The 52117-nt window shown below is 33.7% G+C and overlaps 2 protein-coding genes and 1 non-coding gene across 27 annotated transcripts; 2 read left to right on the forward strand and 1 right to left on the reverse strand.

The window, feature by feature from the left end:
• Positions 1–8140: 8140 nt before the first annotated feature.
• On the reverse strand, positions 8141–24215 carry SRD2 (snRNA activating complex family protein). 25 transcript variants are annotated; one of them, XM_090316261.1, is made up of 15 exons: positions 24062–24210; positions 23890–23990; positions 23725–23776; positions 21491–21556; positions 21042–21221; positions 20910–20965; positions 20763–20829; positions 20610–20674; positions 19737–19857; positions 19043–19131; positions 18861–18942; positions 10632–10727; positions 9445–9570; positions 9114–9371; positions 8141–8812 (listed from the first exon to the last, which is right to left on the reverse strand). In XM_090316261.1, exons 5-15 carry the CDS (start codon positions 21195–21197, stop codon positions 8528–8530), a joined length of 1401 nt encoding a protein of 466 aa, XP_090172387.1. In that variant the 5' UTR covers positions 21198–21221; positions 21491–21556; positions 23725–23776; positions 23890–23990; positions 24062–24210; the 3' UTR covers positions 8141–8527. The 25 variants fall into 25 exon arrangements, with proteins under 25 accessions (XP_090172387.1, XP_090172386.1, XP_038894478.1 ...); XM_090316260.1 differs by having other exon boundaries at positions 18852–18942; XM_039038550.2 differs by having other exon boundaries at positions 9114–9386; positions 18852–18942.
• An 11999-nt stretch (positions 24216–36214) lies between these two features.
• On the forward strand, positions 36215–40248 carry ARA7 (Ras-related small GTP-binding family protein). The gene is made up of 7 exons (XM_039039428.2): positions 36215–36553; positions 37398–37475; positions 37573–37740; positions 38476–38524; positions 38634–38707; positions 38899–38992; positions 39786–40248. Exons 1-7 carry the CDS (start codon positions 36515–36517, stop codon positions 39881–39883), a joined length of 600 nt encoding a protein of 199 aa, XP_038895356.1. The 5' UTR covers positions 36215–36514; the 3' UTR covers positions 39884–40248.
• A 3284-nt stretch (positions 40249–43532) lies between these two features.
• On the forward strand, positions 43533–43604 carry TRNAW-CCA (transfer RNA tryptophan (anticodon CCA)). The gene has a single exon. It is a non-coding gene; the product is annotated as a tRNA-Trp (tRNA).
• Positions 43605–52117: the final 8513 nt, after the last annotated feature.

Below are 52117 nucleotides of genomic sequence, written 5' to 3' on the forward strand. Positions count from 1 at the left end.
ATCTCAACTGACATTTGTTTTAGTATCACAATTCCAAAAAAATAGGTAACGGATATACGAAATGAAAACAATTTATATATTACTTACATCGCACTCGACCCACTCATTATCTGTGATTAGTTCATGAAACACTTGTCAAGTAGTGCAACTCGTCTGGAATAGGGCCTATCTTTTCAGTACATGCGGCTCAACAGTCAGCAACCAGCCAATCTATAAACGACTTGAACACATCCTTTGTACTAGATGTGCAGATCGTACAATACTCTATCTACTTGTGTAGGTGGAAGGAAACTTAGAGTCATCATGTTCCTCAGCACTTTAGGCTTCTTGACAGTCGTGGAAGGGGTATATGTTTGGCTTTTTTTTCTCATTCTCTCTGTGCGCTTGTGTCCTTCATTGTCAGCTCAATTTATTATCAACTTTGTCTTTGAAAGAGCATCGGGCGCTTCACCATCTCTCTCGGGGTCTATGATGGCGATAGAAGTTGGCTCTATGAAACTGCGGTGGTCTCTGATATGATAGTGTCCAGGTTGATAGTAGTGGTAGTGGTGATGGCAACGTCCGGGTCGATTGTGATGGTGGTAGTATCGGGGTTGATGGCGGTGGTAGTGGTATTGGGACCATTAGTGGTGGTGGTGGCGTCTGGTCAACAATGGCAGTAGTGGTAGTGGTGATGGTGGTGGTGTCCAGGTCGATGGTAATAGTGGTGTCGAGGTCGATGGTGGTAGTGGCAATGGTGATGGTGGTGTTCAGGTCAAAGATGATGGTGGTGTCTAGATCGATGACGGTGGTGGTAGTTCTGGTGGTAATAGTGAAGGATCAATCTTGCACAAAAGTTAGGTTAATAGATTGATGAAATAATTGAATAACAAAACCCACCATTTTATACATACCTGGTAGAATGATTGTAGAATATCAACAAGGGTTTGCAACTGCGATTTCACATCACGTATGTTGGGCTTCATTGTTGGGTTTTATGCCCTAAAACTTATAGATAGTAAATGTTATTAATTGACCGTCATTAATAAAGAGTTAGTGATGTTAATTTAATAAATGTTATTGATTGTGTTGTATTCTATTTTATCTTAATAACCCTAAATCCAATAAACTAATATCTAAGACTGTCTTATGAGTCTTGAACTGTATGTGGAGACATATAGGAATCAATGTTCAAGATACAACCTAAAGGTTTATAGTACAGGGATAAGGCTAGGTACATTATCCTGGTGACAATATGGATATGGCTCACTTTGTATTTCATACAAACACAATAATCCAACACATTCCTGTAGGTGACATGCGAGTGGGGGTATCCTATGCAATGAGTTTTCATAAGACCGGACCCCGAAATAGTAACCACTAGATATAATGTTGTTAACTAGTTAGGTTCCTGTTTCAATTGAATGACCTAGGAAACTTAGTCTTAATCCTGAGTGTATTATGAACTCCTGTTCATAAAAGATTGCCTTTTGATTTGTATAGGTGAGAGTGACCAGTTTTTTGACTCAATAAGCCTACCATTTTGGGGACAAGATCAAGCAGGGAGTTGGGAACATAATAATACAAGACGGAATTCACTCCTTCCCGACTTCAAGGTAAATAAATGAGTGTTCCCTTAAGTGGTGCCTCCGGGACTTGAACAAAGAGCCCTACTCTTTCATTGGCCTAAGAGAGGTTTCTATTTATTGGTTGGATCATGAAAGATTGTCATTAAAGGAGCACTAGTACTTAAGGATACAAAAGTAACTCAAGGGTAAAATGGTAATTTGGCCCAGTTGGTGTTATGGGCACTCATGAATGACTAACTTATTGTTATTGGTCTATATCCGTGGACATAGAAATATATATTCAATGAAAAGAGTATAGCTGTGGGTTTTTGTGGAGTGTATTCACAGTTAATAAATATTGATTAATTTAGTTTAATGAGTTTAGCCAATTAATCTCATATCGTTGAAGCTTCTGATCTGTAGGTCCATTAGGTCCTCTTGTTAGCTCAGTAAAGGATATTAAAGAGGAATGATTTGAATTGTTCAAATCAAATTGAGGAAATTGTATATTGATGTGATTAATATGTAATTGATTGTGGATGCGATCTATAATTTAAATTAAGTTGGAGAGAAATATTCGAATGAGATTCAAATATTTAATTCAAGCGAATTAGATTCTAAAGAAATTATCAATTCAATTAATAGAGAGGTGGTGCATATAAACATACGATGTTTATTTATGTTAATTAAATATATACGTTAAATTGGATTTAATGTATAGATGGTTATTTAATTAATGTGCTAATTAATTGAATAAACGCTATTTAATTAATTAAGCACAAGGGTAAATAAGAAAGATTTGGAGAAGGGGTTAACTCTTCTCCATATAAATTCTACCTTATGGCCCTTTTTAGGGCAAGAATTCATTTGGTGTATTTTAACCTAGCCACCAAAAGAAAATCCTCTTTACTCTCTCCAAAGAAATCTCTCTACCTCTTCTTCTTCTAATAGTTAGATAGCATCTATCCTTCTATTGGAATCCTATAAAATAACAAGGTTATTCTCATGGTAGTGTTCAAGATTAATTGAGGAGACGTTCATGTTTAAGATTGATTGAGGAGATGTTTGTTGGAAAATCGAGAGGATATTTCTAGAAGCTTGGAGATCTTCAAAGGTAAGAAATGGCTCTCTCTTAGTTTCCTTTCTCCATCTCATGCTATTTCATATGTTTATCCTTCATATGTTCTATTTTAAAACACTGTTTTTATTTCTTCAAAAATCGATTTTCGAGATGCAAGGCATTCACACGCTTCTGCTCGAGATCCAATCCTTACATTCATCTCCTTCAAGGTATTCTTAACTCTTGCAACTCGCTCATCTAGTGATAGATTAATGTCGCCACATTGTACCCTTCTTCTTCTCGCGGGGTCTAAGTCACAATGCTTGGCATCGATCAAATGGGGTTCTTATCTTCAACACATCCAGACTATGTGTATATTCCTCATCGTCCATATGATGGGGATTAGGGCGACTTAAATCTAACTAAGATGTCATTTTTTCCTCTTTTAATAGCTCGACATACACAACCCCGTCCTCCATCCGGGTATCTATATATTGTATATCATCATCAAACAACTCAAGGACTGTGGTGATAATCATCTACATTATGCACGACATATTGACTTATTGAGCAAAGACATACAATATAATAATAAGATAAAAAGTTATTAGAAGAGTTGTTGATTACTTACAGTAGAAGAGTTGAATATATCTCTCTGTAATATTCTGTTGGGTAGCGAGTATGAACACGCCCAATGCAAGAATCGAGGCACTACACTCTCGTTAAGCCGAATTAGAGTTGTCCTGGCTATTGTGAATATTGTCTCATATGCCCACAAGGAACTGGCAGGGTACTGCGCACATATCATAAGAAAGGGCATCGGGGCTCCTTTCATGATAATATGACATAGAGTTTTAGTTAGTTATCACTATAAGCCAACACAATGTATAGGACGTGAATGTTACATAAGCTTTTTAGTTACTTGGAACGTGTGAGAAAAGCCAGGTAGATTATACATAAAAATATAATTCTTATTCAACTGTGCCTTATACTTGTATGCACTGGCCTTGTCCCTCGAGGCTCTTTAGAGGCCACCAATGGTCCTCTTCCATAAAATCGTCCCCCAATCTAGTCTGTTGAAGTATTCCAAGTGTTGCACCCTATTGAGCAAGGACTTGCCAATGCTACTCTTCGTCTTTTCCTTGCCTGACAAACCCATTTCAAACATATATACCAAACTGACCTTCACTGCATCTTGGTCATATACAAGTTGTAACTCCTTATAAAGCTTTTCGAAGGTGGTCAGATGGATCTCTGTCACTTCTACATTGCAGAAGTACTTCATCCACAATGACTCCTTCACTTCAACATTCGTCTCAACTTGCACAAGTGATCATCATAGTCCTGTCACCAATATGAATTCATCCTTCAAAAAATTCACAATGTGTCCATTCAATCTAAAACTCATGGACTCATCACCACTATTCTCGTCCACCTCCCTCAATAGAATATGGTGGACTAGCGGGTTGTTGAAGACTATATTCATATCCACAAACCTTGCAAATACAATCCCCCTAAATAAGTGAAGTTGTGTATCAGTAAGCTTCTTCTTGATTTCCGATTGACAACCCCAATATGAGATGATAAGCTCGTACCTTGACCGCGAAAATAGGCTTCTGTTGGGGTTGATACCCTAAATCTCGTAGGGTCTTGTAGTTTGTAAACACTTGTATGAACAAATATTCTGTGATTTATAATATATGATATTTTTTTCACTTCTGTCTATGAAATATTTGATATTTACGATAATCATGGATCTTAGTTTATTTGTTTGTGGTTAATGCAACTAAAATATCAAATATTTCATAGACAGAAGTGAAAAAAAATATCATATATTATAATCACAGACTATTTGTTCATACAAGTGTTTACAAACTACAGGACCCTACGAGACATACAAGTGGATCGTGTTTTAAGTGATAACCTAAATGGTTTGTAGTATATGGATAAGGCTGGATACCTTATCCTGGTGACACTACGAGTATGGCCCGCTTTGTAGGTGTTACAAATCTTGTAAAGTGCTACAAATGGTCAGATCCTGATCATTCATGTATTAGACATGCGAGCAGGGATATTTTATACAAAGAAGTTTGTATAAGACCGGACCACGAAATGCTTATTCTCATTATATAACAACGTTCATAATTAAGACTTTCATTTCACTAGGATGACCATAGGTAACATGACCTTAATCCTGAGTGAGTTATGAACTCCTGCCTATAAGGGCGGTCCTTTGATTTGCATGGGTGAGAGTGGCCAGATCGCCGACTCAACAAGCCTACCATTTTGGGGATTCGTCTGATTGGGAAGCTGGAAAAACTCAGCTACACAAGACAAAATTCACTCCTTCCCCGAAGTAGGGGTAAGTAGATAAATTGCTCCCTTAAGGGCTGATTTTGGGTCTTGAACAATGTGACGCCACACATTCTCTTGGCCTGAAAAGGGTTTAATCATAGTGGGAATGTGATCTATTGTTCATTAAAGAGATCAATGGTACTTAAGAAGTTAGATGTAACTACGGGGGCAAAACGGTAATTTGGTCCAGCTGTACTTACGAGCGATTTATGAAGGGTCATCGTACTGTTGATTGGTTATATCCAATGGACACATAAATATATCTATAGTGCGAAGAGTGCAGTTGTCGGTCTTTAGTGGAGTGTCCGACAGTTAACGAATGGTGGATAATGTGATTAAAGAGTTTAGTCAGTTATTCACGTATCGTTGGAGCTTCAAGCTACAGGTCCATAAGGTCCCCTTGTTAGCTCAAAAGAATTTAGTTGAGAATAAGTTTTTTGGTTAATTTGAATTGTTCAAATTAATAAGAGGGAATTTGATTATATATGATATAATTAAATTAATTCAATTATATATGATATAATTGATATAATATACTTGATACATTATTGTTTGATTGGAGGAACTGATATTTGAATATGATTCAAATATAATTTCTGTGAATATGATTCATAATTATTAAGTTTAATATAAATATGATTTATATTAAATGTCATAAATAAAGAAAAAGAACTATGGTTTATATATTGTATATGATGCAATATTTAAACTATAGGTTATAAATATAATATGATAAGTTAGTTATCATATTTATTTATATTTATTAATTATTTGATAATTAAATTTCTTTTTCTCCATACCCACTGTGGGTAGTTATACGATTTTATGGCAAATTTGGGATAAAATGAAATTGGATTTCAAAATCTCACACGACTGATATTATTTAGTAATCGAGTAAGAGAGTCTTACTACACGATCACTTGAGAGCCTAAACGATCGAGTAGCTGGTCTATGTGATCGACTTTCTCATCTACACGATAGTCCTGTCGTTACTCGATCGTCTTTCTCCTCTACTCTAAATCTTCCCTCTAACCAAAATAAGTCAAAGCCCACCACTCCTGGATTCTCACACCGAGAACACCAAGGTAATATAGTAGTAGTGTCCGGTTAGTTCGAGGATCGAGTTGCTGCCCGTTGCTCTTCGAGGGAGATCGTGTTGTTCGACGCATTGGTGAACGATTGAAGGATTATACTTGAAGAAGAGTTCTTCAAAGGTACAGTCTCTTAACCTTTGTTTTTATATTCAAAGCATGTTGTAATTTAGTTTATAATGTATAATCTGTTCTATTTAACTATAAATGTATGAGTTCATTCACAATGGAGTTTGGACGATCCGCTTTCGATCAAAGGTCCTCTGTAGTTAGAGTTCCTTCAATTGGTATTAGAGCCAGGTTGGTTCTGATTTCCAAATTCCTTTACTGTATTGAATTTCGTTTACAGTTTTGGTGGCTTTTAACATTCTGTAATGCGTTTAAATGTTAAGTGTTTTGTGGATATTGTTGATGGATGTTTCAGGATAATTGTCTCTGTTTAATACTTTCCTTTACTTTTACAAAAGTTAATTTATAAGGACCCTTGCATTTTTTGGCATAATAACTTGCAATCAAGTCTGTATTCATTTAAATTTTTGAGTCGTTCGTGAAGAAGCTTCAGACGCAAAGAGTTGTTGTTCACTTTGATGGAGAAGACGAAACGATGGTCACATCGTGTAGCTCAAGCTAGACAATTGTTTAGATTTGGCTATGCGATGTGTAGAAATGTTCTACTCGACCGTGTAGTATTTGCTAAACAATCACATAGCTAATGCTACACGATCGTGTAAAGAGTTTACTTGATTGTGTTGCGTTGGCTACATGATTACATAGACGCTCAGGGGTAAACAATCGCATAGTATTTGATACTCGATGCAAAGCATGCAGGTTAAACGATTGTGTAGGCTATCATGCTCATGCATAGTCATTAGTTGCATGATCACAAGGTATACGATACTCGACGCTTGCTACTCGATCGTGTAGACTATCATGCTCATCGCATAGTCGTAAGCTGCATGATTGCATGGCATGCATTACTCGAAGCGTGTTGCACGATCGTGTGGACTTTCATGCTTATCACATAGTCCTTAGCCACGCGATCATCGTTGCACGATCGTTTATACTCGACGTGCGTTACTCGTCGATCAAAGAATTTGCTACACGATCAAGTGATGAGGCTGCAGGCGGTTCAAGACTCGATTCACCTGTTCAAAGCGGTTGACTCGAATCTTTTGTAATAGTTTGGCATTTATTTCCAATTTTGAGTCAAATTATCCTAGTCCATCAACTTTTATTAAATGTGCATGTGATGTATATTTATTTTATATGCCATAATGTATGTCATAGTTTTAAAACCCACCATAGGTTATACATTTTTTTCATGCATCATCTTTATATTATAAGTGTTATAATATAGTAGTTTGCATGATTAAATTACTTAAAGCATGCTCATGCATCATATAATTAAGAGTTATAATATATGCATACATTAAAACATATTCAAGCATCATTTATATTATAAAAGTTATAATTACTTAAAGCATGTTCATTATTTATTATATAAAAATTATATATTAGTAATGAATGAACATTGCATAAAGTATGATACTTACGTTTATTTATAAAAGTCATAAATATTTCTATAAAATCAATATTTCCATAAAATCAAGATCTCAAGATTTCCATTAGCATTGAATGTCACTGTTTTCTGTATTTTTAAAAACAGACCATTTTGATATTGCAAAATTCTAACCAAAAAAAATCTTTTAATTTGAAGTTAGGACCACAATTCAAAATATTACTAACAAGTTATATTAAAAAAAAGAAAAAATTACTTCTTTAGTCCTTAAAATCCAAATATGATAATTATTTGGTCTTTGAATCTTCAACCTCAACATTTTAACGAAATTTGAATATAGTAACATTAAAGTCCCTATTGTAAATTTCTCATTAGTCTTTCTAACGTAAGTTGACGTGGCACTTCACTTCAATTTTTTTTCTCTCATCTATAAACTTGGGGTGTAATTTGATTAAATTGAAAGCTTTGAGTAAAAATTAACTAACAAAATTGACAACCGTTGTCATTTTTTTGTTTTAGGTAATTTTCAATTCATTTTTAAAAACTTCAACATCCAACTTCTGTGCAATTATCTAAACTCCAAATATTTATGATTTTCTAAGAATAATAAAGTCATATTTACATCCAAACTGGAAAAGGTAAGCAACAACAATTTTGTATTCTACCCTAGGAAAATAGTTTACCTTTCCTTTCATAAAAACACAATAGAACAGTTCCCCAAGACAACCAACCCAAAAAAATAATAATAAATAAAATAAAATTGTAACCATTATTTACCTTTGGCCTCTAATTCTGAAGCCGTGGCACCAGCCAAGATGATTGGACTGTGGCTACTTACAGGACCAACTCAACATCATCAAAACTGCTGAATGAATCTCAATGACCAAAGGCATTTCATCTGTGAATTGAGCATCAGTGAGAAGCATTCTTAAATAACCTAGCTATAGCTAGCCACCTAATCTTGCAAGTAATCGTGCACAACGAAATCGTTGTAAAGGAGGTTCCCTTCTTTCGAGTAGTGAAGAAGAAAATAGCAGTCTTCACAAAAGTAGCAAGGGTTTTCCTGTGCCCACTTGTCGTCAAGAGTAACCTTTTTAGCCCTGTAAATGTTACAGACATCGCATTTCCGAGCTCGGGTCCTAAGCTGAAATGTAACGATTGGATAAGCAACACGATCATGTACGTCCTCAGGATGGATCAACCTCATATCTCTAATCACTATGGTATGCTTGCAATCTCCCTGTGTTACAAGGATTCCTCCAAAGTCAATGCAGTTTTTTGTTTTGGACAGAAACAAATGTGATTCATTGATAGTAATGAAATATATAAAGCTCACTAGAGAAAATAAAAAAGGGAATCCTACTAGAAAGAAATCAACTAAGGGCGGTAATTAAAGTGCTCTCACAAGGAGAACCAACACCACCGAACGATTGCTTCAATAACAATAGACCATGGCTTCCACTTTGAAATGAAAGCCACACTCTATGCAAAACGAACATGAAAAACAAAAACCATATGGAAGAGCCAAATAAGCAATATACCTGATGACAGTACAGATACCCAGCCCCAAGCCTAAATTTCAGGTCACAAAATCGAACCTTGTTCATGTTGACTGATCTGAAATGAGGTACATGTGAAACCGATACTTCGTCAACAACTGAACTTTTCTGTTGCGATTCACCAGTTATGATGCATCCCCATTTCTTACGAGCTTCATCCTCTGAATTTTTAAGCCAATCAAATATAGGTTTGCTATAATCTATTGCGGAAGGATTCCTCAAATCATTGCAGAATACATCCTGGATATAAACAAACTGCATTGGCTTATTTAAAATCAAATTTAAGAAATACAGGGCTCATCGAATTTCTTACTTCTATGAGGAAATATCCAGATGAATCCTGCTGCCCAGCCTTTTCCATTAATGTGTCCGTTGAGCAATAAATCTTGTCCTTCAGTTCTGCTAACTTTTGTTGTCCAAGGACCAAAAGCTCTTGAGTCTGTAAAGAAGAATATCACATTAAGGTCATACATATGATGACCTAAATAACCAGAAAAAAAGTTTCGTTTTTTTTTTTCCCATAGTCGAAGGTATATGTCTTAACCAATTGAATTATGTTCTGATTGACATAAAAATATAAAAGAAAAAATTGCAGCAAATGTACTACAAGAAAGTATCCCAACTAGAGTTAATTGATTTAGAAGAATAACTATCAAAATCTTTGAACACACCAAGCGGCATAATATCTGTCATCTGATAAGTTTCAATCTTTCCTCCCCATTAACTTGTTCAAATCTATAGCTACTCCTATTTTTTAGTACAACAATGTGCCCGTTAAGTTACAACAATTTGTAAGTTTCAATCTCAAGAAAATGAGTATATGTTTACAACTGCTAAGTTATGCTCATGTTGGCTCTTTAGCTCTCCTTTTAAAAGCCATATATCTACAAGTATCAGATATTATATTTATTGGAAAACTCAAATGCTGAAAAGCATCCAAGGTAGAACACCATATTCTCTTCAATAGGAGAAAAAATACAGAGGGTCAGGGCGTTTTCATTGAATTCTACCAGCAGCGTTAACATCCTCCATGAAAGGTATCCAAGTTAAATATTTAAAATATTTAACTTTTGGGATCCTAGCGTTCCACAGTGCAAATACAGGATCCTTAGGCAAACAAAGAGCATAAAAAATAATAGTTTTTTTTTTTCTTTTCCGAGAGATCACCTAGAAACCAGAAATAAATTATAACCTTGCTCCTTCTATAGCATGGTACTCGTCTATATCCTGTCAATACCTCTTCAATATGTATAGTCATCAGGAGAAATAGATATTGGTAGTGAGCTTTGATACATAAATACAAGAATATTACTGTAATGAAGTTTGTTTGACCAACAATAATGGGAATGGAAGAAATGACACATAACATTTACTACTTAATATCTAAGAAATAATAAAGATGTTATCATTGTTTCTCAACCGTGATTTGACTAAGTCTTCATCAAGAGTTATTTATTTCAAACGAACCCCTTTAAACTGTTAAGAAAAAGAGAAGCATACCTTCACCATCTTGCGAGATTTATGGTAAACCTCTACAAAAAGTACAGTCGTTGGATGCCGCAGAGTTCCGTGTTCTCCACTGCTCAGTGATTTCACCTAACATGTTATCAATTCCTATCAGCAGGGCTATACATGAAAAGAAATGCATGGTCAAACAAGAATCACCAAATTATAAGGACCAATTTTGAAATAGCTTGTGTATTTTATGTTAGGACTCCAAATTTAAGATTATGCATTTAGTTTTAAGGAGGATCTAGCTGTGGCCAATTTAATATTCAGCAGTTACAAAGGCAATTCATTAAAGAGAAAATGTAAGATGAGGTAGAATGAGGTACTCAGTCGTAAAATTGTTAATATCAGTATGATAGAGAAGAATCTATAAAATGCACTGCTGTAGCAATTTAGTTTCAAGGAAGAAGTCAAACAAATCACAGCATCTTTTACCCCCTTATTGCTGGCCAAGGCTGCTAGTCACTGTGTTGGGAAACGCAACCTCTACACCATTTTCAAGGCCATACAAATTGCCCACCAAATCAGGTGAGTTCAGGGTCTCTTACTTTGCTCGTCACTCATCCTTTCCTAACTACTCATAAAGCCATTAAGCTCTATACTCAAATGAATGACAAGAGGCCCTCTCGTCCTTTCAAGAAAAGAAAACCTAGCAAATAATGACCAAAAGGGATTCGTCACCAACATCCAAAGAGACATCAAATAACACAGGACCAAACATCTCATGAATCCCTCTCCATTCCTCTAAACACTGTATTATTTCTCTCCCCCATAAACCCCACAACAAAGCACACACTCCGGTTCTTCCCTTCCTAGTTACCCATCAACACCTTTTTCATGCACTGAGAATGAGAATAAAGTTTGCAAACATTGTCACATTGCTAGAGCCAGGCCTATGTCCCATACCAACATACTTACATCAGCAGATACATATAAACATCAGCAAAATAACGTAAATGCACCTATTATGATTACATAATATCCAGTTCAGAACCATTCTGAAAGACGCAATATTTTAGCGAATAAAAAGGATGATACTAAATCCTCCCAGTGAAAATCTACTAGCATGTTTGAATATTAAAAAACAATATAGAATGAACAAGGGTCACAGTCCAGCTGACTCCTAACAGGGACCCTATTTGTTGGGGCCTTAATGGTTCTGGTTATTTTTCTTTCTAAACATTTGTTCAACCTAAGACTATAGATCGCTGCCAAATTTGGCTCACACTTGACCATGAACAATTCGAGCCTGAAAATCGCAGAGGAAATTAGTTGTCGTTTTTAATGGAGATAAAATTAGTAAAAAAATTACACATACATATTGATATCATATTCACAAGTTCGTTATTTTAGAAGAATAACTCCATTTTTTCCTACACCAATAAGACAGGAGAAACAACTTTTAAAAGAGCAAATATTAGAGAATTTATTTCACAAAATATTGTTTTATAAGAACATAAAACGATTCTTGAATCAGTTTCCAATTATCCCCTCAATTGTTTTCAGTTCTGGATAACCTCTAAAAAAAAAAATTTATAGTTCCGGACCCATGTCATGGAGTAGACAGAGGTGATATAATCCAAAAGAGGCACCCTGCCAACTATCCCCCACCCTTCCAGTGCCTTTTTTGCAAGAACAGCCTCAAAGACAACATCCACCTCTTTTCACATTGCCCACAGAGCAATGAGGTACGAAATCAAGCACTTTGGAATTTTCCTCTTTTTTTTTTTTTCCTTTTATATCCATTGAGTTTCTAGACAAGCTTGCATGCATCTTTACTTATCGCACAAGACAATCGTTTGACCTCACTAAAATTTCTTGGAAGCTACTGGAGCAATATGTATGTTAGCATTGCATCACATTTTAAAGAAGTCTAAAATTCTGTAGCCTCACAAAAGTGATGGCTGGTCACCATTCTTTGCAACCCTTGGTTGGAGAGAAACCAGATATTTGAAGATTCTTTTTCAGAGTCACTAAACCTTGAAATTTATAAAATTGTTTAGCTCTCCTAAGTATATTCTTTCACAATACTCTTTCAATGATGATTCTATGACAGTCGGATATTTCTCTGTACCCTTTGCTCATGGGAGAGTGTCCTGCCCCTTCAGTTCTCACATATCTAAGATTCTCATAAATGCTCCAAATTGATCTCTCATTATTTTCTCGCAAGATAATTCTCACAATCACACTTTCAAAGTTCTTTCTAGATACCACACAAGAGTCACTATCTGAACTCTCGGTCATATATCTTTCATGCCCTCAATATTGTTGAGGCGACCCCGGGTGCGCGCCTTAGGCGAGAGGCGAGGCACCCAGGGGCCTGTGCGCCTCATATGTGGCTAGGGCGAGCGAGTTGAATGAGGTGCTTGCCCCGTGGCACCTTGCAGCACCTTGCACCTTGGCCAAGGCATGCACCTAGGTTATATTTGGATTTTTTTTTACTTTAAACTAATACGATGTTATAACCTAAAGCCCACGTAAAAAAGCCCACCATAGCCATGCAACCTAATATTATATAGCCATTTGTGATCATGCAAAAATAAAAAAGGAAAACGTGTTTGTGACTCTTCCAATTCTCCTCATTTACGTTTGTTGTTTTCTGCAAAGTTTGAAATACTTCTTCTCATCGTAAGTTTCTGATGGACTTCCAAAAAAAAAAGGAAAAGCTTTTCTTCAGTTCTTCAACTTCTTAATCTTGGCTACACTTCTAAGGGTTAAATATCACAGAAAAGGGTTAGTGTATCCAATTCCAACAAAGGTCATTGATGGAGATAGAGAATGAGATGGAAGTTGATGAATCAAGTACCAGAACATCTGGAAAATGAGCAATTAAATCGCAATCGCAACCAAAACCCCCCATGAACAAAGGGAGCAATGGATAAATTTGTGTATCCAAATCCAACAAAGGTCGTTGATGATCAGAATAGATTAAAGAAACTGAAGCAATCAATCATCATCGAAAAATACAACAAAGAAAGGAAAGATGCAACAGTTCAGTTTATCATGCGTTGGATTTATCAAGCAGGTATTCCTTTAAATACAATTTGATTGAAAAGTTTTCAAGTAATGATTGAAGCCATAGGACAATTTGGGCTAGGGTTGATACCTCCTTATCACGAGGCAAAAATAACATGTTTGAGAAAGGAAGTAGAACACACGAAAAAATTAATGAGCAACCATGAGGTTAATGGAAAACAAATGGTTGTTCTTTGATGTCTGATGGATGGACTGATAGAAGATATAGGCCTGATAAACTTTTTAGTACATTCTGCTACTAGGACATTGTTTTTGGAATCAATTGATGCATCTTCCAACATCAAAACTGGAGAAAAAGTATTTGAACCATTGGATGGCATGGTGGAAAAGATAAGAGAAGAGAATATTATCCAAGTTGTGACTGATAATGCATCAAACTATGTCCTAGCTAGCAAATATTTGGAAGCAAAGCGACCACATTTATATTGGACACCATGTGCTGCCCACCATTTAGATTTGATATTAGAGGATATTGGGAAGACTGATCAGATCCAAAGATGTCTTGAAAGGGTTGTCATACTTAGTGGTTTTATTTATAATCACTTGTACGTACTGAACACGATGAGGGAGTTCACACATCGACATGAATTGGTAAGACCGGCGGCTACACATTTTGCAACATCATCTCTTACCCTGGCAAGTATCCACAGGAATAAAGCTAATTTGAGAAAGATGTTTATTTCTATGGATTACTTCCAAAGGGCAAAAGATCCAAAGGGAAAGAGAGCAGCCGTGATGCCATCCTTTTGGAACTCGGTGGTCTATACTTTAAAGGCATTTGGGCCCTTAGTTCGAGTACTTAGACTTGTCGATGATGATAAACCTGCAATGGGATATATTTATGAGGTTATGCATAGGGAAAAAGAGGTCATTAAGAGTTGGTTTAATGATAATGAGATGAAGTACAAGCCAATCTGAGAGATCATTGATAGAAGACGAGATTGTCAACTTCACCGACCTTTACATGTTGCTGGATATTATTTGAATCCATCACTTTTCTATGACCACAAGGATAGAATTACTCAAGAGGTTGAAGTCATGAATGGTCTTCTTAAAGTTGTGCAAAGATTGATACTATCTACTGGTAATCAAAATCTATGCCTAGTGGAGTTAGAATAATATTCTGAAGTTAAAGGCATATTCACCATTGATTTAGCAATCAACACGAGGAAAGTAAAGACGCCAAGTAAGGACATTCCCTACTACATTAATAGTATACAAGTTTATTTAGTATTAAAGTTCTAAATCATGTCAAAATGTGTGAACAACATCATGGTGGGTCGTTTAGGGTGGTAGTACTCCAATTTTGCAAAAGTTGGCACGAGAGCCCTTGATCTAACATGTAGTGCTTCTGGGTGTGAGCACAATTGGATTGTTTTTTAACACGTAAGTGATTATTTTGTTTTCTACATTATTAATTTAAGATTTAAAATATATTTAAAACTCTATATTGGTTAATAATTTGTAGATTCATACGAAAAAGAGAAACAGATTGGAGCAGAAGCGCTTAAATGATTTGGTTTACATAAAGTATAATCAAGCACTTAAAGATCATTTTGATCTAAAGGATCAACTTGATCCAATCTCCTTAGATCATATCGACAAGAGTAATGAATGGTTGGTCGGAACATTAGATGAAGAAAATAATGAAGCTGAAGTTGACAATGAGCTAGTTTTTTATGACGAGGACACCTCACATGGAAGATGTGGCTCGTGCTAGTAGCATTAGAAAACCCATCACGTATACTAGATCAAAAGGAAGGTCAACTGCCTCTACCACCACTTCTAGAGTTCAAAAGCAAAGACCAATTATAAGAGTGGTTAGTGATGAAGATGACGACGACGATGGGAGGAATAAGACATTGAGGAGGACAATGGCCAAGGAGGGGCAATGGACCAAACCTTAGATTTAGATGGGGAGGATGATGATGAATTTGACATTTGATCATGTTTTAAACGGTTACTTTTAGAGTTTTCATTTATATTGATTAGATTACTATTATTAATCTTTGAGGCTTTGACATTTGCATATAAATTTATGTTCTTCTACATATATTATTTATTTATTTATTCATTGCGCCTCGCTTTGCTCGGGCGTCGCCTCTCGCCTTGAGGCGATCAAGGGACTTGTTGCCTTGAGATGCGCCTTGCGCTTTGAAAACACTGCATGCTCTAGAGAAAAATCGTCGTCATTCTTCCTTCTGTCACTTCCTAGTTTCATGTAAAATGGAAAAGCATCATATAAAGAATGAGAACTAGCACTAGGGCACTCCAAGAAGTTTTTTCTGCATTGCTCTAGCGCCTTGGTGCTTCCTTCCCAAATTACTTGCCTCTGATACCCTTTGTAGCACTCATCTGTTCCTTTTCTCCATTTGCTTCAGTCCAGACATCGAAAAAGGCCCTTCCAACGAGTTTCAAACTACGTCTTCTAGATCATTTGGAATCCAAAAAACCCAACAGATCAACTATAAAGTTATTTTTTTTTACTCTTTGTTTGAGTTGCTAGCCCAAAAGAGGCTTCCTACCTGACTATTTCTGAAAAATACTATAAAAACTAATAGAATAAAGTAAGGTTAATAACTGCAACTCCATCTTCACTATTGTTTCAGAGTGCAATGATATCAAACAACCTCCCCTAGTGGAAGTGTAGCATCCCAAATTTTCTAGTAAATTCTATTTAATGTTCTTGTACTATTTGAGTTATATTGTGAAGATTGAGACAAAAATTGAATTATTGTGTTTAAATAATTCAATTTTAAATTAGTTATGACAAAGGACTTAGGTTTTTGTTTTCAAATTAATTGAAGGACTAGGAAAGTTGGATAAATTAATTTGGGGATTTGGGATTTTTTCAGGAATTAAATTTTGATTTGGAATTTAAAAAAGAAAAGGGAGATATGTATATCTATTTATGGAAGACTAGGGTTTTAAGAAGAAATATATAAATATATGTATATGGACTCCTCGTGAAGCATGAAGAAAAGGAAAAGAATTAAACCCACACTGTCATCTCCCTCTCTCTCCCTTCAGTCCTCATTCGAGTGAAGAAAGAAGCAGCCAGCATTCTCACCCCTCTCAAACCCGACTGTCACTGGTGTCGTGCCTCGCCATCAACTTGGAGGTTTCCTGCGCGTTCAGTCCTCGTCAGCGCCGTCAGACGCATTCGTCACTGTCTATAGGAGTGTTTAAATGACCCGACAACCCGAACAACCCAGACTACCCAACCCAAATAGAAGGGTTGGGCTGGGTTAGTTTTAATTGGGTTAGGTTGGGTTGGATTTCTTATGTTTTTTTGGGTTGGGTTGGGTTCGGGTTATGCTTTTAAAAATTTGGGTTGATCCAACCTAACCCGAATTTCTAATATTATTAAAATATATATATATCATAGCTTATAAATATTATAGGTCATATATATTTTTGTGATGTTTTCTTGAAGTTTGTAATAGATATCTTAGATTTTGATATTTAAGATTTGAGTTTTATGAAATTTTAGTTATTAGTATATGTTGTAGACAAATTTAAGTATTTTAAGTTAATAAAAAAAGTTACTAAAAAAAGAAATAAATAAATAAATCACCCGGCAACCCAACCCAACCCGAATTTCAAGTTGGTCCAAAAAATCTCCTCAATCCAACCCATGTATGCCCTTAGCTGTCAGGAGCTCGCGCGGCCTCTCTCTGCCGTGGGTTCGCCGCAAACGCTGTTCTGACCGACGCCACCGCTGGTTGTGGTTGTCCATTTGAGTCGCTGTCACCACCCAGTCTGTTGTTTGGAGTACTTCTTGACCATTTTAGGTTGTTCCTGGTTGGTTCTTGAATACCCATCTAGTGTTTTACCTAAAATCCTTTGATCTTGATGATTGGAGGTTAGGTTGGAGTTTTTGGAAGGAAGTAGATGCTGTACTTGGTTCAAGTCCGTTTCCGGCAAGAATTTTGGTGAGTTTTGGGTTTTTTTTTACTGCTAATTGTTGGATACCCATTGATTATTGGTCTAATTATTGATTTAATTGTGGTTTGGAGGCCAGATTTGGAAGTCCCTTTCCGCTGTCCAGCAAAGTCAAAAGTTGATTTTGGCAGTTTGTCAGTGGGGTTGGATTGATTTTGAAGCTTTGAGGTGGTTTCGGATCAAACCACTTGTCGGATGAGAGTTTGGAGTTGTTTGGGTTTAATTTTGGTTATTTTTGGTGAATGGTTTCAACCTGATGGTTTGAGTTTAAACCTTGACTTACGTGTAGGTCCTAATTGAGGTTTTTGCTAGAAATTCCTTTGCTTGGTTATACCGTCAAATTGAGATAAGCGTCTTATTTTCCCTCAAGCCAAACACCCTAAGTTGTTGATAAGATTGAGCATATACCGTGAAAACATGCTATTAGATGTTATAGAATGATTTGCTATGCTTTGTTGATGTAAGGACTAAGTGGGTGTTCTAGTGATCTGTGAGTTTTGTTGTTATGAACATGACATGAGGCCTTGTGATCGTTTTTGGCATGCTAGTTGTGACGGCTATGTTAATATGACTGTGATTTTAGAATGAGGTCTATTGGTTGACTGATGCATGCTAGATTAGATGGTGACTGTTAGTTTCCCTATGGAGTTGTGTACATCTTATGCTTGTGAACCTTCGAGTCACCATTTATGACTGATTTTTATTCTTTCGGGTTCACCATTTGTGACTGATTTGTGTTCCTCCAGGATCACCACAACTGTCATGTTATAAAATGTACACCGGTGCTAGATAGGAAGGTTAACATGTTCACCTAGTGGGCCTAGTAGTAGGTCACTTAAAAATATTCATCCTTTCATCTTATATGTTTTTCAGGTAAAGATAAGGATAGATTGGCGAATGATAAGACCCCGTGCCCGTGCTTATGGGACAACTGACGCTTCAGCATTTGATTTTCCATGTTTTCATGTTCCAGTTTAGCAATCAATGTTTTGAATTCTTTATTTGTTTTACTTTATTGTGTGTTGAAATTTATGATTAGGGGTATCCCAAACCAAGGTTTTATGCTTTTTTTACTTTTAACCTGTTGGAATTCTTTACTTTAATAAAAAGGTTTGATTCTTTTCAGTAAAGTTGCAAGGGGATGATTTTCAAGCTTATACATGCATGTAGTAATGTCCTAATATTATAAGTTAGAAAGTCGGGTCGTTAAGAACACAGAAGAAACCCTACATGGGGAACCTTTGTAGAAAAATTCGTAGACCTCAAGGACTTCAACCTCTCTTTGCTCTCTGACGATGAACTGGCAATTTCCTTCTTCCACCTGGAGAAAAAAAAAGAATATCTAAATTTATTGATCATAAGCCCCTAATATATTATGCATATCATGAACGGGATTTTTTAAAAAAAATCATTGTACAAACTTGAAAGCATGTAATTTGACTACAGCTCTGTCTGCATCTTGCTTTTGTTTAAGTTTTGCAATTTCAGCCACCTTTGCCATAGATTTTTCCTGAAATAATATGTTACATATTAAAATTCAGTTAAAAAACAAAAGGGAAAAGATAGAGAGAAAATGTATTAAAAATAATTATTAAGCACAAGATTACAACGATTTTGCATAACTGCCATACTTTACATATGAACAAGGGAACAGATGGATCAAAAATTCCAAAGGGTAGAAAAGACACCGTAATGGAAAAAAGAAAAACAGAAAAAAGAAAAAAAGAACGAGGGAGAGAGAGAGACGGAGAGAGTGAAAACAACTAATTTTTCTCAAAATATCCCTCAACATCAAATATGTTATCAATATTTCCATCGATATTCGCATTCCTCGTATCCAGAAATAAAAATAGGAAAAAGAACCACCCAAATTAATAGAGAACAAATCATACTGAAGTACCATTGAACGTAATGAGAAGATGACATAATTCAATAGCACCGCATAACAAACTTATCAAAAATTAAGAGTCAGATGACGAAGCTTGTACACAGAAGCTGATACTCGTTTACTTATTCCCAAAAAAAAAAAAAAAAAGTCTTATGAAAAATCATTAAAATTAACCAAGTTTCATACAAATAGTTGTAAAAGACATAATGAAAAGATGAGCAGCATGCCTCAATATTAGAATGTTCCTCCTGTTTTCGCTTCCTTCTTGTCATTTTATTCATGCTTCTACTTGCATTTGATGCAGGAGCAGCCTCCAAATTGTGCCCGTTAACTTCCTCTTCATTTTCTCTAAGAATACCATTTTTCCTCAAGAGAATTAATGAACTTTTAACCAAAAATAGTATAAAGTAAAATGGACAATTTTGAAAAATAGAACATTCAAATTAGTAAACAATGAATCTAACTCAAGTTTATTGTATAAAAAAGAGTTTAGCTAAAAAAGAGCTATAAAAAGAGACGATTGTATAAAAAAAAACTTCTCTAATTGTATAGAAAAGAGTTTAGCTAAAAAGGAAGAACAGTAGTACACCAATAAAGAGCCATAAAAAGAGACGATTCAATCATTTCATCCAAGGATCTTTCTTTATTCTAAAAGATTCCTGAGTTCTTGTATCCAGACAGACCAAATTGTAGTCCAAACAAAATGCTGCCAAAATATCTCTGTGTGTTGTTTAAAGGGGTGTTCTGTGAGCAAGAACCCTATCATTGGGAGACCATAAAAAGAAAATTTGCTTCTTTGGTCCCCTTTTACTCATTTACAAGGATTACCATCTCCAAAATCTATTTTACACTTCTATGGTTTCTCCTCTTCCAAAAAATTAGACAATCAAATTTTAGGGGAAGGGTACCATACAACGTAAAATTGTATTTTCGCTAAAATAGTTGCCAATGGGGTGAATGTGCAGAAATGCTGTTTTTGTTAGTCTAATAAGTTTGCCTATGTCAAAAAACAACAGGGCAGAAATCCAAGTCGGTCCAAGTTCCAAGTTCAAACAAACACTATAAAAGTTTGATTTAAAATAACAATCACAATCAAATACCTGATCACCCCAGCATTCAAGTTTTCTTCTGGAAGCTCCAGCTGGTTATTAGCATTCTCATCACTCTGCATTAGTACAGCAGATGAAAAGTTTACTGAGTGTTTTGTTTTAACAAGAATGCACTAGATGATATGAGACACTCAGTTTGCGGACCTGCAATGATTCCTCCAAAGCCATATTCAATAACTGTTCTTCAGTAAACACCTTAAGCCCATCAATCCTGCAGAATGTTAGTTGCAAATTAACAAATTCAACCATGACCACACCAGAGCACATTCAGGGAAGAGAAAATATACTTACGATATATCATCATCACATAGTTGAGATGAATCCAAGTGCAACGCTGCCTCCAGACTCTGCTCAAGAATAAGGATTAGATTTAGAATAGAAACAAAGGTGTAAAGACATGTGTCTAAGAAAATATATGAGAACCTGAAGTTCTTGAATAAGAGAAGACTCAAAGTGAGAGACCCTGGTAAGAGGACCAACCAAGTTGGGTGCATATATAGGCCCACCCAAAGGAATTGAAAGGCCATCTCCATTAAGGGCCATCTCCTCTGAAGCTCTAGCCCCGTCTCTCGCCTCCATGACTCTTGTAACAACCCGACTTTCCTAGAACAGACATTGGGCGTTACTATCCAGGCAAGGTTTGGAAAACATAAAATTTAGTTGGGATTAATAATAACAAGAAGAAAATCCGTACAAGCTTTATAATATGAAATAACAATAAATTTGCTCAATATCTCTTAAACAATAATTTTAAATCAAAATCGAAATTTTATAATGGAACATTTGGCCCATTCCAAAGCTAGCCCTCATACTCTTAAATAAGTTATTAAAAAAAAAAAACAAAAAAGCAAATTCATGATGTGGAAGCTTACAACTAATCCATTCTCATGGCAGCGTTGCAACCTCCCGTTAGCCACCTCAGATGCCCTTGCCCTTACCTGAAAGAAAAAAAATTGGAAGGAATGAGTATTAGAAAAATACTTAATACGTCAGCGGTCCACCATGCACATTTGAGTCACACAAATGTTCAAATGCATATAGGGCGCATACAAGAAAATAGAACATAAGCTTATACGTTATGACACTCGCATCACACAGATATGGTGTACATAACTCTTAGTAGTTAATATTTCAGGAGATATGACACTCGCATCACAAAGATATGGTGTATTTTTTTAAAAAAAGGAAACAACTCTCTATATTAATTGAATAGTGAGACAAAAGCTCAAGGTACAAGAGTATTATACAATGAGCAATAGGCCTAAGGATCAGCAAGTGCACCCGGATATCTTAACTAGGTTGACACTCCCATAGCGCCCTCATCATATCCAAAATACATACATACATACACAAGAAGGATAAGAGAAACGGCTGAAACACAGCCAAAACAACGCAAACTGCTTAGCTAGACCAAAACAAATGGTCAGTACAAGAGAGAACAACATAGTGAGAAGAACCAAGGAAGAATGAAAACAGATAACAGGAAGAAAACAGCAGCTGTTGGAGCAAAAAGACCGCAATTAGGAAGGGAGTATAAATGCTCTCCAGTTGAGGTTGAACTCCAGGATGTTATAGCTATTAAAATGGTTGGAGGGGATGCACCAAGATGAAGCAATATGACGGGCAGATTCAAAACAATTCAGGCAACCAAGTTGAACACCCTCTGATTTCTCTCAAACCATAATTCTGCCAATAATGGGTTCAACTTGGTAAACGAATGGGTTCATTAAAGCTCGTTCCAACCAGAAGTTGTTGTACAATCCCCCGGAAGTCTTTGCTCAACACTCATGATAAGTTGAAGATAGAAAATAAGTTCTCCCAGCACCAAGCTGAATAAGAGCACGAAAAGAAAAGGTGGAGGGGATCTTCGCCAAACCGAAGACACAACAGACAAATGGATGGGGAAAGGCATTGTGCTGCAAAACAGAGGCAACATTCAGCTGACCGACTAACATAATCCAAATAAGATGTTTACCCTTCGTGGGCTATTCGTCTTCCAAAGGGAAGTACTTTGTCCATTGGGTAGGAAGGGGAAAGGTGAGTTCTAAGGGAATTAACCGAGAAACAGGCATTGGCTGCTACAAACCACACCCTTTTATCAAAATCATCTGAAACTCTCCTTGCTGCAATTTTGCCAAGCACCTCTTCTTCTTTTAATAAACGGTGAAAAATAATTAACCAAAAGGCCAAGAGGCCGTCCCAATGATCGGCTACGGACCCTTTTGGAAAAATGGTAATTCTAAAAAGTCTTGGAAACAAGATATTGAAAGGAACCTCTCCTTCTCACGGTTCTAGCCAAAACGCAATCCGACTGCCATTTCCTAGCTTGAATTTTGCCAAAGCCTCAACTTTCAGCCAAGATCTTGAAATGCTTACCCAAAGGCTTCTCAAGCTCTTACCACCTTTGCCCGCCGTGTGCCAAATGAAAGAGTCTTTACCATGAATGCTTCTGACTACTTTGCACCAAAAGGAATCCTCCTCATCGATGTATCTCCAACCCCATTTAGCTAGAAGGGCTAAGTTTTTTGCCTTGAAGCCACCCAAACTGAGACCTCCAACTGCCAAAGACCTTTGCACTGAAGCCCAATTCGTCCACAAAGAGCTCATGTCATGCACATTCACGTCACACAGACCATCAACGTGTCAAAATGACACGCTTACAAAAAATTATCAAACATACATTACAATATGCAAGAAGATATCATATTGACACTAAGTCGACAGGCGGTGCTATTCCATGCATAATTGCTAGTCCTAAATCCATCGTTTGAGAACTACTTACCACAAATTGAACCCAAAAACTACCGAGGTAAAATTCTCTTTAGCTTGCAAAAACCACATTTCAAACCCTAATAAAATGTGAAGATTAATACCAATCTCCAATATCCATAAACAACTTAATACCATGATTAAAAACTCAATTTGAAACAGTAAATTCACTTGAAAGTCGTTAAATACTCAGCCAAAAGTCCCTTTATCAAAACCACCTTAATTCCACCGCCAACATCTGAATCTAAGCAAAATACAAGGATTAAGGATCAAAAACCTCAACTTAACTCCAACCAAAAATATGTTTTTAAGGGGCTGTTAAGTCCTAAACACTTACCAAACGTCACCCAAACGTATTCAGCAGCCAAAATCACCTCTAAACTCCAAAACTAACCTCGAAACAACGAGAGTAAATTGTTTTAGGCCGAAACATAAGGTGGGCAACCAAGATCGAAAAAAAAAAAAAAGGAAACAAAACCATACTTTCTCACTGCATACTCACCGTAACCCACGGAATCTGCGACCGGCGACGAGCAGGGGCAGCGTTGGATAGCGGCGCGGACGACAGAGAACAATCGGCAAGATGAACTATGCTGGGGGAGACTGATCGAAAAGAGAGAGAACGATGAGAAAGAGAAAACGAGAGGGAGAAAAGGATTCGGCAGGGGTCTCACAGGCGACTGGCTGCGACGGACGGCGGGCGGTCGACTACCGGCGACGACGGATGGCACTGAGCAACCGGCGGCGGTCTGTACAAAGTCGGCAGTGGCGTGGGTCGGACGTGTGTTTCGACGTCTTTGCAACAGAGAGGGAGAGAGAGAATAAAAAGGATTTGATTTTTCCTTTTCTTTTTTAAATTTTAAATTTGTTGGTCAACTCTAACTATGACCAGTCAAAGCCACACTTTCCAAGTTTTCTTAGCACAAACTCTCCCAAATTTAATTAAAATTACAAATTAGCTACAAATGATTTTTAAAAAAAATTAAAAAAAAAGTAGCCTAAGGAAAAAGAATCTAGTACTAGCAACCTCTTCCATTCATTATTTGACGTCATTAAATTATTTATTTATTTGTGAACTCTATATAATTCTTAAATGTTATTATCGTGACAAACAATGAATAGGGAATTTTTCATACTATCATATTACTAGAAATTTTCCCATACTCATGTTACACAAATGTCATAAATTTAATAATATTTCATTGGGATATTGTCAACCTTTTGATATTATTTTCCATGTTTTAATCTTAAAATATTTTAAAATAAAAAATATGTATCATTTTCTAATTTATTATTAATTATATAAAGATTTTTTAAAAAAATATTAAATTCTTTTCTTATTAACATCATTTTTTAATATATGGGTAATATGTTGGAAAATGTAAATGTATATCGCATATCTCATGGTTTATTCTTTTACATGTTCACAAGTACACTAAAAAATGTTAATATAGATTGCATTTATTGTTCGATATATAAGATAGTATAGTGTACAAATTATCTTGTTCATGCAATTATCAAATATCTTGGTTTAATTCTTTAAAAATTTAAAGATATAGTGCTAGATATATTAAATATATCTTGTTTTCTCCTTCTGAACTTCTCGTTGATGCTTGCTTTCATTTATGAATACAATAATTTTTTGGAGAAACTTTCCTTGCTTGTGTAGGTTTTGAAAAGAAAATTGTTTTGAGACATTCATTACACCAAGAAACTTTCTCTAATATGCTTCTTTTGGTACTAATAGTATTACATTTTTTTTAGAAAAAAAAAATAAATAGTAAAGAGGGCTAAAGAGTAAATTATGATAGACTTTTATGTAAAATAATAACTCATTGAGTTATTCAGCTAAATAGAAAAGTTTAGACAATTGTGTAATTAGACCTATTTATGTAGGGTATATATGTAGAAAACTCTTATAAAACTTCAATCTAATCCAATTAGGGACTTACCGTTGGATTTTTCTACATCTTTTGTAATATTTATTATGTGTACAAATTTATTATTTAAGTTTGTAATATTTCTTTCTAGTAGTTTTTCTCCTATACAAGAAGACCTCGTAGTTGTTTTAGACTAGTAAAAAAATACAATAATATTATTCTTCTTTCTTAAATTTAGATTGGTATCAGAGTGAGTTAGCTTTCTTAAGGAGAAAAAAAAAACTTTTAGCCCCCACTGCAAAGCCCTAGCCACTGTCAGAACATAGACATCGAAATCAATGACGCACTTTACCTACAGACGAGTTCTTCGTATTTCCAGGGTAGGTATTTGAGTTTACAACTGTCTAAAATCATCATAAGTTTTTGTCTTAACAATTGAGTGGGATCTTCAACCAAAATCTAGCTATATAAGGTAGAGTTCGCAGCCCCACCGACAACTCACTAAAATTACGCATGTTTCTATTCTTCATAGCCATTGTCCTTCAAATTTGCACTTTAGCCATATGTTAAAGTTCGTGTTAGCCATTTGCGAGCTCACGTTTCTGTAAAAATTCACAATCGAAGTTTGTACTCTACTGTCCTTCAATCATCTCTTGTTTTTGTCTAACCTCTTGCTGGAATTGTCACTGTCATTATTGTCGTGAAATACCGATTATAACCACAACTATCTTATTCATTTAGATCCCTGATTCACACATCCATTTGACATTTTCACTTCCTTAGTTTGGTTCACATAAATCAGCCTTGTATCAACTCAGGTTTTGTTCAATTTTACTTTTGGTTTGATTTCTTCAATGTGATTTTTTTTTCTAGTTCGGTTTTTAACTTGGTTCGGTTTTATTTGGTTTTAAGCTTGCTATGTTATTTTTGTTATTAAGGACACAAGTTATTTCTTATGTTAACCAAGTGATCATCTTTTGTAGTTGTCGTGACTTAAGTTTACTTTATTATATGGAGTAAATTCATCAAGTCCCACAAACTACTACAAAACCAATTTTTTATCTGATAATTTTTGTGTTTCCTTGGCGCAAATAGGTAACTATCCACACGTTTTTTCTTGTAATATTTCATCTCCACGGGTTATCAATTTTGAGTCTTTGATCACATGACTAGTTCATTTCATCTATTCTGACTCATATGTTATTTCTTATGAAAATAAAAAAAATTAGAATTGTCGATGATAGCTTATCCTCTATTGTAGGCAAGGGAACTATTAAATTTACTGATACAATTTCTCTACAGTCTCTTCTTCTGTTCCTAAATTAGCTTGTAATATATAATCTATCAATAAACTTTGTAAAGATTCTAATTGTTGTATCACTTTCTTTGAATCTTATTGTCTTTTTCAACATCAAAACCTGGGAAGGAAAATTGGAAGTGCTAGAATGCTTGATAGCCTTCATAACTTCGATTTAGGTTTCTCTAGTAATAAAATAATTCAGGATCTTAGTAATATTAATTCTCTAATTATTCAAGAACAAATCTTACTTTGGCAGGTTAGGACATCCCAATTTTCTCTACCTTGACTTTTATTTTCAAATTTATTTTAGAATTTTGATTTATCTTCTCTTCATTGCGAAAGTTTTGTTTTCCCAATATATATATATATATGCATCTTACTACAGGTTGTACGTGTCATAATGTTGCCGATGCATGTTTCCAAGTATTTTACGTGGAAAAGTTGTATTCACAATAAATAGAATGTTTTATGAAGTCTTGAGTTTTAGAACACTTCTTGAATGTCTTAAAATTGTGTTTCTACCTAGTCGCACACATCCTGATTTACCCATAAATGTTTTGATCCCCTACATTTTTTTTGGCCAATACATGTATTTTTTTGGGTTAATAATTCGAGTTAGGTTGGATCAACCCGAATTTTTCAAAATTGCAATCCGAGACCCAATCCAACCTAAAAATAATAATTAAAAAAAAAAAAAGTTAACTCAATCCAACCCAAATGTTAAATTAACCCACCCAATCCTTATAATTTGGGTTGGACAGTCTGAATTGTTTAAGTTGTTGGGTCATTTAAACATCCCTAGCTCCGTTGAAAAATTAACTCCATCATAATTCTTTTGTCCTCCGTGACTAATTTGGATTGGTCACTTCATCGACTAGATGTTAAAAATATCTTCATCGATGGTGATTTAGTAGAAGAGGTATTTAGCACACCACAAGAATTTGAAAGGGATCTTGGAAATAATAAAGTTTACAAATTAAATAAATAATTATACGGTCTCAAGCAATCTCTAAGATCTTGATTTGAACTCTTCATAAAAGTAATCACTACCTATGAGATACTTTCAAATTCAAGCATGACATACTATTTTCTTTAAACACTCAAAGAATAACAAAATTACTATTTGAATTGTATATGTTGATGATATGATCCCGTTGATGATGATGATGATGATGAATTAGTTTATCTTAAGAATAATTTTGCAAGTGAATTTTAGATCAAAGGCTTGGGAGCCTTGAAATATTTTTTAGGGATGGAATTTACAAGATCTAAGAAAGATGTTTTCGTTAATAAAAAAATATGTTATTGACTTACTTCAAGAGACATGTTTACTTGGTTGTCCAACAACAAAAAGTCCTATTCAACTGAATCTAAAATACAAGTTAAAAAGGTCGATGAAGTCGAGGACAAAGATATATACCAAAGAGTTGTGGGTAGACTGATTTGTTTATATCACTCATGTCCGGATATTGCATTTGCAGTAAGTATGTCAATTCATGCATTCACCCGGACCTATTCATTTCGAAGAAATGTATACTTAAAGTGTTGGGTTTTATGTCCTAAAACTTGTGGTATGTAAACAATGGAACTTATTCTGACAATTCAATAAAGGTATTATTAAATAGATCTATTGCTTAAATAGAAATCCAATAAACCTAAAAGTCCCTTGACTATTGGATGAGTATTTGAACTTTATGTGGAGACATAAAGATGGATCAGGTTTGAGTAAATAGTCAAAATGATCTACAGTACATAGATAAGGTTGGATACCTTATTCTGGTAACACTATTGAATACGACTTGCTCTGTAGTTGTTACAAGGAGTTGTAAAGTGCTACAAAAGAAGTGATCCTAATTCGTTCATGTTGGACATGAGGAGTGGGGGTGTCCTTGTGCAAAAGAGTTTGTACAAGATCGGACCATGAAATGAGTCATTCTTACTTTATAACGTTGTTTGCTGTTTAAGACTGACTATTTCAAAGCGATGACCTAGGTAATTTGACCTGAATCCTGAGCTAACTATGAACTCCTGTTTATCTGGGATTGCCCTTAGATTTGCATAGGTGAGGGTTGGCTCAACAATGCCGACTCAATATAACTGCTATTTCAGGGGCGAGACTGGATAGATAGCTGGGGACATAAGGTGCAAAAGGGAATTCATTCCTACCCGCTTTAGGGATAGTAGAGAGGTTGTTCCCTTAAGTGTTGATTATGGGGCTTGAACAAGGGATCCTGCCCTCTCATTTGATATGAGAGGGACTCGGTTTTGTGATTGGATCACAAAACAATTGTTCATTAGGGGATCAGTGGGAGTTAAGGAACAAGAGGTAATTTCGGGGGTAAAACAGAGATTTGACCCAACCATTATTACGAACAACCTGTGAAGGGTTAACTTACTAATCATGGTTATATCGAGTGGACATAATATATCTACAGTGAGGGGAGTTCAACTATGAACTTTAGTGGAGTGACCCATTAGTTAACGAACTGGGGGTTAGATCGGTCTAATGAGTTTAGCCGATTAATCTAGGATCGTTGGAGCCATGATCTGTAGGTCCATAAGGTCTCCCTACTAGCTCGAAAATAGATTAGCTTGTGTTAAGTTAATTTGAAACGTTCAAATTAGAATCAAATGGAATTGAAGAAAATATATTTAAATATAATTTAAATATATGAAGATGAATTTGTGTACAAATTAATTTATATTAGATATTAAATTAATTAGAATTATTTAAATTGTTTAAATAATTATTTATTGATTTTATTAGAAAATTAATTTATGAAATTAATAAATTTTAATTTTAGAAATAAAATATGATTTTAAAATCAATTTTGGATTTTTGGAAATTAAAAAATCACACAAATTTGAAAAAATGGGTTTTTTCAAGTCATCTTCAAAGTAGCTTACAAGAAACTCATCTCCTTTGGTTTACTCCAAGTATGAGTTGTATCCCATGCAACACATCTTTTGAATGATAGTCTGCAATATATTGAAGAGATTGGAGTGGAGAAAGAAAGGATGAACCGACTGAATTTTTGTTGAAAAATTCGAATGAAGAAGGTGTTCTTCAAATGGGTTGGTTCAGTGAGCTTTCTCCATATTCCCTTTGATTCCAGCTTATTTTGAGTCCCACAACTCAATCTAGAGCACCAAAAGGATAGTATGGAAGATCTTGTGGTGATATACACAAGGATTTGGAGGATTTTGCAGCTGGAAATGGAGATTTCAATGATTCGGCCAAGATATGTTCTTGAAACCCATTATAGTTTGTTTTTAGCATATTTCTTTTCAACCAAAATTAATGAATTAGATTGCTTATGGATCTTGTTCTCTTCCGCTACGTGCGGGTATAGATCCAATACGAAAGGACTCTAGGTAAAGGTATATTATTTCAAAAACATAATAATCTTCAACTTGAAGTGTATACTAATGTAGATAAGGCTGGAAGTATTGTTGATAAAAAAAAAATATACTTTTGATTATTGTTTGTTTGTCAGAGAGAATTTAGTTACATGGCATAGTAAAATACAAAATATAGAAGTGCTGAAGCAGAATTTAGAGTCTTACCATATAGAATTTGTGAAAGTATATAGATTAATAGGATACTCGAATAATTGAAATTGTCTAAAAAGATTCATATACATATTTATTGCAATAATAAAGTCATCATCGCTATAACTCATAAGACAGTCTTACGTGGTAGAACAAAACATAGTCATGTTCGATCTGCATAAATTACAGTTTTATTCTCCTAAATCTCTCGACAGACATTTAAACTTGAAGATTCGTGTCCCAAAAACTGAAGAGGTATCAATGGACATCTAAACTTGAAAAGCTGCTTTTTATACAATAATCACATCCATACATAAATAGAATTACCGATTCAATGTGTAACTAGTCTAACCCAAAAATTGTGTGTTACACATAAATTAAGTCCTCATTTGATTCGTGATTCATTTTCGTTTTTATGTTTTCAAAAACAAAAAATACAAGGAAAACATGGTCTACTTATTTTCACAAAAGTTTTTGAACAACACTTAAAATAGCCCATTTTAAAAAACAATAAATTGTCATTTTCTTTCTTTTCAAAATTTATTGTAAAAAATTATGAACACAAAATACACCTAACAAATTTATGTCACATTACACAAACTCCAAATTGAATATTATAAATTTTTTCTTTAGAGTTGAGAAGCCTGCTTCTATCTACGAATTGTATCTCTCATCAATTCTTAGTGAAGAGTTTTTTTTTGTCGTTAAATATATGATGAAATATGAATATATCACTAATTTAAAAGGTGCAACATCTTATCAACATTAATCCTACAAATTTGTATGATCTTTCTTTTAGATAAAAACTTTTTTTTTTAACTTTATTTGGATGAAAATTATTTATATTATTTTATCATAAATAATTTTTTATTCTCTTACACATTTTATCACTTGCATTTTCACAAATCATAATTTTTTTTTCCATCATGTAATCTCTCTTCCCCATTTTTCTTTCCCTTATTAACAGTAAAAATTTATTATAATAATAAAATAATAAAATAATTATTTTAATTATTTAGAATAATAAATTTTATCAAATAGAAATTTTGAATTTTGAATTCAAATTTCAAAATTTTAAGTTGGAACCAAATATATTTTTTGATAATGTAAAAACGCAGAATTCGTTTTTATTTTCCACTAATTCTTTATTTTCAAAAATAAATTTTCAGATCATGAACCAAATGAGACCTAAATCTTGTTAATAATTTTTTATATTTGCCTGAGTTATTATGTTTGTCGTTTGCTAAAAAGGTCTACCATTAGAAAAGAAAAGAGTCAACAAAATAAAATAAGAATAAAGGATGCAACAACTTAGGCGTCCCGCCAATTATTTTTAACGAAATATGTGTACCATTGTAAAAAAAAAAAAAAAAGAAAAAAAAGGAAAAGGCACCAACTATTATAGCTAACAATATTAAGGATATATACACATTTATGTTAAAATGAATTTTCTATTTATAACCCCTTTTATATATATATATAGTAACAAAAAAGAAAAATTAATATAGTATAGATAGTATGGAATTCTGTTGTTGATTTTATGATACATCTCGTTAATTTAAACTGATCACTTAAATTAGCATGCTAGTTAAGTCTTACTATTGAGACTATTATAATCTAAAGATTTTTTTTCTTTCTAAAATCATGTTTTTTGGGGGAAGTATTTTAAAAAATAGGTATTTTGGGAAAGTATTGACAGATTTAGGGTAGTGAAATCTTGTACCCGGTACACGGTTTTCATGTGTCATACTCGTGTACCGGGTACACGAGTCCATTTAATCCAGTCAGCTGACGTGTTGACTAGTTGACCGGTCAAGCGAACTCGTGTATCTGGTACACGAGTTCGTTATAATTTTTTTTTGTTTAAAGTCTAAAAATCACTTTGGAATTGGGAAACCCTTAGATTCTTATGATTTATGTTTGTATTATTTAGAAGAATGAGTTTTAGAAGGTTTACATAATTTACAAGCTTGAAATTTGTAAATATTTGAATGTACAAATCTTTGAGATGAGTTTTGAATACTTTTATATTTCTATTATTTCAAATTACTAGTTTAAGTAAAACACAAAATTATATTTGGCTTACAAAACTAAAATTCATGAATGAAAAATTTGTAATTCAAATGTTCTAATTTATGTGTTGGACAAACAATGCTAAAATTAGTATAACTCAACGGACATAAAATTTGTACTTTTGACTCTGTTGATGCCAAATTTGTATAATTTTTTTTTAATGGTTAAACTTAATTATATATTTAATCTACAATGAAAACATCTTGCACTCATATTAAAAAAAAAAATACCATGATATTAAATAATGTTTACAATTAGTTCTTTTGATATTTGCAATTTGAAAATGATACAATGTGGGATTTAAAAACGACCCCCTGGCCCTTACTCCTCATGGAGGTTGTCTTCATGTCCCTCTAAATTAGGTTCACCCCATTGTCACTGTCGTCTACGACGAATACATTTTCGATCGGTGTCAGCAACATTGAGTCGTCTTGTTTGTTGAATAATACTTTCTACGTTCATCAACCCCAATCTGTGCAACCCCAAGAAAACCCGCCTCCTGAACGTATGGAATGATGCGATGATCAAATGAGATAGTACTTTGTGCAGTCGTCTCCCTCCTTCGACAATTCAACACTATAGTGGACGAACTATCCCATACTGTCTGTGAACGATGCGTGTTTTGTTGGTACAATTGGACAGGATTAGAAGGACCAGACTCCATTACCTAAAAAGTTCAAATTATATTACATAATAGAATCGATAACATAAAAGATACATAAAAAGTACATAAGAAAATACAATTACATAAAATAAGTTTATTAAATAAATTCATTACATAAATTCATTATAAATATATAAAGAATACAAATACATGAAATATACAATTACATGAAAAATTATTATTTACACAAAGAATACAAATACATGAAATATACAATTACATGAAAATCCGACGGTACCAACTTAAGATCTTGTTCACCACTACCGTCGTTTCCAAATAATTCATCCACTTCAACGTCGATGTCACTATCTCTATCATTTCCAGGTTCAAGAATTACTAAATCTTCAGGACGCATCGACATATTTATTATGTTTTTTTTAACTGTTATAGTTGACAAAAAAATATGTTAATGTGTTAACCCAACAAACTCTAATTTCTAAGTTTTCTAAATTTAAATCAATCATATATAAACTATATAATATACTATACATAAACTATACATAAATTATACATATATAAACTATACATAAACTATAGTTTATACATACATAAATAAATTATACATACATACATATATAAACTATAACTATATATACATAAATACATACATACATAAACTATACATACATAACTATACATAAACTATAAATACATACATACATACATAAATAAACTATACATACATAAACTATAACTATACATAAACTATAACTATTTATACATACATAAACTATAACTATTTATACATACTTAAACTATAACTATTTATACATACATAAACTATAACTATTTATACATACATAAACTATAACTATACATAAACTAACTATACATAAACTATACAAAAATGTAGGAATATACCAAGCAAAATTCAGCCCAAAACATGCAAAAACATACATATAAATACAGATCAGCCCAACTAGAGAAAGAAATATACCAAGCAAAATTCGGCAGCAAAAAATATAGGAAAATCGAGCAACACGACCGCTAGATTCGGTGAAGATCAAATGGAGGACTGAAAGTCGAGTAAAATCAAAGTTTTGAAAGATTTCGGTGAAATAGAGGCTTCGGTGAGAAAAATCAACGATGGTTTTGGTAAGGGATCGATGGTTTCAATGAGGGAAAGCGACGGTAGAGAATTAGAAGCGTCATTTCGGTGAGGAAGAAGAAGGGTTCGACAGAGTTTTTAATGCAAGGGAATCGTGTACCCAGTACACGACTTAGGGTAATCGTGTACCCGTACACGACTTAGGGTAATCATGTACCTGTACACGATTTCCTCAGTCAAACTTGCATGACTGCCATGCCAGACTGGGCATGCCAGGTGGCCAGGAAATCGTGTACCCGGTACACGATTTAGGTGTAATCGTGTACCTGGTACACGATTTAAACACCTATTTTTGGGAATACTTTCCCCCAACCCTATTTTTGTCTTTATTTATTAAAAAAACATTATTTAAAAAAAAATCTAATCTAAACTAAAATAATCTACACTCCAAATACAAACTATTATAACCTATGACTATAGTAACCAGCTCATTACTCTAGATGCCTTCTAAGAGAAAAAAAATTCAATATGAAAATTCCCAAAAAAAAAAGGTTTTTAAAAGATAGACTAATTCAAATTTGTTTTAAGTAATATGAATTTTTTTAAAAGAAATATATAAAGAAAAAAAATGATTTTCAAGTATAAAGATCTTATTTAAACTTATAGATATATATTTCAATTTCCACGTTAGGAAACACATACGTGCAACACACGCAATTCTAACTAGTAATATAAAAGGTAATATGGTTGCAATGTGGTCTATGAATTACCTAACCTAAGGGTTGAAACTTAAACTGAATCCCATGTTTTCTTATCATTATTTATTTTCAATTTCATCAACCAACCTTCAATTACTTTTCATTGGTTATCACTTAGTCTCCAAACTTTTTTCTTTTAAAAAAGAAATAGCATAAACACCCATCCAAACCAGCAGCTATACCACCTCTTCTCCTAACACTGAGGAGAACCAAAAAGGAATGTCATAGTTTGCAAACAAAGAGCCCTCTTCAGAGGAAGACAAGGGGCTTTAAACAGGGGAAAAAAAACAAAAGAAAAAGAAAATGATCTTTATTGACCACCTTGAGTGAGTAACTTTAACGATCAGCTCCAGACTTTGACAACTACCTTCGACGATAAAACTTTGACAACTAATTTCAGTATCACCTTCATGCGACTAACTTTGAGCTCCGACAACCACATTCGACTACAAACTCCGACAAAAATCATCATCCATGATCAACTTCAACGACCACCTTCGCGCAACCAACTCCGATGACCAACTTAGGGCTCCGAAAACCATCTCTGGCGACAAACTCCAACTACCAACTATAATACTACCTTCATGCAGCCAACTTCAAGCTCCGACAACAACCTCCAACTACAAACTCTAGCGAAAATAATATTTGATAATCAACTTTGACCACCATTTTCGACTATTATAAGACCAATGACTGTTAAAGTATGTTGTAAGATTGTTGATTATATAAATAATAGTATTTTCTCTACATTAAGTGCAATATTTATACTTAGAAAATTGTAAAATGCATTTTTATTTAATTGAATTCACATATCAGATGAGCGTGTTAATAATATTTGGAAAAACATGTATGTAACACATAACAAAAAAAAAAAAAAAAAAACCATGAAATGAAGTTTTTTTTTCTTGGAACATTTTCTTGCAAGAATATAGTGGAAAATAAAGATTTGTTTTGTGATAGTGAAGTTGTTGAAAAAACGTGATGACATTTCATTGGCTACTAAGATGATGAAGAAGATTCAATTAAAAAGAATTCATGATAGAGTAAACATACAAAGTAACAATATGAAGGAGAAGAAAAACCAGAAGAAGAAGATGAATTCATCGAAAAATATTAGGAATAAAACATTTTGATTTCTCTTTAGTCTTCCATTTTGTTTAACTATATTCCCGCAAGAAATATAGTAAGTTAATTGTTGTTCTTGACCTAAAAAAGAAAGAAAAAAAAAAGAAAAAAAACTTTAAAAATTGGAAGAACAAAATTTGCCATCCATATTTTATTCAACACAAAGATGAGTAGAATTATTGAACATAAAAGTTTCAAAACAAAAATAGATATTATAAAAACAGATTATTTAGAGTTTGAAAAATTGTCTCAAATACCCAAATAGATGACCTCAACTCTACATCACAAAATGCATACATATAATTTAGATCAAATAACAGACGTATGAACTTCAGACATTCTATCTCAATTCAGCGTCTTAAACAACGTTGATATATTTTTTTTTCTATTTCACTATCTAACCCCAAACTAAAATGATATTTTAATCATAAAACAACTTTATTGTAATGGAAGAAGAAAAACGTGACAAGAAAGAGAGAGGAAAGAGGAAATGCAAGGAAGGGAAAAAAAATACATTTAAAAGTAAATTTCCAATCGCTGTCGTGTGTATTCGAGTTGTTCTTGTTCACCTTGAGGAGAGAAATAAAGAGGGGTGTTTTGCTTCCAAGAGAGGCATCTGTCCTTATTGTTTTTGCTTTGCTTTCGTCTTTCTTAACCCTTTTTCTCCCGTCAACGCCTGTTCTTCCACAATTCTCTTCGATCTTTGTCTTGATTGCGGGTTACGGCCATGGCCACCAGCGGAAACAAGAACATTAATGCCAAATTAGTGAGACTTTTCTTCCCTTTTTCGTTCTTAAAGTTTGATTTCCTTTTTCTCTCCAGATTTTGTTGTCAAATCGCGATGTGGGTATATTCGATTTTCTTTTTCCATAATTGGGTTTTGATTATCGTTCTACTTTTCATCGTCAATTCGATTTGGGTCTTGCTTGGCTTAATCATTGCTAGTTTCGATTTGTGGGTGAATTCTGATCTGGGGTTTAATTTTTTTCGCGAAGAACTGAAACTCTCGCGGGTTTGATTCTATCAAAATTCTGTTGCGTGCGAGCCCGTTTTTCTATCTGCAGTATTTCTTGTTGGTTGTATTTGAGAAATCCCTGTTTGCATTCTCTATATGATGATTGTTGGGATTATTCCCAATTTATAATTCGGTTGTGATCTCAGCTAATTCTCTGCATTTTATATTGCAGAAAGTTTTGTAGTATCCCTTTTTGATTTTCGAGGTTTTGTTTTTACGTTTTCTTCCCTTCCTTGTGCAAGTAATTCATAAAATTTTTTATACTAAAACTAGCAAGCTTATGGTAACTTGATTATGTTAGTCATCTTATATGAGTTTTATTGCTGTTCCTGCATATTTATGGTGCTATGGAGCCATTGTACTCTGCTGACTAGTAGCCTTTTCTTTTTCCTGAACAACTTGGTCGTAGTTTATTAACTTCATATTATGCTTGGCATTATTTTTATCATCCAGTTGTCCCATTTCACTGGCAATCATAATCGGAATTTTATAGTTGAAAAAGGAAATGGCTGGATGGACTATGTTAAGCTACAACTACTTTGCAATAACACATATTAAATCCAGTTTATTTATTGTACCTTTGTTTTGTGCTCAGGTGCTTCTTGGTGATGTTGGTGCTGGGAAGTCGAGTCTAGTGTTGCGTTTTGTTAAAGGGCAATTTGTAGAGTTTCAGGTTTGTTATATGTCATTTGGTTTTGGCTATTGAAGTTTCTGAAAGGGCTTTCCATCTTGACCATATGTATTTTTTTTTTAATTTTTCAATTATGCAGGAATCAACTATTGGTGCTGCGTTTTTCTCTCAAACATTGGCTGTAAATGATGCCACTGTGAAATTTGAAATCTGGGATACAGCTGGGCAGGAGAGATACCACAGCTTGGCTCCAATGTATTACAGGGGTGCAGCTGCAGCTATTATTGTCTATGATATTACTAACCAAGTAAGTGGCGTTTGAAAACTCTTATTGGGTTACATATAGTCTAGGAACAAATGAATTGTTATTGTGCTTGGGCGTTACATCTTCAAAATTCAAGGCACGTGCAATCAGCCATTTTAATGAAATATGTCTGGGGATAAAAGAAGTATTATATGTCTATGAATTAAGTCCCAGCCATTTCTTTAAAAAAGTTATTGCTAAAAAACTTAGGATTTCTTTTTTCTTTTTTCTTTCTTTTTTTTTTGAAAGAACTTTTTATGGGAGCTAAAAGAACCTAAAAATTGGCCAACGAATTAAGTCCCAACCTTCTCTTAAAAAAAAAATTATCGCTAAAAGAACTTAGAATTTCTTTTTTTCTTTTTTTTTTAAGAATTTTTTATGGGAGCTAAAAGAACCTAAAAATTTGCCAACGGGTATTCGACTTTAGATAAGGAAACTCAAACTGCAACAGAATTGATGTTTGGAACTTTTAAGCAAGTGCCGATTTGTAAAGTTATTAAGAGGTTTAGGGTTTAATAAATAATCTCATAGTGGTGCATACACCCGTCTTTGTATTAGGGTGGAGAGCTATGAGTAATGACTTCTATGAGTACCCTTCTGAAAAATGACATGCTCTAAAGTGTAAACATATCAGTCTTCACTGGGGATTGACTATTCTTTTATATACTACTGTAATTGAATTGGAACGTTATTCCTTTTCATACTCAACTTTTTTGGGTATCCTCTATTTGATTGCAGGCTTCATTTGATCGGGCAAAAAAATGGGTTCAAGAACTTCAGGCACAAGGTAGTCTTACTGTTGGATTCAACATTATGTGAACTTTTAATAAGTGAAATTTGTGTGGCACTTGCCTATCTGAATTTGTTTTACCAATTGGATCATCTCCTTGCATCAGGCAATCCGAATATGGTCATGGCTTTAGCTGGGAATAAATCAGATTTGTTGGATTCTAGGAAGGTTGCTGCAGAGGCAAGTACCCCAACCCCGGTCTTCTTCCTTTTCTGTTACTTTGTTGAACTGGGATGCATTTCATACAAATAAAAAACATATTTCTGCTAGTGAAGATCTTTTCCTGTTGGAATTTTGTGATTTTCAGTTGAAATATCTATCACGTATTTTGTGCTAAGCCATGACTACTGGTTCAACTGTTGCTCCTACAGGACGCCCAAACATATGCGCAGGAGAATGGGCTTTTCTTCATGGAAACCTCTGCAAAAAGTGCTGCTAATGTCAATGATATCTTCTATGAAATAGGTAAGTAACTAGGACTTATGAGTTTTATTTTACTTATTTATTTTTAAAGAAACAATTTCATCGATGTTTGAAATATATCCAATGGGGTACAAAAGGGCCCTATTCAAAGGGTGTACAATTTAGAATTATGGGGTACAAAAGGGCCCTATTCAAAGGAAATTAAATTGTAATCTTTCAGCGGCTGTAAATTTTTACATCGAAAGATATCATTGTAAATAGCTAACTAAAACTTCTTTGGGGGATCTTTCACAATTCTTGAAGATTCTGACATTCCTTTCATCCCAAAGCTTGGACAAAACCCCACAAACGATGCAGGACCATATAATCACCATATAATATTGGTCATTCTAAGCCAGCCAGTGGAATCCCCTGGGGAACTCGTTGTCAAATTCCTCTTTTATGCTTAGGATATCACTGGACTGTAGTTTTAAGAAATTGGAGTATAAGGTGCTAGAAAAGGAGAACGGAGTTTACTGAGTGTTTTAAATTTGTTTTTGAGCGGACAGTGCAAAAGATGAGTTATAAAACCCTTGGTTCTGTGTCATTCATATTTGTTTGGTCAACGGGATTATGATTTGAAATGCAATATAAGATGTGAGTTTCATGAGTATGGGTACATTAAGTCGTGATAGCAAACCTACAGTTTGGGACAAGTAAATTTGTATGCAAGTCTTAATCTTGAGGTTTACAGAAAGTTATCGAAGTTCCCACTTCCAACCACACGCCCACCACACAAAAAGGGTAAAAAAATGATGAAATCTAGTTGATTTTGAATCCTTGTTTTTCTATGCAGCAAAGAGATTACCACGAGTGCAACCAGTACAGAATGCACCAGGAATGGTTCTCGACAGACCTGCTGAAAGGGTTGCGAGCACGTCGTGTTGCTCGTAGAACTTCATCCTTGTTCTGTTCTAAGGTGTCAGCAGCATGTCCTTCATCTGTATGCAGAATTATAAAGAAAGAAAGAAAAAGGGAAAAAAAGAAAAAAGAAAATGGAAGAAAGATTGTTGATGTTGGATGGATTTATTATGATGTGTAAATTGACTGTTGTTTTTTAGATATGCTCTTATTTTGCAGCCACCAGAAAAGTGGCAGACTACATTTGTGTTTATATATGACCTTGGGCTTGCTTCACATCCACAGTTATGCACACTCAAAAACTCCCAACACTCCCACACTAGAAGCAGAACCTGTGTGAATGTGATTAGTTGTTTAACTTCTTTTGTTAGTGAAGTATTCAATATTTGATGCGACTATGATAGTATCCTTTTCTTGATTTCTTTTTTCTTAGTGGCTAAGGTTGATTTAAAATGTAAAGTAACAATACTTTGGTATTGGGATAAACACGACAAGATTGTTTGGGTTGGTTCGTTTGGAATAATTTTTCAAATGTTTTAATAACTTTTAAAGCAATCGAAAAGTCAGTCTGATTCCAAATAGAGTTTGATTTAATGAAGTTAAGGTTGAATTGGGTTTGCCGACTGAAAAATCAAACAAAGGATGAAGCAATGCATGAATAGAAAACCGACCTCATGGAATCATTTCTTACTTTCCATCTTAGAATAATGTATAATTTAACAAGACACTTTGAAATCTGAGGAAATATAATTTAATAATTTAATGTTAGGCCCAAGTACCTTTTAGTCCCTAACCTGTTACATGTATTTTCAAAAAAAAAAAAAAAAAAGGAAAAAAAGAAAGGTCTCTTAAGTATAATATTTCAATTGACATTGATCAAAATATTGCATCCATCTTCTCCATCCTCCTATAATAGGTTTCTATTATATATATTGTGATATAAACGAGGGTTTGAAGATGGTTTGTGATTTAGCTTATCGATTTTATGATATACTTTGATATTTATATTTTATAATTCATATTGAGTCAATCTATGGTGTATGCACTATGATATAACTGATTAAGGAAAAAGGTTAAATAATATATACTGCACTGTCATATCATTATGAAACGAAGTTTTAAAAACGTTTTTTCTTTTTTAATTTAGGCATTCAGTTTTATAACATTTACTATAACCTATATACTTTATAATTCCTATTAAGTTAAAATGTGACTTATGCATTCTGATATAACTGATATATACTTTTAATTTATATATTAATTTATGTATTGTGGTATAATTGATATGTACGGTGTGTTATAAGAAACTGTGTGATATATAATTTACGTACCATGGTATAACTGATATATATTGTTTTATATCCACATATTGTAATGTTTTAGGAAAATGGTATAAGTAATATGTCTTATTTTATACTATCGATTGGAACTATTGTAGTGATAAAAACCATCATAATACTATGTTTTACAATATACTTCGACAAATTAAATCCCCCTAATTGAATATAATAGGTCATATTCTCTTTTCAATATTAAGAAACTTCGTAAATTTAATATGGAAAAAGTTAATCATAATAAATAACCTTCAATAGACTCTGGGCTACTCTCTAAAGGGTTCACTTTGGCCCTATTTTTCATTTAAATTCTATACATGTAAATACACAATAATTTGGACATTTATGAAAATAAGTTTTTGTAGAGATAAGTTTTGTAACGGGTATGAATCTCTAAATATACTTTATTTATTATTATTATTATTTTTTTATAATGTTCTTGATTGTAGCCCATTAGACTCTAGTTCTAATTAATCAAATGATCATCTTTTATTCCTAAAAAAAGGAATAGAGGAAATGATCATCTTTTATTCCTAAAATAAGGAATAGAGGAAAAAAGGAAAATTATTCTAAATGATAAGATTGTTGAAAATATTTACAAAATATAGTAAAATTTTAGAACTATCAATGATAGACGCGGATAGACACTGATAGACTCAGTGATATCAATATTGAAGTTTATCAGTATCTATCAGCGTCTATCATTGATAGTTCTAAAATTTTGCTATATCTTGTAAATATTTTGGTTTATTTTTCTATATTTAAAAACAACCAAAAAAAAAAAACTTACAAGTGATTATATATTTAAATAATTTTAAAAGTTGTAATATGCATGTTTATGTGTTATTTCTATTTTTGGTGCATTGAAATCAATTAGAATTTTACAATATATAAATTTTGTTCACTAACACGTTCATCTAGCTTCCGTTTAATATTTTACAGCCATAACATTAACATAATAATGTAATTGAGTTGGATTTAAGTCAAATTCATTTAAGATAAATGATTCGAGTGAAAAATAACATTGCGCTCAGAATTGAGCAATATTTGAAAGATACAAACAATAATTGTATTATTGTTGTTAATTTTACATTAGGGCTTATTTATATTTGATAATCTAAAGTTTTTATATTTTAATGTATATTATATATATACACACACACACAAACACATCAATAAATTATTAGAATAAGGAGAAAAGTAAGGAATAAAATACAATAAACAAGAAACAAAAAACGAAAATAGCTATCAAATATATTTTTGTTTTTTATTTTTAGAAAAATATGAAACAAAAAATGTGAAAAAAAATAAGAAACAAGAAACAGAAACATCATCAAATGGGCCTTTTTGATAAAATTCGACTTTAGATCTCAAAAAGTTGATTATGGTATTTGGTAAATAAACATTAAATTATTTTGTTTTATATAAAAAACTAAAATAATCCTACATTAACATTTGTATTCTTTTATAATTTATATTTTTAGATAATTGTTTAAAATTTTATAGTTTTGATTTAGATTAATAGTTAAGTATTAAGGAAAATAGTTTTATTAATTTTTTTAGAAATCATTATGAAATGATTTGGAAAAATTGGTTGCAATCAACTTACGAGAAATTAGGAGATATATTTTGGTTATAAAAGAAAGATACTAAACATATAGAATATATCTTAATATTGAAAATTAAAAATTTAGTAAAAGGTTGGTAGGGATTGCTTTTAAAAACTACCTTAAAATAAAAGCCCGTTTTAAACGCGATTTTAATAGATTTAATTCTAATTTGTTTTATCAAACAAAAAATGTTAAATTTGTTTAAATCTCAATTCAACAGATTTAAAAGTTTAGAGTTAAAATTAATACAATTTATCAAGTTGAAGGTTAAAATCGATTGAAATGAAAGTTTAAGATTAAAATTGATGTAATATGACAAAGGGTAAAAATGATTTTTTCCCCTTAAATTTAAAGTTGTAATTGTTTATAATGACTTAAAAATTTTGATATGGTGTAACAATTTTTCTTGGAATGAGAATTTCATATAGAAATTAACTATCTAGATGATTTTATATAAGAAATGAACTATTTATGAATATTTTTAAAAGAATTTATTTGACATAAAATATAAATGTACAATAATTAATAGTTTGTTTGAAATACATTTTTAAATATAATTTAAAAAATATATCATTTTAGAGAAAATTTTAGTATTTGATAACCACTCAAAATAGTTTTTGAAGAGTATTTTAAATAATTTTTATAAAAAATATTTAAGTAAAAATGAGTTTTTTGAAAAATATTTTTTCCCCTATTGCTTTATATTATTATTGTATAGTGAATAATAGGGCAAGTCATGGATCCGTGGCGCAATGGTAGCGCGTCTGACTCCAGATCAGAAGGTTGCGTGTTCGATTCACGTCGGGTTCAAAATTTGAAATTATATTTTTTTTTATAGATCAATAATTAAACATTGTTAATTTAGTGTTTCCTTGAGTTCAATAAACTATAACATTAGAAAATAATCAAATATTACAATCCATTTCCCTTTTGCAAGTGGATGCCCACATTGAAACCTCATTTGCTTTTCTTAATTTTATAACTGCAAGCTTTAGATTCCGTAAAGGAAAAAAATTAATAATAATAAAAAACAATCAAACCAGGCCACAATTTTTTCTGAACATAAATAAATTAGAAAGAAACAAAGAAAGCATTGAAATTTATCCTAACCCTAACTGACTTCAAAAGATAAAGTTGTAAAAGAAAAAAAAACATTGTAATATAATGGATTTCACCTTGATGAGGCAACATAGAAAGCAAAACTTGTTCATATAAATTATAATCCGAAATAAAATTAAAAGCTAACAACTAATATTCTAAATGGATAGAGGAGAAAAACAAAAAGAAAATGAGTGATCATTTATTCAAAACAACTACTTGGATCAAAAGATTTGATCTAATTACGAAATTCCGTATTTATAATCGTATGATGGTGTCAAATGCCATAAAGTAACGCTGCAGCGCCACTCTACCTAGGGTTGACAACGAGGCATGTCCTCATCTCCGATGAGGGAATTTATCAAATGGCGGGAGCGGGAGCGGGAGCAGGGATTCCCCGTCGGGGAAACAGGTTAAATTTAAACCATGTTTCCCCATGTGGGAGCAGGGATTCCACGTCAGGGACCTATTTCCTGTTTTTCCTTTTGTTTCCCCATGAGGACCTCTTTTTTTAGACCTAAAATTCCTTTGATTTGGACTTAGACATTTTAATTGGACTTAGATTGGGCTAAATTTAAACCAACTAAATGTAAAAAGTTAATTACCTAATATATAATTTAAAAAAATACATTTAAAAATCTAACCGGGGATGGGGACGGGGAGGACACCATCCTCGGAGGGGGACTCTAAAAAGGTCTCGGTTCGACCTCCATCCTCGGTTAAATCGGGGATTCCGCCCCTTGCAGGAAATTTTTTCAACCCTAATTGTACCTCCAATAGGGAGTTAATTGGTTTAATTTAAATAAAATAGAATAAAATTAAAATATATTAATTAAATCATATTTAATTAAATGATAATTTAAATCATATTTAAATGATTTCCTCTCACATAACCTATAGTTTTAATGTACATCTAATGTACATTAAATTTAACTTATAGTTTAATTTAATCAATTTAATTAAATTAAAAATTAAATTAAATAATTAATTAATTATTCAGTTAATTAATCATCCAATAAAATATTACATATTTAATTTAATTCCCATTTGAATCATATTAAAAAATATTTCTCTCATTTAACCTATAGTTTTAATGCGCATCCAATGCACATTATTTTTAACCTATAGTTTTCAGTATGAATCTTATTCATATTAAATTAATATTTGAACTCCAAATAGTTCAAATATTTCATTCTCTCATTTATTAATATTGAATCATATCCAAAATTAATAATAAAGTCTAAAATTAAACTTTATATTAAAAAGTATCAACATATATTAAAAATTCCCAATTTTGAATTTGAACATTTCAAATTCAATTTAATGCAAACTACCTCTATACCCTTTACAAGCTAGGAAGGGGATGTAATGGACTTGTAGATCAGAAGCTCCAACGATATGAGATTAATTGGCTAAACTCATTAATCAAATCAATCAATATTCGTTAATTGTGGGTACACTCCACAAAGACCCACAACTGTACTCTTTCACTACAGATATGTTTATGTGTCCACGGATATAGACCAATAACAACAAGTTAGTCTTTCACGAGTGTTTGTAATACTAGCTAGATCAAATTATTGTTTTAGCCCTGGGTTACCTTTACATCCTTAAGTATCAGTGTTCCTCTAATGAACAACCTGTTTATGGTCCAACCATTAAACAGAAACCCTCTCGGACTAGTGAAAGGGTAGGACTCTTTGTTCAAGTTCCGGAGACACCGCTTAAGGGAACACTCATCTACTTACCCTGAAGTCGGAAAGGAGTGAAATCCATCTTGTATGATTATGTTCCCAACTACCCACTCAATCTTATCCCTAAAATAGTAGGCATATTGAGTCAACGAACTGGTCACTCTCACCCATACAAATCAAAGGATAATCTCTCGTGAACAAGAGTTCATAATATACTTAGGAGTAAGACTAAGTTGCCTAGGTCATCCTATTGAAATAAAACCTAACTAACCAATGGAGTTACATCTAGTGGTTATCATTTCGCGGTCCGGTCTTGTGTAAACTCATTGATGTGTGCTTAGAATCGTATTATAAATAAAGATGTAAAGCAAGATTAGGGTGAATGAAGATGAATGATGAATCACTTCTCTAGGTGAGAAGATTGGATGCTGCATTGATATGTTGCGTTACACTTTCTATAATGCGTACAAGCTTTTCCTGAATCAGATCCAAGTATAAATCTAATTCAGGTTCCTGGTAAGTCCAGGGTTGAACATAGGGATTTATGCTAGACTAACGTAGGCACGTCGCGACAGTTACAGAAAGATTATAGATAAACGTGTGAGAAGTTTTTTACACTAATCTCACTGCATGCATGCAAGAGGATACAAGAGTTCAAGTGAAACAAAGGGCTTTATGAATGAGTGGTGCTAAGTGCTAGGGGTATGCGTTGATTCCAAATAAGAAGAACACGTGTGCAGGAGTATGGTTAAAAATGAAGATGACAGGGATGCTTGTTTACAAACAAAATGTATGTAGATGTGTTAGGTTTTTGTTTCTCTGATCTTATTATTCGACATTTCTCAATGCGAATGCCACATATGCTCCTATTTCTAGGGTGCATGCGTTGGTTATAGAAAGCAGTGAAGCACAAGTATTTTTATCTCTATATCTATTGTGCGTTCTGACTCAATGCGTTTCTAGTTATCCTATTCTCTCGAATAGTTTTAATTGAGTTATAACTTCAATCAGATGATCAAAATGATTAAATCTAGGAAATTAAGCATGTAACAATTCATAAACGCGTCAATCACACAATAGAATGTAAGCAGAGGCAAAGTGATGGATCAAATGTAGGATTGAATAAATAACAAAATTGTCTTTACAACTATAATACTTAATCACACGAAATGGAAAATGGAAATGAAGTGAGAAAAGGAAAGAGTCAAACTACAGAGTTCAATCTCTTGTCTTCTTTGGCTTGATCCAAATGCGTGTACAACCAACTTGGTGAAGAAATAAAGAAGAATTCTCTTTCGAGCTTAGTCTTAAACTATTCTCTTTGATCAACGATGACAATGGTTCTTTCCCTCTTATGTTTTTCTTGTAGCAATAAAGTAACTATAATCTAAGTTCTATGGTCTCTATGAGAATGATCCTTTCTTTGGTTGCAAATCTTCTTATTTATAGGCATTTTTCTCAGCAACTTGTGATAGGACAACATTAATTCCTATGCCCTGGTCAGCCGCCTGCCAGTTCAGCTGCTTTTCAGATGCCGACGTTCAGATACCCATACTTATAAGTGGTGATTTGATAGGAACAACATGAACCAATGTATCTTCTCTACGTTGGGCAGCTTCAGATGCATGCCTTTGCGTTAGCTTAGCCTGCGACACTTAGCGAATTTTCCTGCGATAAGATGTGCTAGTGAAGCAGTTTTACCAAAAAGTATGCTTTTATAAAGGCTAGTGGTGTTTAAAGAATTCCATATATTTTCTTTTAAGACAAATGTGTTTTTATCATTAAGAATCCTAATTGTTCTAACTTTTGAGAGACAATAACTTGTATTTCTACAAGTTTCACTCATTGCACAGGATATCCCCACTCGCGTGTCTCCTACACGAACACGTTGGATCACTGCGTTTGTATGAAATACAAAGTGGGCTGTATCCATAGTGTTACCAGGATAAGATACCCAATCTTATCCCTATACTATAGACCCTTTAGACTGTATTTTAAACATTGATCCCTATATGTCTCTACATACAATTCAAGATTCATAAGATAGCCTAGGATGTTAGTTTATTGGATTTTAGGGTTAATAAGACAAAATTAAATAAAACATCAATAACATTTATTGATAGAAAAATTAATAACTATTTATTAATGACAGTTATTTAATTATATTCACTATCTACGAGTTTTAGGGCATAAAACCCAACAAACTCTCACTTGAACTAAAACTCTAGTTAGTGGGATGTACATTACATGGAACAATGGGGATGTTACAAATACAAGGTAAAGTACAATAAGCTAAGGCATCTCATACCCATTACACATCTCTCACTTGCTCCAGATTACTCAATGTACATATCTCGTAGACCTAGATTCTTTAGATGAATTTCGAACACTTTAGCCGAGAGAGCATTCGACAATGAATCAACAATGTTGTGCTCCGAAGCGATCTTTGTGACAATCACATCTCCTCATTGCACAATCTCCCCTATTAGGGGATACTTCCTCTCAATGTGCTTTCCTTGTTTGTGGTTACAAGGTTCTTTTGAGTTGGCCATAGCCCCACTGTTGTCACAGTATAAGGTGATCGACAAGTTCATGTTTGGAACAACTTCCAAATCACTTAGGAACTTCCTTAGCCAAATTTCCTCCTTTGCTGCTTCACAAGCAGCTATATACTCAACCTCCACGGTTGAGTCTGCAATGCATCTTTGCTTGATGCTACGCCATACTACAGCTCCCCCATTCAAGGTGAACACATCCTGACGTGGATTTCCTAGAATCCTTGTCAGTTTAGAAATCAGAGTCCGTGTATCCCATAAATATCAAATCCTTAGCTCCATACATAAGCATATAGTCACTCGTTCTCCTAAGATTCTTGAGGATATTCGTAACTACAGTCCAATGGTCTAACCTTGGATTGGACTGGTACTACTGACTATTCCCACTGCATAATAAATGTTAGACCTAGTGTAGGGCATAACATACATTAAGCTGCCCACAGTTGAGGCATTGAGAATACGTCTTATGTTCTCAACTTCTTGAGGTGTCTTAGGACACTGTTCCTTAGACAAGTGAACTCCATGCTTAAAAGGAAATGAACCCTTCTTAGATTTTTACATCACTTGTCGATATAAGTTGCTTGAGACATAGCTAACTTTTTTGTTTTTACGATCCCTAATGATTTGGATCCCAAGAACATACTACGCCTTTCCCAAATCTTTCATTTGAAATTGGGCTGCTAGCCACTTTTTAACATCAGTAAGATATCCTACATCAGTTCCAATGAGTAGGATATCGTCCACATAAAGTACTAAGAAAGCTACTTTATTGTTGATGTTTTTCTTGTACACACAAGGCTCATGAACGTTTTGGTCAAAACCAAAAGATTTGATCGCAGTATCAAACATAATATTCCAAGATCTGGATGCTTTTTTCAACCTATAAATGGATCGATTATGTTTAAAAACTCGTTGTTATTTGGATTTGAATGAGACTTTTGTTGTACCGTCATTTAGACGGGATTTAGTTTCTATTTCCAGTTTGGACAAATTTGGTTTTTCTTGTTCTTTTAGAAATAATAAAGTTAGTCTTTTTCAAGATTCTAAGCTTATTGGTATCAGTTCTTTAATTGATAAACTAAATATGCTTGATTCTTTTGCTTCATTTAACTATTGTCTGATTCATGTGGTACAAAACGTAAATTAAATGAGAATTCGGCTATATTATGACACAAGTGTTTAGGTCACATCTCTAAACAGAGAATTTAGATACTTTTGTTAGATGAAATTCTTGATTCTCTTGATTTAAGTAACTTTGACATTTGTGTGGAATATATTAAGGAAAAATAGATAAACATAAGAAAATTAGGTGCCAACAAATGCTCAGATATCTTAGAACTAATACATACAGGCATTTGTGGTCCATTCCCTACGGCTTCTTGGAATGGACAACAATATTTTATTATGTTCATAGACGACTATTCAAGATACGGATACCTATATTTACTTCATGGGAAGTCTCAATCTTTGGACGTTTTCAAGTCTTTCAAAGCTGAAGTTGAACTTCAACTTGTAAAGAAAAGAAAGGCTATCAAATCTGATCGTGAGAGTGAATACTACGGTAGAAACAATGAATTAGGTAAACAACGTCCAGGGCCCTTTGCCAAATACCTAGAGGAATGTGGAATCATCCCGTAATACACTATGTCGGGCAAACCCAACATGAATGGTGTAGCGAAAAGGCGAACTAGAACACTTAAGGATATGGTAAGAAGTATGATTAGCCATTCTTCTATACCAGAATTCCTCTGGGGTGAGGCACTAAAGACTGCAACATATTTCCTTAATAGGGTACCTAGTAAAGCGGTAGCTAAAATCCCGTATAAGCTATGGACAGGAAAGAAGCCTAATATTAGGCATATTCACAGGCATATTCACAGGCCTAAGGTTGTCTAGCTAAGGCTAGGTCTTACAGGCCTAATAAAAGAAAATTGGACTCTAGAACTATTAGCTGCTATTTTGTTGGGTATTCTGAGTGCTCTTGGAGTTTCAAGTTTTATAATCCCACTTCTAGATCATTGTTTGAGATGGGAAATGCTAGATTTTTTGAGGATGTTGAGTTTGGGGAAAAGATAACATAAGAAAAATTGTCTTTGAAGAGGAATTAATTTCTTTTCCTAATGTGGTTATAAATGATGTTCAGACTCCAATTCTCGACTTCACCATTAAACCAATTATAGAACAAGATCATATTGAAGTCCCCATTGTTGAACCTGAAGTTCAAACTTAACAACTTCAAGAAGTGCCACTAAGGAGATCCACTAGAGAAAGAAGAAGTGCAATTCCAAATGATTATATTGTATTTTTTCAAGAACATCAGAATGATATGAGTATAATGGAAGATGATCCAATCAACTTCCAACAAATTCTACAAAGTTCTGACTCTCAAAAGTGGATAAATGCTATAAAAGAGGAAATAAAATCCATGAAAGACAATGACGTTTGTGAATTTTTCGAATTGCCATTAGGAGTAAAACCCATAGGTTGTAAATGGATATCTAAAACTAAAAAAAATTCGCATGGTAATATCGAATGATATAAGGCTTGTCTTGTTGCAAAGAGTTTTACTCAAAAGGAAAACATTGATTACAAAGACACTTTCTCTCCGATTTCATCGAAAGACTCTTTACGGTGATCATGGCACTGGTAGCCCAATTTGATTTAGAGTTACACCAAATGGATGCAAAAACTGTGTTTTTCAATCGGAACATTAATAAGACGATTTATATGGTGCAACCAGAAAATTTTGTATCTAGTAATTCAAAGTACTTGGTGTGAAAATTGAAGGAATCCCATCTATGGTCTCAAGCAAGCCTCTCGTCAGAGGTATCACAAATTCCATGAAGTAATAAACTCATTTAGTTTTAAGGTGAATATCGTGGAAGATTGTGTATATCACAAGTTTAGTCGGAGTAAATCAATCTTTCTGGTATTATATGTCGATCACATACTCATAGCAAGTAATGATGTAGGTTTATTGCACGGCATTAAGAGATTTCTCAAAAGGAATTTTGAGATGAAGGATCTTGGTGATACTTCTTTTGTATTGGGAATTGAAATACTAAAAGATCGTTCTCAAGATATTTTGAATTTTTTCTAAAATCATCTTAAGAAGATAGAAAAATTAAGTTCCAACAAACATTGTATATGATATTTCAAATTACCTGTTACTTGGATGTCTCTGGAGAAACGACCATCACGAACTCTCAAATGTCTATGAAACAAAAACCATGAGAAAGTATTAGATTTCTCCACAAAAATGGTTCTTATGAACTCTCAAATTTCTATGGAGAAATAACCGCTGCAAGCTCGAGAAGAGAAAAGTTGCAAACCAAAGAAGTCAAATGAACACATATACAAATCACACATCTCAACAAAAATTAGCGTACGAATATTTACATATGTGGCAGAGTTTTCGAGTTAAGAAAAGTCAACCATTTTCATTTGGTTCACACAACCTAGGAATCTTTTCGACCATAATACCTTTCTAAACCACAGTAAAATACTCCTTTATAGCCTAGAAGAAGCGGAAGAAGTTAAAGAAATAGCAAAATTGATTGTCGATTAAAAAAGGCAGAAAACTTCTTCCTTTTGATATCGACAACCGAAATCCCTGTAGAGAAAAGTGGGAAGATGGAAAATGTGAGATTAGATCTTTGGTTTGTGAAAGCTGTATGCGAATTGGGTAAGCAGTGTAAACAATGTAGTTCATTTGAGCCATGAAACAATTATTTTTTTGGAAAATGGAGGAGTGAAAAAGTTCAGAGGATTGATCTTGAAGTGTGAATCGATAAGTTTAGAAATTGGAAACCCAAAGGAGGGATTTCATTGTTGGATTTGTGTGGGTTTTTTGCCGATTTGTGTTGTGGAGCATCATTAATTAGGGTTTGGACTAAAGAGAAGCAATTGAGACAGAAGTGAGAAGGAAGAAAAAGAGGAAGTGGAAAGAAATTATGGAAAATTTCACAAAATGACC

This window comes from Benincasa hispida, chromosome 8, assembly GCF_027475165.1.
Source record: "Benincasa hispida cultivar pf3 chromosome 8, pf3_genome.v1.1, whole genome shotgun sequence".
Taxonomy (NCBI): Eukaryota; Viridiplantae; Streptophyta; class Magnoliopsida; order Cucurbitales; family Cucurbitaceae; genus Benincasa; species Benincasa hispida.

Excerpts from the sequence above, each read along its gene's own strand:
- SRD2 (XM_039038550.2), bottom strand. The coding sequence starts at position 21,197 with ATGGAGGCGAGAGACGGGGCTAGAGCTTCAGAGGAGATGGCCCTTAAT. Across the intron at positions 9,571-10,631 it reads AATCTCGCAAGATGGTGAAG|ACTCAAGAGCTTTTGGTCCT; the intron begins GTATGCTTCTCT and ends TCTTCTTTACAG. Across the intron at positions 9,387-9,444 it reads CTGGATATTTCCTCATAGAA|TTTGTTTATATCCAGGATGT; the intron begins GTAAGAAATTCG and ends AAGCCAATGCAG.
- ARA7 (XM_039039428.2), top strand. The coding sequence starts at position 36,515 with ATGGCCACCAGCGGAAACAAGAACATTAATGCCAAATTA. Across the intron at positions 38,708-38,898 it reads CTAGGAAGGTTGCTGCAGAG|GACGCCCAAACATATGCGCA; the intron begins GCAAGTACCCCA and ends TTGCTCCTACAG. Across the intron at positions 38,993-39,785 it reads TGATATCTTCTATGAAATAG|CAAAGAGATTACCACGAGTG; the intron begins GTAAGTAACTAG and ends TTTTCTATGCAG.